The sequence below is a fragment of the Micromesistius poutassou genome, assembly GCF_964030765.1.
Source record: "Micromesistius poutassou genome assembly, chromosome: 4".
NCBI classification, from domain to species: domain Eukaryota; kingdom Metazoa; phylum Chordata; class Actinopteri; order Gadiformes; family Gadidae; genus Micromesistius; species Micromesistius poutassou.
The window spans coordinates 10,885,998-10,957,364 of NC_140274.1; the positions used below are offsets into that span (position 1 = coordinate 10,885,998).

The window sequence follows — 71,367 nt, forward strand, 5'->3', positions numbered from 1 at the left end:
TCTATCCCTGCTGCAGTAGCTCCAAACAGGAGAGACCAACTCTGTGGTGACTGCTGATATCAAGGATAGTTAAATATTGAGTTCAAATATAGTGTGTGCGTGTGTGTGTGTGCGTGTGTGTGTGCGCGCAGAATTCCTCTACTTTGATTGGATATAAGCCATATAGTTAAGATCTTAAGGCTCATAACTCATCAAAATCACACACACACACATACACACAGCAGGACAGAGAAAAGTAGAGAAACAGGTACTGGTATCTTTGCTGTTATTGACTAGCTTACAGTGAAACAAAGTAGCTCCTCTATAATTACCCAGAAAGCCTTAGGGCAATCCATGTGTTTGACATGAAAGCCCTTCCCATTCTTTTACTCTCTCTCCCTGCCCTCTTTTACAGACACAAACACACACATGCACACATAGTGCCATGTTTCTGCAATATGGGAGGTCCTCTACTTATGTCCTTTTTATAGTGTTTTATTTGGCTGATAAAGTGTTTAGGTAGGTAAGGTAAAATAACATTCCTCTTTAGGCTGGGACTCTCTCTCAGTTATAATCTCCCGCTCTATCTCCTTCACTATCTCTGTCTGCAGTGGTTTGTCACGACCCATGGTGATATATATTCACATCTCGCCCTGACAAGCTCTTTAATCAAACGTTGTCTGATCTTTTTCGGAAGCTCCAGCACAGCATTGCAAGATCAGTCGGTGAAGTAAATATTGTGGAACGTCTCTGTCGGTTACGTGAGTGTGCTTGTTTGTGTGTGTGTGTGTGTTCATGCAAAAAAACTTTTTGTTCCAGGTCACGATGTAGGTGGAAATTCCAGAGAATAACGTTACATTAATAGGGGCACATAAATCAATATTGGCTCTCGTCAGTTCAATGTCTTCCAAAGTTCAGAGGCTTTTGTGTGGTTATCTTGTGAAATGTGTACCAGTACTGGTAACTCTTTGAAAGTCAAACGTAGTTTTCAGGGAAGAAGATCTAAATAAAGTCAACCGCTGGTCCTGTGTGAGGCGCCGGCGGGCCGCAATGCCCCCCCACTCTCTCAGGCTGGGTCCATTAACCACGTAGTTTGGAAAAGGTTTTTGCATACAGGAAGTTTCGAGCAAAGTGCTTGAGGACGAGGACTAGAACAAAGGCTCCTCTCTGGTGCTTTTTTAATAGATAGGAGCTGTCTAAGAGTTCCTGAGGCCCCGGGGGCTCCAGGGCCCATGAGGCCACTGGGGCCTTGGAGCCTGTCCTCCCCTTCTCGCAGCCAGTGTGTGAAATGCGGAGGAGGGGCGCTTGGGGACAGGCGAGTGTGTAGGCTTTGGAGTCTTGGCCAAGGAACTGAAGGTGGAGGAGTGTTTGGATGAATGGGGTAGATGAGTCCGTGGCCTTGCACACTCATCAAACTTTCCCATCATGCATCGCTCTCTTGGAACCCTGCTTCGTGTCAGATCTCCCCACGTGCTCGCCAACAGCAACATGCGCTCTGGTCCACTTCCTTCAGGAGGGGCTTGAGAAAGGCTGAGTGTGTGGGGAGAGCCGATGGAGACAGTAAACAGTCGGGGGCAGGAACTCCACACAGGCCGGCAGACTGCTTTAATTATCAACAGGCTGTCGGATACAGCGGTACCGGTGCAGCTGAACACAACGTTTTCTGTCTGTTCCAACATCTGAATGTCCTTCACATATTGAGCTGGGAGTGTGTGTGTGTGTGTGTGTGTGTCTGGAGAAGCGTCGCATTAAGCACACTAATGACATTCAAAGAAAAGCCTGGCTGGTGTTCCTCCTCTAAATTCCCAGCTGATCGAGCTGCTCTTGCACAGCACCAGGCTGTCAACTTGGAATTCTTTTATCCATTTTCCCCTGACTGTGTGTGTGTGTGTGTGTGTGTGTGTGTGTGTGTGTGTGTGTGTGTGTGTGTGTGTGTGTGTGTGTGTGTGTGTGTGTGTGTGTGTGTGTGTGTGTGTGTGTGTGTGTGTGTGTGTGTGTGTGCGCTGCAGAATGTGAAGATATTCCGTGCGCTGATCCTGGGGGAGCTGGAGAGAGGACAGAACCAGTACCAGGCTCTGTGCTTCCTCTCCAGGCTCAACCACAATGAGATCATCCCCAGCGAGTCCATGGCCCGACTCAGACAGGTGAGCTAGCCGTGGAACACTGTTGTGACCTTGTCTTCCCCACCTGTCCTGTTAACCCCCACTTTAAATATATTTATAAAACTATCATGCAATCAGTTTTTTTAGTTAAGTGGTAGGATAGTTCTCTTCCCCATTGTTTGGTTATCTTTTACCTTTATAAATATGTTTATGAAAATGTAAACTTCTGCACGATGCTCCCTGCTGTGCCATAATCATCGGTGGCAGAAATGTTGCTTCTGCCCCGGTCCAAACAATGTGTGTATTGAGGAACCAAGATGGTGAAGTGAACTGATTTGTCTCTGTGTGCATTCTACTATTTCATATCTGCTTTGCTATTTGAGTGTTAGTGTGGATGGCAGACTCACCACTAAACAGGAGTCTGAGTGTGTGTTGTTTTTTTATCATTATTAACATTATCATGATCCTTTCCATAAAGAAAAACCCCCTGGCCATCCGATTGGCAGAGGAGCGGCGAGGCCTGGAGCAGCTGACCATGAGCACAGCAGTGAACCTGAGCCGAGCGGGGCAGCTCAGCTCCCACGTCTACAATGTATGCAGTGAAGCCCGTGAGGCAATCTACACCAGCCAGGAAGATGCCAAACACTGGCTGGACAAAGGTCAGAGTTCCGGCCCTTCCATTGAGGCTGCTTCATCCTTTTATGGGGTCTTAGCATTGTGACTATTTCTTATCTCTTTCCTGTCTGTGGTTTTGCTCTCTCTTTCTCACCCTCCCTCTCTCACTCACTCACCTTTTTGTTTCTCACCCTCTCTCTCGCTTGGTCTTCCTCTGTCTCTCACCCTCTCTCTCTTCTTTTTTATTTTTTCTCGTCTTTTTTCTCCCTTTCCCTTTTCTTTTATCCCTCGCTATATCTGCCTTCCTGACTCTTCCTTTACTCTCTCTCCTATCTGTCTCTCTTCTTCTCTATCCCTTTCCCTCCTCCCCCTATCATTCTCTATCCTTCTCTCTATCTCTTCTCTCCCGGTCGCTGGTATAATCCCTCCCCTTATCTCCCTGGCTGTCTTCTCCCTTTGTGTATCCCGACACCTATTTACTCTTTGGGTTTGGGTGATAGGACTCACTAGTGTTATCTCTGGGGGTTAATCTTTGGGCCCACGGTTTCTTTCAGACCTACACTCATTACTGTGCTCTTTGTGTTATCTGACAGCTATTTCTCCCTCCCTTCCATCTCCTTCCATTTGCATTTTCCCAAACTGTCCACGCTCTATTTAAAAACACATCCGTCAATCCACATTGTAGCCTTACTTTTTAAGTGCAACTTGTTTGTTTTTTATTGTAATTTCTCAGGGTGGGAAAAAAAGCATGATTAGCATAAATTAGTGTACATACGGACAGATTTGCGAAAGGCTCCGCTATCTTAATGGCAATGAGGGCGCCAAACTTTGCAGGGTGACGCAAATTGATATGACAGCTCTTTTATATGGTGACAGCACTGTTAGGCAGGAAACAATGTTGATGGTCATGGTTTACCAAGTACCAGAGGGCCCCGCTATCTTTGAGTGAATCATAGTAGCCTAGCATCTCGTTTGCATAATAAAGCCTCTCTTTTTTTCTTCATTGGGCACTTTATCCCTCTTCCTCAATAATGATATTCCCTCTATCCTGTGGTATCCAGTCTAAACATGATCGTGCGTGTGTGTGACAAGCACTGACGCGATCTCTCTGCCTGCTTACACCACCCCCCCCCCCCCCCCCATAGGAGCGGAGGGCTCTGTGTTCGAGATCCTTCCCCAGACGGCGGATGCGCCCGGCCTGCAGCCCTGTCGTGTCACCACGGACCTTTGGCAGCCGTGCCTGTGTGTCTACAGCCTGCGCCTGGAGTGGTACCCCTGCCTGCTCAAGTTCTGCCGCAGCCGAGACACCACGGGCAAGGGCGCCCCCTACAGGTGTGGCATAAAGAGCTGCAGCAAGGGCTACCAGTTCACATACTATGTGCCCCAGAAACAGCTGTGTCTATGGGACGAGGAGACCTAGCGAAGAGGGCTAGCGAGCTTCCCGCCGTCGAAAAGACAGCGTTTTTCTGGGGGGCAGGGGTTGATGACCACAGAGAGGGGGGAGGAGAAGATCCAGATGCCGAGGCTCAAATTAAAACAATCCGATTCATTATGCAAACAAAACTTCATTTTGGAAACAGAGCTACGGCCGGGACTTAAAAGCCTCAAGGGATGACGTTCCTGAGTGGACTTTTTGTGGGGACGTTGCCAAGGAACTCTGACTGTGGGGAGAAACTAACCAACAAACTGGAGAAAAAGAAAGAAACATTAGCGCATATCGTGGAGGGCTAACCACGCTGTACAGACAGGTCTATGCACAACTGGGCTGAACAGTGTAATTTCTGGCTTGTCCGTTTGGTTTCAAAGAAGTTCATAGGAGTTCTTGCAGAGGAAGATAAAATGGTGGATCAGCCCATCTGTGTAAAGAAACCTCAATATAACCATGTCAGGAGTAACACAAATTTAGAGCAGCTGGTGTGCTGTTCGTAACATAGGTTCACTAACTATGACAATGTTTCTCTGATGCTGGCTTTTATTTATTTAGGTTGCAAAGTGAAATTATGGAGAACTATTTTTGTTCCCTTGTGGAAAGCAACCTCAAGAGATTCTTATGGTTTTTTGCATCACACAAGTTCTAATTTCATGTACATAAAGTGTGCTTTGCCATCTTAGGCTGGGTTTATTTAGGTAGCAAAATGTCTGGTGCCGCAGACAGGACATTGAGTCTTATTTCGAAAATTCTTCACTGGGTTGCTTAACAAACGTCTGTCAAGGCAATCAAGAAAATTGCCCTGATTTCTGATAGTCATATTTTTATTATCACAAGTTTCAAGTAAACCAAAGTCAGCCCTCCTTCAATAAAATATGGAAAGAGGGATGCCACTTTAAATTCTCTTAAACGGTCTTCAGCAGTTGTGTTAATGCCAATACCAAACACTGTGCACACGGTATTTATGAGACTATACTGCCATCTTCTGGTTGTACATGACTATTTCTACCATTCTCATCATCATCCGTTGTCATTGATGTTTACCATCGTCCTCTCATTCACATATACATGTTTCAGTATGGATGCATTTCAAACCATTATTGTTACTGTGTAATTTAACAAGCACTTCTCTCCAACTAGGGGGACCAAAATCGAGTATTGTGCATCGTGTCTGCAGTACAATGGTTTACGTGATGATTTCTTATTTTATTTTTTCATATTTCCCCATCATCATTTCACATGTCCCTTCAGTATCATTGTTTTTGTGTAATGGTGTTTTCCTTCCTAACTGAGAACCAAATGTTTGAAACAATGTGTTGCCGATTAAGTGCCTTAACATTTCCACTGATGTGTTTTATATGTAATTGTAGAATAAATGGTTAAACATATTTTTCTATTTTTCCTCTAATGGGGAAAACACATCGATGACCCTGTGTTATTCCAGACATTTTACAGGAATTGTTGAAATAAAGTATTTTATTCAATGTATTCTTTGATTTATTTTACAAGTTGTGTCCTGTAGCCTACTTGTCGATTCCAAAAAAACTTTTGTTTGAATGTTCATTCATTGTACATTTTGGAAAAACACTAAGCCAAACACTGCACACACTTGGATCGTAATGGTATCACCCAATGTAATTGCAATTTGCACATATGACCATAGGGTGTCGCTGTCGCAATGTTTTCGAGACACCACCAGACCCTCCTAACAACGGAAAGATAAACAACCGGATTCCAGGGAAATACTTCAACAAGCTGGTCGGCACAGGTATGGAGCACTTGATACCACGGCGCATTGCCTTTTTATACATGGACTTGTGTTAACGCCGAGGCGGGGGATGCTGGAGCCGTGGAGTAGACCGATGATGCGATCTGTGTTCATCATGTGTTAGCATCAAGGATCCCTGAACAATAGAGACATATCAAAGCCTTTTGACAAGGACGTGAATCGAGGTGAGCATCGAGGTAAAGGTTTAAATTGAGTATATTGGAGGACTTATGTTGTGTCTGTCTGTCACAAGATAGTGGTCTGTTGTGGCGTTGGATCAGTGTGTTAGCTTCCTCCTCCTACGTTACGAGTGTACATTTATAAAATGTCTTACATTTCTTAGATGTCCTTTTAATAATACAGACCTATTCAGACCTTAGTCTTTAATGCATTACTTATCTCTGCCTTATACGACGTGACTAACTAAACGCCGCGTCCTAGCGTTACACTTGACGTCTAGATGCTGTTTTATGACAACAATACACACAGCAATATAACGATATAATTCCAAAAATGATAAAGAAATCAACAAACAAAGCATTTGTGAGGACGGACTAAAAACGACACTAAATGATTGTGGCAGTGGCAACTGGCAAAGTTAAGTCTCACACTTGTGCACTCGTATTACAAAGCATTGTGGGGGAATGTGTATTCATCGGTCTACTGTCCCTCGCATCAACATCTGGGATGGTTTTCCAAGTGATTACATCAAGTTCCTTGAACGCTTAAACTATCTCACTCACTCCGGTCAACAATAAGGGTGTAGTCCTGCCCATTGGTATCCTTTCAGCTCATGGTACAAACGTCACAGAAGGGCCGTCTTCATCACCCCACCCGCTGTGAGCCTGCCTACTGTGGGGGCAGAGTTCAGCCACAGTACAGTACACACAATTGTTGCCCTTTTACAAATAGATTCCCACAGTGATTCTCTGGACGGTGGCAGGGCATGTACTGTAACTACTTTTGTAAGGAAAGAAATGCATTCATGTGTTAAGTTGTTTCTCTTTCAATTTTTACAGCAGAATTAATGGTAGATACTGATAAACGGTCGGTCGCCAACTGTTTCTTTCTTATCTTCAGCTCCAGGATGACTTCGCTGGCTGCGGTCGTGCTGCTTTGCCTCTCTGGGTGGGTCACTCTTTACATGATCCTTTGCAACATCAATGGCTCCCGGGGCTATGAATGGAACTGCCGGCTAGTCACCCTGCTGCATGGCGTGCTAGTTGTCTGCATCACAGCCTACATCGGCTATGTGGACGGACCCTGGCCCTTCACATACCCAGGTAGGAGGCTCGCATAGCATCGATGATCACCCTTTATTGTGGTGTGTGGCTTTACAGTTTTTGAAAAGAAGTACTGTCTAACAAAATACCTGCACATACAATTCTCTTATAGTTCAACTTATGTCTCAGAGAATTGTGAGGCCATTGTGCATGTAGCCATTTTGTATGACTATTTATTAACAAAAGATATTATATGGATAGATAGATATTAGTAAGTATTCAATCCTATTTTCAACCCTAATTTAACTATGCATGCTTTTAATTACTATTCACCGATTTTTGCCTCATGGTGAATACGTTGACACCAACAGTAACCATTAGTTTCTCTTGTCCGTTCCAACCGCAGGCACCAAGAACACCCCTCTGCAGATCAGCGCCATGGTGCTGAGCCTGAGTTACTTCATCTTCGACATGGTGTGGTGCATGTACTTCCGCACAGAGGGCCCCGTCATGCTGGCCCACCACACCGTCAGCATCCTGGGCATCATGCTCACGCTGTGGCTGGGCGAGTCGGGCGTGGAATCCTGCGCCGTCCTCTTCGGCAGTGAGATCACCAACCCCCTGCTGCAGGCACGCTGGTTCCTGCGGCGCACTGGTCGCTACGAGACGACGCTCGGCGAGGCCGTGGACCTGGCGTTCGTGCTGCTCTTTGTGTTCATGCGGGTGTTTGTGGGCGGAGCCATGCTGTACTGTGAACTGATCTCGCCCCGGCCCCGCTTCTTCATCAAGTGCGGGGGCGTGGCCATGTACTCCCTGTCCTGGGTGTTCATGGTGGACATCTGGCGCTTCGCCAAGCGGAAGTACGGGAGCAAGCTGGTGCAGTGGAGAGAGCAGGGAGCCAGGAGCCTGAAGAACGGGGCGGTGGTGGTGGGCGACGGCGCTCATGAAGGAAAACTTGACTGAAAGTCATCAACTTTTTCAACACAGTTTTTGTTTTTGTTGTTGTTGATGTGGTGTTGCTCATTTTGGAAATGACATGGACAAAGGGAGCGTGCATTTGTCTGCATAACTGTAAACTGTACTGTACAAGTGATTTGAGAATATTGCTTTTGCTTCACATGTAACAGCGAATATTGCTTTGTTTGATTGCTTTTGCTTCACATGTAACAGCGAATATTGCTTTGTTTGATCGTGCAAAGAGGACCTCGATCGAAGAGGAAAGTATGTTTTAGTTGAGAAAGAAGCTTAAGAGGCTTATTTCAGCGTCATTCCAATTTGAGTGACCATAGGTCTAATGACCAACTGGGCTACTGGCTATTACTATGAATGGATGTCTCTAAGAGACATATTGTAGGGAGTAAAGATGTGAGAGATTATATTTGGGGATATAATTCACTCTCGGAAATGACAGTGATGCATAATTTGTGGAAAAACTGGTTCCATCATTTGTGAAAAAGAAATATATGTGTGAAATCATCTCTGCCACAAAGATTTGTCAGTATTCTCTTCACGCCTGAGTTTGGTCCTATCACTGAAGTTCAATATACAGATTTTGTCAAGATTTTCAATATGGTGCAATGAATAATCTTTTTTTTATTTTTACCTTTGTATTTCTTTTTTTGATAATGACTAATTTGTACGTTTGTCTTAAAGTCTGACTCCTGTTTGTGTTGAGTAAGCGTAGTGTAGTGAGTCTAAAGAAACCACCATTTCATGAGTTTCGTGGCTTTTTACAAAACGTGTTTGCTTTTGATCCATGTTAAATACAAAAAGAAAAACATTCATGTGATGATGTTGGTTATTTATTTATGTTTGCATTGACTAGTGCATCGCCAATGTATGAACACAAGCATAAAGAGCTATTGATGGTGTAAAGCAAGTGAGAAATAATTAATTGATGGAGATAATATATATCTTAATGGAAACATTTCAGAAACTCTAATTGATGTGATATAATAATGGTCAAAGTGTTTATTTTACCATTATTGTATATTATTCAATATGATTTTAATTTAACCTTATAGTCTAGCAAAATGCTTGAGACATCACTTGTTCATTTTCATATTGGACTTCTTCCATTTCATTGGTGCTGATGAATGGATCATGTGATCAATACTTTGTCTATGGTATAGACAGAGAATGTTTTTTGTGCCTTACAAATTCTGAATGTACTTACCAAAACATGTTAAAATAGTGTTGTGATGTAATACAATTTCCCTAAAACACAAATGTGGGAATAATGAAATGATTTTGATAACTTTTGATCATTTATGTACACATTTTTCAAGTACTGTTTTTAGTCTCACAGGTGGTGTACTGTATGTGTAACAGGTTGCTTTTCCATTTCAATAAAGGCTACCTAATGTGTCCACATGGTGGCATCTGTGTTCAAAACTAACGCTGGGGAGAAATTAAGGCAAAACAAATACAAAATCTTAATTACTGTTATCTTAGGTATGACAATGTGTTGCAACATGGTTTTATTTGGACAATTGTTCATCAGTACGGTATAGTTTGCCTTTTAAAACTCTGCACGAACACACATCATCTGTGTGTGTGTGTGTGTGTGTGTGTGTGTGTGTGTGTGTGTGTGTGTGTGTGTGTGTGTGTGTGTGTGTGTGTGTGTGTGTGAGAGAGAGAAAATGATAATTTCCTAATGACAGCTGTCCATCACAGGTTATAGCTTTTTTTGCTTAGTTATAACAGTGATATATTGATCTTCATTACTGATGCAAACTGTTGATGGGAATCTCACTTGTTTTATTATTATTGTTCCTTGTTAGTATTAATAGTTATTATAATTTTCTTAACTTAACCGTCATCACTCATGTCATGTATTCATAGATGTTACGTGCAGCAGGGTGTTATAGTGCAGCATAGTGTGATACATGCAGCAGAGTGTGATACTTGCAGCAGAGTGTATGATGAAGTGTGATACATGCAGCAGTGTGTGATACTTGCAGCAGTGTGTATGATAAAGTGTGATACATGCAGCAGAGTGTATGATGCAGTGTGATACATGCAGCAATGTGTGATACATAGCAGAGCAGCAGAGTGGGATACTTGCAGCAGAGTATGATGCAGTGTGATACATGCAGCAGTGTGAAATATATAGCAGAGTAGGATACATGCAGCAGAGTGTGATACATGCAGCAGAGTTCCCATCTCCCGGCGGAAGTGGTGAGCGGAGCTGCGGACTCTCGGCTAGCTGGCTAGGGCGTTGCTAGCGGCACAAAGTGGGATTTCTGGTACCATTCCGTTAGTTATTGTACTGTTAAGGCACCGAAGATATCGAGAGCTCGAGTTGATTTTCTGGATGTTTAAACTTTTAGACGCGCTGTTGTTTATTTGACCGATGTGGGAATAGTGTATTAGTCCCGGTAGCTCCACATTACTAGCCTCAGCTTCCATCCACGGGGATTGTGCCGAGAAGCGAGTGATCGTGGAAACATGGAGTCCAGGAGAGCTGTGCGCTGCTAGCAGACTTCTGGGGAGTTTTTTTTTGCCCAATGAAGACTTTTTGAAGGACTTAAGAAGGGGGAAAAATTCACACACCGATCCACATTCGTGCCATGTTCTATATTTATTCGGTGACCGCCCAGCAGGTTATTGTGAAGCGGACTTTCCTCCAGTTTTCCATCGATGCGGAGAACAAAGTTGTGTTCTGAAGCTCCTCTGTTAGCGGTAGCTCCACATCGCCAGGCGGTTTCGCCCCGAGAAGCTCTTTACTTCCATCAAGTACTGTTTATATTGCTAATCTAACGAGCATCGTCTTCTGCATGATGTGTTGTATGGCTTTATGACCTGTAGTTGTTTCGCTAAGCTTATAAACACTATAACCAGAACTCGTTTAGACGAGTATTGTGAGGACCTCCTGTTCCCGGGAGGCTCGTCCAGACAGACAGACAAACTGGGAGTAAAGGAACCCCAACATCTTCATATCATCTAACCCACAGAGGCCACCAGGACGTCACATCACTCGTAGCCGTGGTGGGAGACTACTTGAAGACATCATATTTAATATCGTATTATAACATATTTGCAAGATTTGTGAATAACTGTATTTCGAATACAACCGAGACCAGGAGTGTTGTCTGGCAGACAGCTTGTCCTAGAGCTGAGCAACAACGGACTAGTGGACGACATTTCATTAATAGATTAGACGACGTCCTGAAACCTTGGCCCACTTGAGACGGATGCCGGAGAAGAACATTGGAGGAGTTTGCCTCATCACGTTCTGGAAAATGTTAATCGGAAATAATTTGCTGCAAATCTAGATCCGGAAGCCCAATGAGTGACACACAGTCCAGTTTCACTGACAGGTACAGTACATCATTATTTGCAACACACACACACACACACACACACACACACACATTTATGATCATCACATATCATAAACAAAAATGATCACTGAGTTCAAGTACAAATACAGGATGTATTTGTTTGAAAGATCTAACTGGAGGGGGCAGAGAAAGGCCGTGACCGTTTTGTTATAGCAGGCAGATAGAAATTAACCTTTTAGAACGAGTTCACCTTAAGCTTCAAGCCTTTTAAAACTCTCTTCCCCCAATTAAAACAATCTCTTTACTCGGCCAAAGCCTCAATCCAAGTTAAGTAATTACTTTATCCTAGGGGTTGGTCGTGATAGACTTGCTGCTAGACACTAGTGTTAAGAGTAGGGCGTTTAAACAATTACACATGGATCAACAAGCGGCCTGGCATGTTGTGGAGAATGTTTTCTTTTTTTCTTTGTGACGGTTTTGACCCCGATTCAACAGACTAATGGAAGCTGCCTTGGCAGGTTAACGGAAAATGAAATGGAATGGGATGTTATGTCATTCTTTGCTACCTGAATCCCACATACCTGCGAGGAGGGAAACCAATTCATTGGGATGCACACAACTCATCAAAACAAGCTTATTACACAGAAATAACAATGAATGTAACAATGGGTGTGAAAAATGTAATTTGTTTTGGATAACCAAGACCACAATATAAACAACACAACATAACAACATGACATAACGGATAAATTATACAAACAATGTCCTCTTGGCCAAGTTGGATTTGAGAATGCACCTTTATTTATCCACTGTGGAGGATAGGCTTTTAAAAACAAAACAAATCAGAATTTGCAAAGAACACCTGCCCCTTACTGTACATTCTTTGGAGCTATTTAGAATGGCATAAAAGACGGCCAATGTTGATGAATTTAAGCATTTGGCATTTGTTTTTCCATCTCCCCATTCTTGCTTCCCATGCCCCTTGAATGGCATGGGCATTTTTGCAGAGGACTCTGTTTTTGCTTTGGTCTGAAGTTCCAGCCATGCTCTGTGAACGTCAATTGGGGCTGGATGGCCCGCCGCTGTGACAGTTGAGTCTGCAGCTAGCTCTTTGTCATAGAGTTTTGCTGATGTCCACGTTTTTCCCACCCCCCTCCTGAGGCCCTCCCGGAAAGTGGTGCTGGTGACATCACTAATGGTAAACAATAGCTCTTGGTGGGTGCAAGCTAGCTGTCTATTATCCACTAACCTATGTCCACTAGTTGGTATGTCCCTGCAAAGTTGTCAGAGAAATGCTTCCTTTTGCTGCATGTTGGAGAGAAGATGGTGGATGGCTAATGCGTTGGATGATTGACAGATTGGACATGCATATTCACCAGATGCACATCATTAAGCCTCTTTCACTGCAAAGTCCTAAGCCTCTGCCAAGTCCTAGACCAGTACTTTGTGGTCATAATCATGGACTACGTATTGACACATAATCAAATCTTCCTTAATAGAAAACTGAAATGCCAGTGTAATGTTGTGTGTCTTGCACGCTCTTTATACTGGTAAGAGACACCATCACACGTACATGGTATTGGACATCCATTGGCTGCCCTTACTGTTGTGTCATCACTAGAACCTACTTTCCACGTACTTCCGACTACATACACGTTGGGCTTATTGGTGCCCAATGATCAGAGCTTCTGTTATGACAAGCTCAGATCTATGTCTATGTGATCTCCTCCGTCGTCCCCTGTGATAAAGAGGTATTTCCCAGCGCCATCCTCCTGCTAGTCTGCATCGATTCAGATCCAGCTGGGTCAGCTGCTCTGACCAAGTGTGTATTGAAATTAGCCTCCAGCAGCACAAGAGTGCTCATCAGAAGTGGAAGAACCGTAGCATCAGCATCCATTACTGTGTAGATTTCATTATAAGCTATTGATCAGTGTTGTCTGTTGTCTGTAATGAGTGACGTCAAAAATCGAATGTATGTATAATGCCTACGCCTAAATGATAAGGGCTGCAGTAGGCACAGCGCTCGTTATGTAGAACCAGAGCATGCATTGCATGCATTGTACTCCTATTCTTTATGCCTTCGATGATCCACTTGCTCGCTCTGGACAACAGAGCAGTCTAGACAGAATCCCTGGAGCACTTTTGGAGCCTCGCGGCGGCCTATGACTCTGTCCATTATATATTTTTCCTCCTCAGAGGATCCTTAGCTGGGCGAAGCCCCGACGAGTTACCCATGCAGGCCTTGGGGACATTGAGCGGGGAAAAGCTTATGACGCCAATCTGTGATCTTTATTTTGATCAAAGTATTTGATTGGATTTCAGTTTCTACTTCAGGTGTTAAGGCTCATGTAGTTGTATACTCATGTTATTTACGACGTGCATTTTACCTCCTGAGCTTTAACACACACACACACACACACATACACATACACACACGCCTCCCCAGTCCGTGTCTGTGTGTTTGATTCCCCATGCCCCAGAGCCCTGTAGGGATGAATAGGAGTCATCAGGCCGTCACAGGAGTGCAAATGAGAAGCTTAGGGAGACACTGGTCACACCTGGACGTCAGTTTGGCAGGCACACAACAGCTCTGACCATACTCTGTTTTCACTAGGGCAAGCCCTGGCTGGAGCTCACACTGTCCCCTCCCCCCCCCCCCCCCCATCGACTCCCCTTCACACAGCTTATCTATTGCTCTCTGGATCATCACTAATCATTTTAAATGCCCACTTCTCCGCATTAGCCTACATTATATCTTCACATCAGGCCGCGCTGAGAATTGACTCTGTATACAGCAGGGGTGATTTATCAACAGTGATCGTGTTGAGTAGAGTGAGCATGCAGTACTTGATTTCAAAAGGGAACTATGGCTTGGGTATGGTTAAACTGTGGGCACCGTAGCAAGTACACGGTTCCGAGGAAAGTTAAGAACGTATTTTGAGTGTTGGTGAGGTCGTCATTGGCTAGCCTTACAGCAAATAGTTCATGGGGTCAAACTTGATGGGGCCTTTCTATGCGGGGGTTTGCATTTTCTCTGATCATGAAGGTGTACTACCTACTTCCTCTGCATTATTATAAGGTAATGCTGACTCAAGCATGTGATGCTCAGCCAGCCTACCCTTGGTGAAGGGTACTAGGGTGCTCGGTTTAGGTATGATTTTATGCAACTTAAAGCAAAAGGGATTGTGCATCCACATTCCAAGTATGAAAGCTTTTGACATCTGAAGCAAATTCTCCACACGCATAGGGTTGATTCTAGCATAAAACATATATATTTTTAAATATTTATTACATTATACATGCTGTAAATTGTGTACACAAATCCATGCAACCACATTATTGTTGTTAGACCAATAAAGTAATAAAGAAGGGCCTTATCAGTAGTCTTGCCAGAGTAATCCTTCAAATTGTTATACATGGATGTTGAACTTAATGAAGTTAAGTTACTTAATATGTAACTTTAATAAGTATTTTTTTCTACAGAATATGATTCAGTGGCTGGCTGGCTGTACCTCGCAAGCCTTGGCCAAAAGGAGAGAACTAGACTGGGAGAGGGGGTGTCTTCTTCAATAGGCAGTATCCTAGGGGTAGTGATGCCCTGGCGGTAGGGGTGTTGAGCTGGGAGAGTGAGGCTCTAGCCAGCTTGGTGATGCTGATTCTTGTGGACAACCTCAGCTATTGTCCCCTATTTGCCCAGAGCGCTCCAGGGCCAAAACGTTACTTTCACTCCACGAAAGACAGGCTCGCTACAATAGAGGAAAAGAGTACAACAAAAAAGTGTCATGTCCTCACATGTCTGTGCTATGGTTTTTAGTCATGAACTAGGCTAGGCCCTTCAAGCTAATTGTTGTGCTTGCTGAGCGTCGAGGCTGCGCTGCTCACCACACAAAAGCATCCAGCTGCACCGGTGGGGGGAGTTGATCTCCTCCATCGCTTCTGTTTTTAATGCTGGGATTTCAGGAGGAAACCAAAAGGGGCCGATAGGTCGGTTCTGTTTTCTCAACTACACCGCGAGACGACCGTGTTCGTCCAGCGTCTGTGCACATGCACGTAATGCTTTGACTCGTATCCGACAGAGCGTGACACAGGAGGACGGTGAATGGGTCTGACTGGGGATGTGATTTATGCATCTGCTTGCTTAAGAGTCTGCTCCTCCGTGCGCCTGTAGGATCAGGGACTGTAGAACACGGCTTACCGGCTGCAACAGGCCTGGCAGCCCGGCAGTCAGAAAGTGGGCGACCCCGTTGCAGCACTGTGATTAATATCATTACCGTCCCTGCTGAATCAGGGGATGTCTAGCGGCACTGCCACCAGCACAGCACCACCACCACTCATTTTCTCCCTCGGCGCTAATGAGTGTGTCAGGGCAGCGCGGTTGCTTTGAGCAGACTGTCTGCTCAGAGTTTATGTTCAAATTAAAAATGGCTTTGTGGAATCACAGATGTAGTGTTATGTGGGATGGGAGAGGTGGCGATGGTCTGTGAACTCTGTGACTCCCCGCTAAAGGACTCGACGAAGGCCAAATGGAAAGAAGAGGAGATCATCTTGAATTGACTAGCTCTCTGAGAGGGGCTAGTATTGGTGGACTCATAAACTAATTAGAAAGGTGGATGCAAATGAGTGCAAGCAGTACTTGGAAGTATATGCTGTTGAATAAATGATAATGCATTAATGTGTAACTACATGGATGTTAAGGCAATGTCAATTGGGTGGCAGTTTGTATTTGACAGTGCTATTCAGGGACTTTGAAAAAGTATCCTTCCTGGGAAGAGGACATTAACTCTTGTCACAGTTGTCGCTTTGCTTTTTCTAGTAGGGCATGTGTGTGTGTGTATGTGGAAAAGAAAAACCATCTGTTTGGCCATCTTTTAATATATCAGTAGTTATGTAATTATGGCTTTTCTGGTTTGTATGCAGTAAATTATTCCATCAGATTTCACAGGAAATCCGACCAGATGGCAGGCAATTACTGCAATGGGTATCTGCAGTATGGTATGGATATTGGCAATGTTCCCAATGCTCTCCTTTACCTAAGTCCCCGATATAGATGCATCATGAAATCAATTGTTTCTCAAGGTAGTTAGTGATACACACTTCTTTAGCAGGACCTATAAACCCCGCTGCTGTGCTTGAGAGCTGATATTCCACCAGCCAGCTGTAGTGTCACTAACCTTGTGTGTTGGTAGACAGAGGTGCCATGTCACCTTCACATTTCTGCATATAGGGCCACTGCAGGGACACACAACCTCTGCTCGGAGGAAGTGGCAGAGAATTGGAAAGCCAGACATGTGACTTGTCAATGTTAAACACCCCCCCCCCCTCTCTCCCGGTGGTGGTGGTGGGGAACGTCAGAGTGTGTAGCGTGAAGAAATGTCTATCCCCTGGCTCTCATGTCAGGAATCCTGATGAGGTTTATTGGGGCAGAAAGGGCACCGCTTTCCCCCCTGAGGCTGTAGCCAGAGACCCATCTCTCTTGTCTCTTACACACACACACACACACACACACACACACACACACACACACACACACACACACACACACACACACACACACACACACACACACACACACACACACACACACACACACACACACACCTCGGCCTGTTTCTTTATCTCCCCCTCTCTCTCCCTTACAAACACACACTCATGCTTTATGTTTTTTTCTTGTCTGTTGCCACCCTACACAATGCGCAGACTCACTTTCACCCAATCAGGTTCGCGCAACCAACGTCACGTTGGGTTCAGACACTCAGACACAAATGTATTTGTCAGACCTGTCTGTAGGTGTTTCTAAAGAGAGGTGTTGCTCTGTTCTTATTGGTGCCCCTAGTGTGTGTGTGTGTGTGTCAAATGACTCAGGTATATAGATTAGATAACGAGCCGTGTGTGTTCTGGGGCGTTAGTCATGCCGTACCAGAGCCACTATCATTACACCATTAGGAGGGAATCATAGCCTTTGTGCAAGAGGTGGTGTGAACGACTGGCGAAGGTGCTGAACACTGTCTGTTCCATAGGCCGCTGACGCAAGAGCCGCGTGAAATCATCTTCCGTGGCACATCGCGGCTCTTCTTGAACAGCTAACTTTTTCCATCTGGCCAAACATTCAGGGATGTCGCGTTTTAGTGTTTGATAGGCACTGTTTTGAATATTCCTCTTTCCATTCCCCCGGGGGTTGTTCTGAAAACATCCCTACCCCCCACCCACCACCCTTTGCTAGTCTCAGACAGACCCCTCCCTTCCAGCGACGCCACCGTAAAGTCTGTTTTCTTTGTAAAACGGGTGAGTTGCTTGAGGTTACCGCAGCTAGCTCAACCCAGTTCAACACAACAATAAGGCTGTCTGCCTAGAAAAGGCTGGCTAATGCGTATTAACCCTGCTCACACACACTGTACGTTTTAGTGGGTATAGAGTAATGCCAGGCTGGTTTGGATATTATAGCATGATGTTGAAGTATTGTGATCCAAAGATCTTGATTAGATCGTCTATAGCGAGTTTCTACAGCAATAATATTTCCATTCAAACTTACTGAAAAAAAACAGTGCTGTGTTGAACGGATAACAGTATAAAATGTACCATATTCATTCAGTTTAGTATTTCTATGATTACACCCTGATTGCTGTATCCAAGTCTTGTTCTTTTGAATAAATAAAAATTTGAATGAGTTGACTCCAAAAACTCTGACCTCAAAGGTGGTCGGTGTGAAATTATGCCTTATGTCATTATCCATATATATAGCTGTATGTCAAATTCATACTCCCATTCATTCAAACGTTCTCGCAACTGAGCAACCAGGCCAAGGACGAGGGCTTTTTCTGTGCTTTAAAGGCATTTTGGAGAGACTTCATTAAATCATGCCTGAGGCTCCTTGAAACCGGTTACTTTACAACATAACATAGCCCAACGGAGCACATGGACTCAGAGAGGCTCGCTGCCACTCATTTGAATGAGTTTTGATGATACCCCTTTTATACGTGGCCCTCAAACGGGGTTGTAAAATGGCCACTAGGAAGGTGCCACTAAGAAAGGAATACCCTTCCAGAAGACTAGGACAGTGCTAGTTGCCGGAAAGAGTGGCAGGCCAATCCGAATCCGATATTTCTATTCCAAAGTCGCACTGTTGATTTTGGATTCTGACGAGTCGTCAGGTCTTTGAAGAGAATCATCTCTTTTTCTGCTACACTGATTTCAAGGGGAACTGCCAATAACCTCACACAGCTTCCCCCCCCACCCCCGAAGCTTATGAGAGGGTTTGAAATTGTTCCTGTATGTCCGCTGTTTTCCCCCTTCCACGTTTCTTTTTTTCTCTGTTTTTTTTGTGAGTCTCCCTCTCACAGAAATGGCTCTGTGTCAGAGTCCTTCTCTCTGGGCAGTTGGTCGTCCCCCCCCCCGCCTCCTCCTCCTCGACTGCCTCCGCGCTTCACTCTCTCCATGGTCTAGAGCCGGCCTCCTTTTGCTACCGCCGCTGCTGCAGTTGGCCCTCCGCTGCCACAGTTTTCCATCAAAACACCTAACCTCAATGGAGCATTCAAGCCCAGGCCCGCCCCAATGCTGCCCCTCCCTCCCTCTCTCCTTTCCCACTCTGCTCCGGCTCGGCCTTCTTTCTCCCTTTTCTCTCCCCTCAAACCTAATGGGCATGTCCAGGAAGAGGTCCCCGCTCACACTCTTAAAGACTTTCATTAGCTGGTTTTCAAGTACTGAGTGAGGGGCGGGACATTGATCCCTTAAGGACACAATTTGGAACAGAGGCCGCTGTAGTTAAAGGGAAGCAGTGTCTTTGGGGGACAGGTTTGGCAGCTAGTTCTTAGCATTGCCGTATACTTAACATTTTCTGTGTAGCTCACCCCCAGTTTAGCTGTGACCCGTCAGGTCCCTTTTTTCAGACTGTTGTGTTTGCCCAGTTTTGTGCATTAAAGCGTTAAACATGTATGCCGATATATTGATTATGTGCCAAATCCACACATTCCACAAATTGCTGATTGGTAAGCTGTTATATTGATGAATCTGTGGCCAACCACTGAAGTTTAATTTGATTAAACATGAATCAAAGCATGCTGATAATATTTTTTATAAAACCTCAATCATCATAAAGGAAAACTTCAGGATTTTTCACCAAGGACAAAGGAGGATTTTTTGAGTTTGTTCCAGTTTTGAGCGAGAACCCTGCAGCCATTTTCGTATTTGTATGTATGTGGAACACTACAGGACACACAAATAATTTTAATATAAATTATAACGCCATAAAGTACTGTAAAAGTACTCGTACTCGTAAAACAAAAAACATATTCTAATGGTGTGCTGCAGAACAAATAAATGTAAATGATGGTTATTTCTTACTCAAGAAGAATGCATATGAAACTAATCCATTGTCTGATCTGTAAAGTTGATCTTGTTGCATGCAAGAGCATTCGCATAAGTCGACGGTGTTGCAATCGTCAGTTGCAATCATTCATGGTTGAAAGGACATGCCAGCACGTTATTAATTGGCTAAACGAAATGCAATGCAATGTCTCTGTTCTCATGCATCTGGCTGCTGTGTTGGTAGCCCTGTTGCAAATTCTCGCTGTACTCCTGCCAAACTTGGGAACTAAACTAAAAGTCAGATGCATGTGAGCCTGATGCTTTGGTATTGTGACGAATGCCCTTGATTTATTTGGCTGGTGTAAAAGCCCAGTCATTAAGATGGTTCTGCTTTAAGAACTGAATTGGCATACCGGCAGTGCACTGTATGTGCATATTGTCTTGTGGTGGTGTTGTTGGTTGATGTAATTAAGGGAAACTTTAAAAGTTGCTTGCAACCGATATCCACAGAGCCTATAGTTTACAATGCAGTTCAAAATCAATATGAACTCCATTAGCAGTGAGACACTTGAAGTCTACTTTTGAAAGAATTATGCCCTCTTCCTATCCATTCCATGCCAGTATTTCTCCCATATTTACCCGTTTCCATCTCACTGTCTTAACCGTCTCAAATTGAGGGCTCAAGCGGTTATTTGTGTGCCGTTACTAAGGGATATCAAGGAAAAAGCAACACAAAAATCAAGCCCCTTTGGCTATGTCTTTGTCATTTTCTGTTTACTTATGACGTCAATTGAGTGCTACTGAATCATCTGTTGAATATAAAACCTTTTTTATTATACACCCAACGACATGATTCATATAATTCCTCTGTCCTAGACCTAGACCATCTCCGATTCCTGACGCAGCCTCTCGAGACTTCTCGCTTGGCTAGCTGTGCCTTTATTCGTCCCCGTATGATTAACCAAGAACATTTGCCTACTCACATTTGCCTCACCCTAACCCCCCCCCCCCCCTCCCTCCCACTGTACACATGGTACCATCCAGTGTGTGCTCTACATGCGGCAACTTTTCCATCCCTCCATCTTGGAGGTTTAGAGGGGAGTGTGCTACTAGGTAGAAACTAGCCATGTTCAGCGTAGGCTCTCTGGAACTTATTACAGTCGGGGTGCACTTCTATGAACGGGCCATTCAGCCGCTCTCTCGCACAGCCCTGAATGGGACACAGTGTCGCCAGGAGAGTTAATGTGGGCTGGTTAGCCGTAGGACCTTCCCATTACACGGGACCAGGGATCCGCTGAAGCCTGTGCTCATGCTCACCGCTGGTGCATGTTGATGTGGTCTGGTGTTTGTGTTCAGCATTTCAATGGCCTCGCTATTCATCCACCCCCGGGACTTGTCGTGAATATGTAATTGAAACCTACTTTGTTCCTAGTTTGTATTTATATTCCTTGATTGTGACATGCGATGCTTGAAGTTCAACTCTAATTGCAGCCATTGGTCTTAATGTGTTTCTGCACTCGGTGCTCTGGCCGGGGTGTAAGCTAATTTACTGTAATGAAACGCCCATTGAGAAACGCTTAGACACAACTGTCTGTTCTAATACGCTCCATCACAGCATTTCAATGTGTTGTCTATCGAAAAGCATATCGAAACCCATCTTTCCCTGAAAGGTGTTGACATCCTCTCCAGTGAATTAATTGATTCTCATCTTCAAACCATTTGGCTCTAATCAGTCTCAGGGCAGTCTGTGTCAAGAAATATGCCATGGACATGATTAAGAATCAAGATATAATTATGACAAAGCTGTGATCTAAACTAGGGACAAGGCAACACACACACACGGACACATGCACACGCGTGCTGGGCTGAGATATGAGATGCAGGGGGGCATTTGACCTGGTAAAGACTTTAATCTGCAGCTGACGGAGACAGATGTTTGATCAGGATTAGTGTGTTTACTGTCTTATACTCCTGTGAGATTCTCTAGGATAGGCGTCTTGTTTTGCCCTTCTTTTGTACCTCGGACATGGGCAGTGGAGCAAGGGCTTTAATTGTTTGAATGACGCCCATGGCATGAAGTATATCCTATGATGTTGGTTGTGTCGGATAATGACGAGCTCCCCTCTGTTCTTCCTTGCAGGTTTCCTAAGAAAGCGATCAGGTAAGAATCAATTGTCTTATTCTCTTTAGACGCAGCATATACCATGCATGTTATGAATGAGATTACAAACAGCGCAGCGGTTGTAGGAGCTGAGCTGGGGTTTTAGCAGGGGCGGCAACACAGTGGTCGTCAGAGGCAAGCGCCCTCTCTCGCTCTCTCGCCCTCTCTTTCTCATGCACATCCACAGACAAACATACACACACATGCACACAGAGGGGGGGACAAAGGGGTCCCTTTTTCTATGCGCGGCCCATCTCTGCCTTCCACTATGAACAGAACAGAGGCCTTTCACAGTCGGGGCCGGCGAAGGCAGAGGCGGTCATGCACGGCCCCCGTGGAGGTCTGAGCCGGGGGTCTGGCCCCCGTGGCACCCCCTCTGAGGGGCAGCCTTTCTCCGGGCGTGCTCCCGGGGCACACGGCAGGGCAGCTCCACATCCTCTCTGCAGCCACTTTACACAGCAGACAGTAGACACACTCAGTAGGATTCATACACTCTGGTCCGACGCTCCTCCACCGGGGCGCGCAAAACAACTGAAAGCCCTGTCTGTTGGCTGCCCTCTGTCCATGTCGAGCATTAGCCGGACACTAGACTGGAGTAGCTTGTGGGGTAGATTATACCGGGTCTGCTGGAAACGTGCAGTTCATTATCAGGGTCTTCTTGACCGCCATCGAGACCGCACAAAAGTGGTGCTATGCTCGGTAAGAGGGGGTGTGCTTGAGCGGTCCACATTGGGGTTTAGCACGGAGCATCCTGTCTAGAATGGTTAGGTTGTGCTTCAGGAAGTCGCCTCGGATTAGAGCACAATGTATGTTATTGTTGTTGGGTTTTTACTGTGTAACACATTTTTGTCTTTGTCCAGAACTAGCAGCATTCTCAGTAAAGATCACCCACCAGACAAGAAACCCAAAAGTGATAAATCCCCACTTCCCTCTAATGAGTTTGACCCTACAGGTAAGTTCTCTCCATCTTTCTCTCTCCCTCTCTCTCTTATCTCATGAATGGTGTGATGGTTGTGTGTACAAAGCATGATGGGATTCATAATGGGGGAGCGTGCACTTTTCTCATTTCTCCTATAAAACTCATTTGGGCCCACTGATTTTAATCTTGTTGCATCCGAGGTTGCTCGTAAGCTCGATATATCATTCGGGCTAACGGGTTTCACACTTTTTTGTGCATCTCCTCTAATGGCTAACGTAGAAAAGAAAAGATGTCGATCTGTGAGCCAGACCGTTCTATGACGGTCTATAAATACAACCTTTGGTTTGATAGACAACATAAGCTGGCCCTGTCAGCGTGGGCTGTGCGGCCATGCGTTCAATGTCCACATGGCTCTTTTCATTCCACATACATCCTCCTGCTGTGGGTCATCGTGCCGTATGCCACTGTCATTTATTTTCATGCTTTAAATCTTGGACTAGTCCTGGTATGGTTTTCTCAATGACACTTAGATAGCGATGGTGCAGAAACACTAAACGTTTGGTGTGGGATTCTGACTCTCCTTGTGTTGACTTTGGTCAGCAAGGACGATAGTATGATTTGAGGTTTGTCCAAAGCCTCTGTTTTGAAAATAGGAGTCGGAAAATCCCTTCCCATTCCTGCTGGCTTATCTTCCTGTGATGCAACAAAATATGGACTAGATGTGTCCCCTGGGACTGTTATACAAGACATTGTTCACTGTTTTTCGTCTCGTCTGTTATCGGCCCTGTCGTCAATTTGTCTGATGGAATTGAATTGGTTGTCTGCTTTCAAACTCAGAGTCAGCAAAGTACAGATCAGCCAGAGACCGTTTTCTGTTTTGATTGGGTTTATAACCTAATCCTCTTCTCTAGTTCCTTACTTTATCTTTATTTCCACAACTAGACAATATTTGGTCATGTCCTTTTTTTCTGTGTTGCATGTCCACGTTTTAACGATTCCTATCTCAATCTATACCTCTCTCCTGTTGTCTTCAAATTGCATGACCTCTTCAAAAGACTTTCATGGCTTCCAAATAGTTTGATTTTGTAGAACATCAATGAAATGCATTTAAAATCAAATTCCTACAAAATTATTAACAATGTGATTTTTGGAACACAGACAATTCTGACACATTTTTGGCAATGCATTTCCCAATGACACTAAAGGCAATGCAGGTCATGTTAGAGCTGCAGACACTAACTAGTCATTACATCGCTGCAAATTGCCATGAACAAAGCCATGCTAGTTCTGTAGTGACACTCTCGTCAGTTCATCCCGTTGCCTCCGCACTGTGTGTTCTTTAGTCATACCGCTGTCTTCACATTGTGTTTTATGAGGTTATAAATATCATTTGTATAATTTTTTTCTCTTTCCATCATTTTCTCCCTCATGATTTATCTCTTTTCCTGTGTTTCCTTTTACTCTGTTGTCTTGTGCGTGTATGTGTACGCGTGCGAACGTGATGTTGGTTTGTCTGTTCGTTCATGTGTGTGTGTGTGTGTGTGTGTGTGTGTGTGTGTGTGTGTGCGTGTGCGTGTGCGCGTGTGTGTGTGTTGCCCTTGCTGTCTCTGCTCTGTGCTGGGCATTGTGCTGGGGCTGTGGGCAGAGGCTGTGGTGGAGCAGAGGAGTGGCAGTGTGCTGGCGGAGGGGAAGGCTGAGTCCTGTGGTAAGACGCTCCTGCCAGGAGGGGTGGTGGTGTGACGTTGGCTGCCTCTATTCACACTTCTGACTCACTCACTCCAGGGTGAAGTTGCCTCTAGGTGTTTTCTTACTCCAAGTGGAGCAATAAGGTTGAAACTGCCCCACCAGGATATTACTAGAGCATCATTCTGTCATGAAACTCATAGACACCATTCTAAGAGGATTGTTTCAGATGGTAAATCCGGCTGTCGTAATGGAAAATATGCATGGGTTGTGTGTTGCAAATCACAGAATCTTTGTGAGAGCCATCCCAGTAGTGTTAAGTTGCCATCAATGGCTTATTTAAAGCAAAATGAAAACCAGCTTTACAATGTTCTCAATTAAGATAAACATACCCAGATGAACATGCCCAAATATATAGATATTTTGTATATTTCAACCACTGTTGGATGTATTTAATCACTAGACATTTGCTTTATACCAGTCACGTTAACCTCTGGGGATTTAACCTCTGGACTCTGGTCTTCCGGATCAGTTGAACCTTTTAAATAATGCATCAGCGAAGACGAGGAAGCCTAATCACTGATCATTTCCGCACTCTTATTCATGTAGACTCCCTCGACCGTACTGTTGACACTTCCAACCCCACACCGGTAGCAACCTGTTTAGCATGGGAACGAGACAGACGATCAACATCTAGAGGCAACTTCACTCCACGTTCCTAAGCCATACTGCTTCCTTGACCCCTTCTGCTCCCTCTCTCTCTCTCCCTCTCCTACCCCCTTTTTTTCTCCACCATTTCCTTCTGAAATTCCCCGCCCCCTGCCCTGGGCTTTCCTCTCTAACCTCAAGCCCTGTGTATGATCCTTCTCCCCCTGGCGCCTCTAACCCCCTACTCCAGGGCCACAGGCTGCTTATTGACACACCTCTCTAGTTGACACTGCACTGTAGCCGAGCTAAAGGGAGATGGAAAGAAAATAGTCAAGTTTAAAACGGTCCACCCACATCACGTCACTCAGTCTTATAACGACGATGTTGGAGGCAAACCATACATCTGTGCATGTATTGTCGTACACCGCTTGTGGTGTGCCATGTTTAGTTCCAGACAGCAGACAAGATGGTAGATAAGACTGTGTCTGACATGGTATTATCTTTGCATCGTCATGCTGGAGCAATACTACAAGAACAACCAGAAAAGTAGTGTTCTTTGCCCTGAACCGGGACCAATCGGAAAAAACGGGGGAACTGAAATTTATTTTAAAAAAATCTGATAATATTTCCTTGTTTATTCTGTTTGTTGTTTCTATATATGTTTGCATTTTTTCTGCAGACATAAATGATAGGCATGTCAAATGAAAATGGTTTACAAAGTTTGAACACTCTTTCTGATGAGAATTCTGTTTATGTTCTTGGTTGCATTGGTGTGTGAGTCTCTGTATGGAGATCACAACACCTATGACAGAGCTCTAGCCTACCATGATGGCTCATAATAGCCACTCATCATCTGAGCCATGCTCCGTTATTGCTCTCAGAAAACAAATTTCTGTATGGAACATGCAGCAAGACTCGGGTTCATATAAATACTTAATGCAACTAACTGCAATGGCTTTGTTACTGAACAACCAGTCGCTCCACACCGCAGGGCGGAGACTCGGTGTTGATCCATTTTTTTTAACCAATGTGAAACAAATGCCTTTTTGCTACACACGAATGCTCACAGATCAATCAAGGCTCTTTTTTTTATAAACCAAGCAATGCAGTCCACTGCCCGCATACAGGGTCTGCAGCTGCACCGTCTGACGCAAACGTCCTTGTAATAATAAATACAAAGTTGTCCCCAGGACTATCCGCAGATTGGTAACCTGGGAACCTTTCCAGTGCAGGCTTCCTGGTCCTGTTAACTGCATTGTTATGTCCTTCTGTGTCCCCCCCGCAGGTCTGGTTCAACGATGTGTAATCATCCAGAAAGATGAAAATGGCTTTGGGCTCACTGTCAGCGGTGACAACCCGGTGTTTGTGCAGCTCGTCAAAGAAGGTAAAAAATAGTTAAACGTCTCACGGTGGAATGAACACCGGAAAAAAAGGTAGAGGGAAGAGTGTGATGTTATCCCCATCATGGATATAGCTGGGATAGGCGGTCAGTTGTAGACGTCCCCTGCACGCCCTGACACGCGAAAAGCACCACCACTTTCGAGCGTTTCGTTTTAAGGGCGTTTCGAGCCTTGATCAACCGCGGTTTCACCGCGAGTTCTTCCTTTGCTTTGGCCCTGGCCTATTGTCATCAGTCTTTTTATAAGGCCTCTCGCCAGGCTACCGCCATGTCCTTCTGTGGCGTCTCTGCCTGGCGTTAGAGGCTCATGGGAGATTTCAATACAACGCAGAAAAACAGAACCCATTAAACTGTCTGAATATCAGTAGGCAAAGAGAGGGAGAGACAACAAGGGAGGGGCCAGCCACTGTGTTTGTTTTGTCCTCGCTAAGACAATGGCATGATATAGGCCTTGTTTAGAGCCCTGTCTTCTTAATGTGATTGCTTGAAACTCATTCATAGGTTGGCAAAGGTTGTTAGTGCAAATTAATAATTTGAGTAAAATGCTTCACATTGTCGATGTGTTTTGGGCTTATTCAACCTTTTGTCAGAGCATTTCTTTTTTTGGCGGGGGGGGAGATTATGGTCTTAACTTTCATCCAAATTCATAATTGTGATGTGCTATAATGTGTTGTCGTTAAGAGCCGAGTGTCACCATGAGACCCTATTCAAGGGTTACAGTGTGTGATGGATAGGCTAGAATACAAACGCCAAGGCCTTTCAATTCAAGGATGATTTAGCTTTGTCCACAAAGGATGGACTCAAAACAATAAGCCACCACAACGATGCTTAAGTTGTGACACATGGTTAAATATATATATATTTTTTAAACAGAAAGATGATGCGCTGCATTTATCACACAAAGGGTTTAGGAATACGAATGTCTTGTGTTGTTGGGATGACAGCTATATAGTAGCTGGCGCTACCGTCCCTCCACAGACTTAGTGGTAGATCTCATAATAACCAGTCTGGGCCTAAATCCCTTATTTGGGGTGGAGCTGAGAAACAGGTCCTTCTTGTCCTATAACCACTGTTATGGTCTTTTAAAAAAATTGCTCATAAATAGTCACTCTGCCACATCTTGGGTGTCGGGTGTTACAGTGTACACGTATGACCTGTAAGAATGAGCGTACACTTTGGAGTCTGCCTTCTATATGTCTTTATTGTTTAAGTGGGATTGCAGCTTTTCTTCCGTTCTGTTTGACTAACTACTTTTCTGTGTGGCCAGATGGGGCTGCCATGCGGGCAGGTGTTCAGACAGGGGACCGGATCATCAAGGTATTGTGTTTGTCTGACTGTGTGCTCCAAAAACTGCCAACGTCACATGTGTTTTCCTTTTTTTTGCCTTTTTCTTTTTTGTGTGGTTAAAGCAGAGCACTTTGGCTCACTGCTGCTACCTTCTGGTGGGTCCAGGAATCTATACGTTGGCTGTGTTTCAACACCTATTGTTAATGTTTTATTCAGGTGAACGGGACCCTGGTGACGCATTCGAATCACGTTGAAGTGGTGAAGCTCATCAAATGTGAGTCATCGTACTGTCTTGTGCCATTGAAGGCTGTAGTTTCCGCATGAGCGAATGCCTGTTTCCCTCAACACCGATGTAACTCCTGTGTCTCCTGCCTCCAGCGGGCTCCTATGTGGCCCTCACGGTCCTGGGGCGGCCCCCGGGGCTCGCCCAGATCCCCCTCTCCGAGGCGGAGTCGGAGATGCTGGGCCTGAGCGTCTCCTCCCCCAACTCCCCCGCCACGGAGCGCCCCTACAGTCCCCTGGACCGCCTCTCCTCCAACATGCCCCCGTCGCCATGGGTACCATGGCTCTCCTTCTTGTGTTCCTCTTCTTTAAAAATAAATAAATAATAATAAATAAATCTGCTCAGACGCTTTGTCTGTCTTCCTCTGCTTTCTTTGCACTTTGTGACGTCATACTAGCGGTGGCTACAATCAGTAGTGTAATAACCATAGGTCCTATTACCTTATTCCTCAGGATGATACTAGCGGTGTCTACACCCAGAAAGCCTTGCAGCGGATGATCTCAAAGGAGCAGCAGGAGTTGCAGGTGGGCAGGCTATTGATCTTTTACTGTGGTATTTGTATTATGGATGCATGCACTGCCTTGACGATTCATGGTTTAAATTTTTTTGTCACTGTTAGAGAATCACTTTCACAAGGTATTAGCTTGCTTGCACTTCAGAGACTATGAGCTGCACAAAGACATTACTTATGTAGGTTACCACTATAATGGTATAGTTATGGATTAAGAACAAATATATTCAATGTAATTCAAACCCTACAGGGGCGCCTGGTAGCTCACATACACACACACACATACTCGTATCATTAAGGCTTCGTCCTTACGGCAGTGACCCGGGTTCGATTCCAGCCCGCGGTCATTTGCTGCATATCCTCTCTCTCTCCCTTACATCCCTGTCTAACTCTCACTGTATTTGTATTGAATAAAGCATACAAATCCAAAAATAAATATTTAAAGATAAAAAAGAGAGTTGCAAATTGAAATGCCCCGTGATGTTGATTGTAGGCTTCATATGTTGTGTTGTTGTGGCCCTTAGAATGTGTAGGTCAATAGGTCGTCTTCAAGCATTGCCATTGCCAACACTTGCTAACAACCTTAGCCCTCCACCCCCTCTGCCCCACAGGCCATGAAGGAGGAGTACAGCAGGAACCCCTCCCCCAAACTACTGAAAGACATCCAGGAAGCTAAGAAACACATTCCTCATCTGCAGGGCCAGTTCCTCAAGGCCAACGGGGCAGCACAGGTAATCCCAACACGACAGATTGTCCACAATCCACACAGGGGAGGAAATGTTGTTTTTAAAAATGGCGCTCTTTTAGCTCTTGTAGAGTTTTGTTTCATTCGGCCATGGTGCATTCAGGAGTTGTTCCAGACATTCATTAATCCTAATCCCATCCCAGGATTAGTTGGGGAAAATACTCCATTGTGTCTGTGTGACAGACACCGTATTATAACACTCTTGTTTGTTACTTGCTTGCTCATCTATCTTTTGCCTCTGCTCTGAAATCGCAACAGAAAAATAAGCAGGAATGTTTATCTATAAGGATTAATAGTGGGTATAATAGAGTATTACATCCAATGCATCCAATTAGGTGGTCATTTTGTCGTTAACACACTTAATTGTTTGTTGAACGATTACGAACTCCCTCGGTTATAATTGGGTTATTTATAATTGGTGACAGAGCTGGCACTGTCATGTGATTCCTCAGGAGGCGCTTCCAGGCGGCGATGTGGAGGATGGTGGCACTTTCGACCCAGAGCTCAGCTCCTCCTCCAGGGGAGACTACAGCACGGACGCCTCCTGGAGCAGCTCTCCTGTAGGTTGCCCCCTCCCCACCCACGCTGGTCACCTGATTTCCCTAAAGCCCCCTGCACTCACATCTACTGTACTTCCTGCTTCACTCCCTCACCATCCACATGTCAGAGCGGCTCTTTGAAAGCCAAAGTGTAATGCACTGTCAACCACCGATTAACACGGTCGAGGGTAGATGGAAAATCGATGGAACGACGGATTTGCAATTATTATAGAAGTATATATTTTTAGTGAGGTCTTTCCTTGATGGATTTCCACTGGGGTATTGAGGCTCTGTGTGTGGCACAGCACAATTTTAACTCTCTGGATCTCTTTAATTGCATGGAGCATGTTGGGTTTAGTTTTGCTTATTGTCCTTTCACTTCCAAAAAGCTTTATAGATCCCTATTCAAAGGACTCTTGGAGGATACTCATTAAAACTACCTCCCCAGACAAGCAAGAATATAACTATATATATATATATATATATATATATATATTTATTGTTTTGTAATTTCATGGGTTAGTAGGTTTTAACGGCCATATTAAATATAATGGCAATGCCATCATAATTGATCCTGTTACACTACACAACATATAATTACATCATATTATATTATCTTCCAAGTCTTCCAAAAACACACACACACACACACACACACACACACACACAATAATGTATTTCCTGTCAATTCAAATCAAGGTTAGCTTGGCATCCAGGGTGTCTCTTATAACGACCTATAAAATAACGACCATATCCATCATTGGTGGTGGACAATGGCGTTAACCCCCACTCCCACCACCTCCTCCAGGTGCAGCTTCTTCGTGGCTTCGGCCTGGGGACTCCAGAAAGCCTGCACCAACGAGTGGAGTCGTGTCCCAGCCCCAAGGGCACCCCCAGGGATAGCTTCCACTCCTGCCACTCCCCGGACGTGGAGGATCCTGCGGACCTGGTGGGCAAACTAATGGATATCTAATTCCTATTCAACTCCGCACTCCCCTGCGATGGGTATTATCTGAGCGTATTGGTATCGCGGTGGTGGAGATAAGCCTTAAAGGACAATTCTGGTATTTTGAACATTGAGCCCCCTTTCTGGTTTGTCTAGGATGAAATAGAGTGGTTGACACCGAAATGTTGACTATTGGTCCTGTCTCGGGTATTTGGCTCATTTTGTATCTCCCCTGCCTGCTTCAGAATGGCTGGCTATGGGCATTCACAAACCTGTCCTTAAAACAACCCTAAACGTTTGTTTTCAGAAATGTGCAACTCACCGAGTGGTTAGTGGTGTTCGTTGATGTTCCAAATCAAGTATTGTAGCGAAATACAGTTTCTGTCGTGTTTTATTTGGCATTTTGTAAATCCTTTGATTTCTGTTGGAAGACTCATTGCTTGTTGACTGGAAACGGAAAGGAGGGCTGGTTGTACACTTCTCGCTCAGTGTAGCCCTTCTGTTCATATGGAGAACTGAGTAAAAAGACTACAACCAAACGTAAACAGCCCCATTCCCGTTTCCAGTTCCTGTCCGGTTTCCGTTTCAATGGGATTTACAAAATGCCAAATAAAAACGGACAAATACTGTATTTCGCTACAATACTTGATTTGGAACATCAATGAACACCACCAGCCACTCCGTGAGTTGCACATTTCTGAAAACGAACGTTTAGGTTTGTCTTAAAGAGTTTATCTTCAAGGTTTGTGAATGCCCATAGACAGCCATTCTGAAGCAGGCAGGGGCGTTTCCAAATACCCGAGACAGGACCAATAGTCAGTATTTCGGTGTCAACTACTCTATTTCATCCTAGACAAACCAGGAAGGGGTCTCAATGTTCAAAATACCGTAATTGTCCTTTTAGTGGATGGCCATGTAGTGTGCATACTTGATGTTCCAGCCTGTGGTTTTGTGTGAGTAACGGTAATGAGTGAGTAACCTTTTGTTTTCTTACTTCTCATTTCATTGCAGCCTCTAATTTCTTGCCAGTTATAGTAAACGTCCACGCAGCCACACAACCCACTAATGAGCCGAAAGGGTTCACCCAGGAGACCCAGGAGGGTTCACCACCATGTACTTGGCATACTAGCAGCCGAGACATTTGACAGTGGAGATTTTGAATAGATCTAATTATGTTGATAATTACAACCAAGGCAATTAGCATGAAACCAGAGACTGTTTCTGTAAGCTCATTAAGAGGTGGCATTTTGAACTCTGCGGCAATGTCGTCATTACGAGTGTGTCTTGCAAACATGTGAATAATCTTCCTATCCTCCCTGCAATAGGCATGTTTATCCCGTGGCCTGATAGTGTACATAATCCATGCATAGATTAATATGTTTACCCATTCCACGTATACCGCAGAGTCTGATGTTTGAACATTATAATTCCATCATTTCCCTCCCCCTCCTCCCCCACCCTGCAGGACCCAACGTCCCCCGGTACCGTAAGCAGCCCCTCCTCCTCCCGTCTCGTCTCCCAGATCATCGGAGCTGAGGATGACTATTTTGATTCGGACCAGGAGCAGGTAAGCCACCGATTGGATGGACGAGATGGTCTCAGTTGCAACGGTGACCATTAAAGAGGAATTTCACCGGTGGAGACATTAATCTGTATTAAAAGTGGGTCATACATGTAGTCAAATAGTAACATCAATTTCTAATTTGGTGCCTTCTGACCGAGAAAAGGCAGTGACCTTTTGGCGCTTGTGGATTGAAGACGACAACTCCCACAATGCCAATCAGCGTTCACTCCCTGAGGGACGTAACATTACAGCCAATCAGCATTCACTCCCTCTAGTCCAGAGTGAACTGCAGCAGGAGGAGAAATGATTGTTGCCGTTTGCAGACTCCCGGAGCTCTACATCTAAATAATATAATTGTATATAATATATAGGTATCTATATAATATAATATAATATTATATAATATTATATTATATATATTATCACAGCCAAAAGCTGTTTGCACTTCTGGATGATATTAGGAATTAAAGACTGCAAAAGACGTTCTTGGACATCTCTGGTCCTTCCACAACAAGTATAGACTCGTAGTGGGGGTTATCTGGGCCAGAGTCCTGCACAGGCTCAGGTACCCGATGGGTGACCTGCACAATTTGGATGAAACGGCTGAAAAATAATGTACTGTGTCGGACACGGATGTGGGTCAGGTCGAACGCCTGAACAGCGTGGGTCGGTCTTGGGTTTTGCGATTGCGAGCAAGACTTCTCCGGTGCTGGATATGTTATTCAGGATATGCTGGATACGTTATTCAGGAGCAGAGGAGTCAACTAAAACTGTCCACAGTGGATGATGTGCTTTTTTTTGCACGCCAACACAAGGTAGTGTAATTCTCCGGCGTTCCATCTAATGTGTCCAATTTTCCTTCGGGTGCGGGTCGGGCATCGATATCAATTTATAGCGGGTCTGGTCGGGTGCCGAATGTAATTCAGCTTTTGGCCGTGATATTATATATTATATTATAGAATTTAGATATAGAGCTCCAGGACTCCCACCGGAGCCCCCGGAGTGTTCTAGAATATCAACACGGCCAAAAGCTGTGTGCCATATGCTATTCTGAATAAACGACTGCGTCTCTGGTACTACATCATTGCATCTTTAGCACTCGTGTGATCTAATGGTCACATCCGGTCACACAGTAACGTCAAAATCCATACTGTAGCGCAAATTCACACCAGTGTGCTCTCTATACCATTTATACCATACAATCCCTAAGTCCCACCCACTGGAACTAGTGCTTGTATTTTTTTAGAGCCCCCCCCCCCCCCCCCCTCTTCCACTTCCTGCTTTAAATGACGCAAAAATCGTCATTTTTAAAGCAGGAAGTGTTAGAGGAAGATACGGATCTCTCCCGTCTCAGGGGAAAATAAGGGAATGATACACGACCACTCAAAAATATGACTGGGTTTCTAACGATACAAAGCTTAATGCAAATGGGTGAAGTGTCCCTTTAAGAACGCTGCTGCTAATAGATGGATGGAGCCCGGCAAATCAATGTCACAACCAAGATATTATTTTCTGATGTCTAATTAGTGGATACGTTTAGCTTTTAATTGGACTAATCTAAACTCTTCTCCTGACTCCCCCAGTCCATTGCCTACGTTCAGCCACTTCCCTTAGTCATAACTATCTGGCCAAACGTTGAGAAGGGCACCAAAGGCCAACAGCATGGCATGGCATTGCATTGCATTGCATTGCATTGCATGGGCGGGTGATGGCACCGACTCTCTCTGTCTCTCTTTCAGACAAACGGCCAGTGTAACAGCTTCCAGAGCATCGAGCTGATCAAGTCTCGACCCGCCCACCTAGCAGCCTTCCTGCACCACGTCATCTCTCAGTTCGACCCCGCTCCACTGGTGAGAGACCCACAGCCTCCACCCCATCCCTTTAATACCGGTTGTAGATATATAGAAGAGTGTTGACATGTTGTAGCTCCCCCATCCCTTTAATACCAGGCATGTTGTAGCTCCCACATCCCTTTAATACTAGTTGTAGATATACAGAGAAGTGTTGACATGTTGTCGATCCCCCATCCCTTTAATACCAGTTGTAGATATACAGAGAAGTGTTGGCATGTTAAGCTCCCCAATCCCTTTAATACCAGTTGTAGATATACAGAGAAGTGTCGGCTCCCTGTTCTGGTGTTACTCCTAACCCTTGTTTTGTCTCGTGGGGTCAGTTGTGCTACCTCTATGCTGATCTGTACAAGCAGACCAACTCCAAAGAGACCAGGAGGGTTTTTATGGATCTGCACAACTTCTTCATTGACCGGGGAGCCGTGAGTATTTGTTGGATTTGTTGAAAAAACTTAATGAATAAACTCTTTTGGCTTGTTTCCATGTACACCCAGCCAGTTGGTTTTCTGAGTCGTTTTATTAATACATCTACTTTCTCCTTTCATGCAGCATTTAAAAGTCACAGTCCCAGAGACCATGGCCACCGATCTTGGTGAGTGTATTTGCATATGCGTGCACTTCGTTAACGTCAGTTCTAATCTAAGTTAACTGGTAACCTGATTGTCGGCTTTTATACCCGGGTTGGCTCACTTCAAACATTTGGCTCGGTGGTCTGTGATTTGATCACTTAGACACTGTGCACTCTTCAAGCTGAAGTGTTAAAAAAGAATCAAGCGCTCCAATGATTTGGAAAGTATTGCTTTGAACTTCACTTTGATGGCACGTAGTCGCTGTGGACATGCAGCCATGCTTGTGTCAAATCCCCGGGGGGGGGGGGGGGGGGGGGGGGGGGGGGTGTGTGTGTGTGTGTGTGTGTGTGTGTGAGAACACTTTTGCACACTTTTGTCTGTTCCGGGAATTAGCAATAAATAAACGGTAACCCTAACTACCTGAACTGCATTTGTTTGAAACAGTCGGCTGTGAAATGTCTTCATTTTTATGTTTTTTTGTAGATTTTGCACCGCATAGCCCTTTGATTATCTTATATTTGTGTGACTTTAAAATCCCATGCCCTCTTCAAGTGACATCTTTAAAGGTTATAAAAAAGAGGGGGAGGGGAATACTTTTCTGAAACATGTACATTTGCAATGTCAGACCGACGGCGGACAGAGCTGATACCAGAGGAGCTCAACCGGCAGCACGTGCAGACCCTGCAGGACTCCCTGCTCCCCGACATCCAGAGGAACCTGGACGACTTCAGGTGAAGCACGCCACTCCTTTATGCTATCAACGGCATTGAATCGGGATGTACGAATGTCCGAAAAAACTCCCAAAACGTCCTATTCCAGATGACTTAGTACGTGAAAAGCATTGCTTTGATCGCTCGCCGCAGGTCCACCCACTTAACCTCAGCCACCCACGACACTTGACCGTGACACCGCACCTCTTCCATCCATCAACCAACCCGCTATGGGTTCGGCGTGTTTGTATTGTCACGGCGATCGGCGAGTCACACGGAGCCGTCTCCTGTCTGTGTCTCATCCCGCAGGCACAAGCGCAGCATGGGCCTGACGCTGGCGGAGGCGGAGCTGTCCCGGCTCGACCAGGAGCGGACGAGGGACCGCGTCACCCTGGAGAGGGAGCGCTCCTACGCCGAGAGCATCGTCACCAAGATAGAGGACGTCCTGTGAGTTGGAGGGCAGCCGCAGCCTGCTTAGGCGCAGCGTAGCGTAGTGCAGCACACTGCTGCTGCTGCTGCTGCTGCTGCTGCTGCTGCTCACTGCCAGCGCAGCTTAATAAAGCCCAGTCACCACCCCCACCCGTTTTTTTTATGTAACTTATTTTATTTTTTCCCCCCTGATTTCCCGCATCCAGGTTGACGACGCAGAACACGGAGGAAGAGAAATGGTGAGTGTGTTCGTGCTACGGCTCGGAGGAGCGTCATTGCGCAAAGGGCGAAGGGTTATTATTATGGGTCTCGCCTCGGTTCTCATGACAGCTTTTATCTTTCATTATCTGTAATGAGAATAATACCTTGGCTTCCATGGCACAAGTGGCGTTTCGATCCAATAATGTTCTTGTCAAAGGCTGTGTCACAACACTCAATTATCCTGCGTATATTTAGGATATTAAAACGACTCGTCCGGTCTGATAATTGCTAGTGTATTAAAACGATTTGCCTGCTCGGAATGATTTCAAGTATGAATTGCCTGTTTATTTAACTTCATAACTGCGTAGCGTGCTATCTCCGACTCCGTTCCGCCCAAGGAGTTTTGCAAAGTTAAGACGTTCACGCTAACAGATGGGCTTTCCCTTAAGTAAGCATAATATTTATATTGCACAAATTCTGACACAGCCTGGCTTTGAATGCCGTATAGCTTAAAGGGGTCATATTATTCCACCAGGTGTGAGTGTGATTAGCCATTACAAGCCATTTTGAAAATGTGCCGCTTCTGACGTCACAGGTGGGCGTGTCCACCTAGATGTATGACGGATAGATGAGCAACAATTGCTACAGTCCACTGGCTGGTAGACTGATCTATTCCTGCACATAGGTGGACACGCGTCTGTGATGTCAGAAGAGGCACATTTTCAAACGGCTTGTAATGGCTAATCACACTCACACCTGGTAGTATAATATGTCCCCTTTAAGCGATCATACCCCCCCGCCCCCGCGTACATGGAGTGCATATGTGCTCAGTGCTCATGATGCTATGATGACATGTGTCATGGGATTCTTCATGCAATCTTTCCGATTTGGTTGGTTATATAAAAAAAGCACAACAGGGTTATAATCCAGATGATATTGAAGGCGGTTGCTCTGTCCCTGTGTGTCGCTCCCAGCACTACCATGCAATACGTCATCCTGACGTACATGAAGCACCTTGGCGTGAGGTGCAAAGAGCCGCGCAGCCTGGAGTCCAAGCGGGTCCGCATCAACTTCCTGCCCAAGATCAAGGTACTTGAGCTGGTCTAATTCGCCCATTGGCACAGACTGCCACCAAAGCAGTGAGATGGTGGCCTCCCGGACCGCCATCTTGGCTCCACCGGTTGCTCTCCCTCCGCCGGGTGCTCCCTTAAGCAGGGAGAGCATCCGTCGGAGCCAAGATGGCGGCCGCCCTGGTACATCGTCTCAAAGTGGACCCTCCTCACCCTCCCGTTCGTTCCCTCCTGTCGTCCTTGTCGTACTGTGTGCAGAAGAGCATCAAGACTGAAAAAGACGGCGAGGAAAAGGTGAAGAAACCCCGGTTTCCCAGCATCCTCGGGCCCCAGCGCCGGCCGAGCCGGGTGGAAGCCACCTCAGGTGAGCCGTCACAGACCGGACGTATTATTGATACCCTCTCCTCTGGCAGCAGGCTGTCTTGCCTGTGCCCGTGTGCCTGTTTTGCAGCGCGGTTGTCCTGATGGTTTTTTCCCCCTCTTCTTCTTCTTATCGCAGTGGGCAAGGCGTTGGAAGCGCGGCCCCGGCCGCAGAAGCAGCTGTCTCAGCCCACGCTGGGGGCCAACGAGTACCTGGAGAGAGGGGGTCTGCGCAGCAGCCAATCCAGCGAAGGCTCGGAGCTCATGCACTCCTCGTCCCTCACCACCTCGCCCCCCAACAGCGCCAGCTACAGCCCGGACACCAGCAGAGACGTCGATTTCGGTGCGACCGTCCGGACATGTGCATTTGTAACAAAAAAAAGGTGGACAAAATGGTGTAACTTCCTCGGTACGGTGGGGAGTTTTCTTTCATGTTACCGTTGCTGTGTGTCTCAGGTGGGACCCCGACCTCCGGCTTAGGCTCCAGACTGAGCGACGGCCTCCAGACGGACCCCCTGGACGGGCTACCCTACCCTGCCTCGCACTTTGATCTCTATGCACTGGACCAACTGCAAGAAGAGGAGAGGGAGAATGACCGGTAAGTCGCCAAGGCTTTATTCATTGATTGCGATTGTGCATGCCATGCCTTAGGAAAGGTGGTGGCTGGTGCAATTGATTTATTTGGCTTTGTCCCTAAAAAGAAAGTACTTTTTTTAAATCGTAGTGATTCTGAACATGTACTTTGTCTTCATAGGGTTACTGACGGAACACCCAAGGTCATACGAAGGTAACTATGGCTACGCCATTTCATTTTATCTCTGTCCTTGGACCCGAGAATGAATGAGTCAAACCCTTTGTGTGTGTGTGTGTGTGTGTGCGTTTGTGCGTTTGTGTGTGTGTGTGTGTGTGTGTGTGTGTGTGTGTGTGTGTGTGTGTGTGTGTGTGTGTGTGTGTGTGTGTGTGTGTGTGTGTGTGTGTGTGTGTGTGTGTGCGTGCGTGCGAGCAGACTTGAGGGACTGAGCGGCACAGATGTTCAGAGCGAGGACGACCAGGGCACGGACTCAGAGCTGGACCTGTTGAACTGGCAGCAGCTGGTGGGGAAGGAGGTGCTGGCCGGCCTCAGGCCCCACGACATCAAGAGGCAGGAGGTCATCAACGGTGAGCCGACCCCCGTCCACAAACACACTGCTGGTTTGATATTAAATTCCTCAAACTGGCGTCCTCTAATGAATGCTTTGGTCGTTGGCCCCAATCCAGAGCTGTTCTGCACTGAGCGGGCCCACGTGCGCATGCTGCGAGTGCTGGACCTGGTCTTCTTCCAGAAGCTCTCAAAGGAGGCCCTCCTGCCCGCCGCCGACATCAGGAGCATCTTCACCAACCTGGAGGAGGTCCTGCAGCTGCATGGTAGACACACACACGCACGCACAAACATGCACCATGCGTTCCTGCAGAACGGGACAGACACACACACACACACACACACACCCCTTCTCCACACACACACACACACACACACACACACACCCCTTCTCCACACACACACACACACACACACACACACACACACACACACACACACACACACACACACACACACACACACACACACACACACACACACACACACACACACACACACACACACATACCTTCTCCACACACACACATACCTTCTCCACACACACACAAGGCCTTTTTGCCAAGCTGGTTCGGTCATGGCTTGGCACGCCCGGCAATTTCACGGTCTTATCTCAAGTTGTCGGTGTAAAACCGAGGGGGTAAAATCCCCTGTTCGTCACGGCGCGGGCTTTCTTGGTTCGTTGGAGAAGGCGGGGCTACTTATTCTACGTACACACTCACTTCTTCTACACACACACACACACACACACACACACACACTTCTCCTGAACACCCATACTTCCTCTATGTACCAATCACATTCACAATCACACACAGAAAAGTGCTCAATTCTACATTCAAATCTCTCAAACTCAAACATGGTTTTTCTCAAGGTAAATGTTTGTAGTGGTCCTTGAGATCTCCTGTGTCCTAAGTGGCTAGAAGTCCGAGCAAGCGTTTTGAAATACGTAAAAAGAAACATGCTACAGATTATTGAAAATAAATATATTATAAATATTTACTTCAGTAAATACAGTATTATGGCTTGACAAAAATAGTGTTGTGTTATAGTGTTTTTGCAATCCATCCCATGTTTTCCATTGTTTCCATTGATGTTTTGCATTTGCTAAATACACACTGGGAGCATAAGCAGCATTGCTGACTCCTTCTTTCCACTGCGACCTTCTGGCGGTAGCAACTTTGCGTGCGTTGGAAATCTTTGCTCAGCCACCGCACGTGAATTGATCTATTTTTTACTATTTGCATACGAGGTGGTAAAAAGGTCTTCATGACAACTTAGTGGTACACCAAAAGTCAGATTGGTAACCACTGCTCCTTGTCATCTCTCTCTTTAGTCAGTGAGACTGAACGTGTGTAAGGAGAGAGCTGAAAGTCCTGTGAGACTGTGAAACAATGCTCCCTAGTGACTCCGCTAGGTCACACACTTCCTAGGACACCACTGCTCCACGCATCCGTGAAGCTCCATGATTGAACATCCCAATATAACATAAGAGCGGTTATTATTTTATACAAAATATTGATCTGCTTTGGCTGAAAAGCTGTCTGTTTTACAGGAGTACAAATGTTGATTTGAAATGTTGATTTCAGCATGCCTCGCATCAAAAGTCGCCGCTCTCTACTGCTTTCCTACCCTTGTTATCTAAAACACTCTTATTCTGATTTGAATTTTCAGTTTCAATATTGGAGCAAATGGCAGCCATTCGGAAGAAGAATGAGTCCTCAGTAATTGATCAGATTGGAGATGACTTGCTCTCTTGGGTGAGTATAATTTTGCAAGCTGAAATTGTATTCTCCCTTTTGAAACATTTCCCCCCTTTTGAATCGTCTCAAGAAGAGTGATGTTGTATGAAAGAAGAAAAAACAGTTTCCTGCTCAAACTAATTGGACTGTTGCATCGAATGGCTTTATGTTTACGTCAACGAAAACACCAGCAGCAACAGATTGCCTATTCCGTCCTCTGATGTTTTTGTATTTTGTGTTTACTGAATCACAGTTCGGCATCGTTAAATAGAGGGCCAATTATCTGATGTGTTGTTGTGTGTTTATTTATGCATATTGAGTTATTTTTTTCTTGGATAATGGGTTTGTTAGGAGATATTATACATTATAATGAGGAAAAGACATTCCAAGTTGAGTAATGATGAGTTATAAAAGAAAAGAAATGGTAGGTCGTACCTGCAGCAAGATATAATGTAAAAAGCCAATCAGAAACTGACCTCCACGACCTGCCCATATGTGAAGGAAAAAGGTTAAACTTTTCCCTCAGGCCACGGTTAATCAATCTGGTCGACACACACCACCCCCCCATACATGGAGGAAACAGGTTAACCGTTTCCCTCATGCCCTGTTAATCAATCTGGTCTATACACACATGAGCCATCAAGGAGGCCCACCCCGTCAGGGAGCCATCATAGACCTCCATCCTCTGATTAAATCACCCGGTAATCTCCATGACCACTAACCCTCACCGCTGTGACTGTCGTCCTCCACCGACACCACCACACGCCTACCTGGGCTCCAGTTCAGTGGTGGCGAGGAGGTCAAGATCAAGCAGGCTGTGGGGACTTTCTGCAGCAACCAGCCCTTCTCCTTGGAGTTTATCAAGACCAGGCAGAAGAAGGACTCCCGCTTTAATGCCTTCATACAGGTACGCACAACCACTACAAGGACGACAACCAAGACACTGTCGGGTAGGGGAGAAAAATAAATTAAGTGTGTGTGTGTGTGTGTGTGTGTGTAATTGCTGGCCATGCAGCTAGAGAGGGGAAGTGGTGTTTAAAAGGGTCATTACAGTGATGAATAGGCTATACATTGCCTTTTCATCAACCTATTTTTTATTTTTGGTAAGTGTTGCCTTGGCTTATTGTATCATTAATCACTTCAGTTTGTGAGCATACCCTGCAAGACTTTGTATGTAAAAATGTGACGTCTAATGTCTGCCTAATGTTATCAGTGTTTTTCACAGCACGTTGAGAGACTGTGCTTAATGCATCACTCTAGTACCCAAAACTATGTTACAATATATATATATTTTTATAATGAATTTAGTGTCCACCCTAACTTACAATATCTTTCCTAAAAACGGTTTTGAACCAAAAGTGTTTTACTGTGTTTAAATACAAAAACAATTTCCAACAAATTGCAGACGATCTACAAAGAGCAAGTACCTATTTAATAGGGTTAGGGTCAGGGGTTAACCCTAACCCTTAGAGAGTCAAATTTAACCCCATCCCTATTCAATCATTATAAATGAATACTGAAGTTTACATGAACACGATTAGTAAATGGCTACTCGACAGTTAACTTAATAAACTGTTAGTTATTAGTTAGTTAATGCTCGCTACTGCATTAACCAATGTTAATTTATAGTATTGTACCCTTTTTGTGAAAGTTTACCATTGCATTTTTAACAGTATCTTTTATTGAATGAATGAATGAATAAATAAATTGTTAGATGTAATGCATTTTTTTATATGATCGAATAGACACGCTTTTAACTAAGCCTGGTTTTTGTTTTTATGACTGGCGGCCCGCCACAGTCTATTAAATTGTTATATTGAGAAACCTTTTATGGAAGTGTTCAGTCGATAACCTTTTCATTTAAAGTATAAGGCATTACTGAGTATGTTACTGCTTTTAGAGTCACAATTCAGTCCATTTCTCTGGTCCTTTTCAACATAAACTGTAAAACGTCACATGCTTTAATGGAATCTCAAAGGTTCAGTGCAACACGGGCAAGCATAATTGCATTGCAGAAAATGTGGAAAATAATTTAAACGTGACCTCATAGTACTCTCAGTACTGCAGCAAAAAGCAAGTAATAGTACATTTGCATTTTGGACGGAACATGTGGTATGTCTCAGAATGGAACATCTCATCTCCCTTATTCAAAGCCGAATGCCAAGTTATTACATAAAGGTCAGAGAGACATTTATTGTAGCTCTAAAGTAACTAGTGGATGAATCAGCCGGAAGATGCACAGCCCGCGAAACTATACACTTTTGCTATTATGTCCGCTAACCAAGAACCACTTTTTTGTCTGCGTGGTTCCATTTGACGGCAGGAGGCGGAGAGCAACAGACTCTGTCGTCGACTGCAGCTGAAGGACATCATCCCTGTGGAGATGCAGAGGCTCACCAAGTACCCCTTGCTCCTCGATAACATCATCAAATACACAGGTAGCGCACCATTCCCCAACGCATCCTGGAGGTTTTACCTCACACCACCGGCTCCATGCCTGAGCCGTAGTCACCGCGTGTCACGTCGGCACTCGCAAGCCACCTAGTTTATAACCCAATAGATGTCCCAGCCTGGGAGCTCTCCCATGCCGGCCATACGTCCACCGGTTCATTTGGAAATGCTACTCCCGACGCCCCCCTCCCCGCGTTCTCTCATGACTGTTAAGCGCTCCCCGCTGACATGAGTGGCGATGGCGTGCTGCTCCAAGAGGTCCAGCGGCTCCTTGCATGCTGTGTGGTGCACTCGCCACCGTGTAACTGATAGCTATTTCCTCTGCTCCACCGCCACCTCCACTGCCCCCCCCCCCCCCCCCCCCCCCCTATTGGATCCCTGTGAGGACCAGGGCTGAGAGGGCAGCCAGAGGATTGCCTGCACCACTTTTCATTTTCAAAAACACTTATTTTTTTAATGTTGTCTAGTTTGCTGACCTTGCCTACTTTGCTGCACTTTGCGGTGGATAATGGGGTAATGATCTCCGATATCGGGCGACGCCACAGTATGATGGAAAACAAGTTGACTGGTGCTAAACCTATAAACTGAAGATGCTTGACAGTTACACAGTACTCTAAACGACCTTCTCCTTTAAATGCTGCAATGTGCATACTAAACACCAGCTAGTTTTTTACTGGGCCCCTCCAGACAAGGACACAGGGTAGTGATGTTGAAAGCCGGTTTATTGTACGGTACGCAGACAATGATACATGCCGATGGTGCTCCTTGTTGCCATGCAGGACATCTCCCCCCGAGTGTGTGTGGTGATGACTGGTTTAGCCAATGCACAACAGATGTGCAGCCTTACCAATCCCCAGAGTCCAATCAGTCTGACTCGGGCCGGGTGAGGCTGCTTAAACCAGCTATCATCCACACACACTCCCCACACGCATTGAATTGCAAGTCAATGAATCAGTGCTGTAATAACAGCAAATACAGTAATTATCATTGAATAATGTATTATACGTATTGCCATGGAAACACAACCTATAACACATGATGGATATCCTTATTTTCCAATACAAAATTGCTGTAGGCAGTAGGGAACAAGCTATGGAGATAATATAAAATGGGGGGGAAAAAACTAAAGCAAATTAAGTCTTATAAGACCGGAGCTCTCCATAGCAGCATGCCTACCATTAGTAAGTTACAAAGACAAATGAAGAGATTATCATTTTAATGGTCCTGGTGCAGTAATGCATATTGTGGGAAATGTCTCCCCCATTATTCGGGGCCATCATTTTCATCCTGGCTGGGGTTTGGGTTCACACTGCGAGGATACTCTGACAATAAAGCAGAATGGGCTATTATAGGATCCCGACGCCTGCTTTGCTTTATCATAATGTCTGTGAGTGATGGTGGGGAGTGAGTCGTCGTGCCCCCCCCCCCACCCTCCGGCAAGAGTTGGACCAGATTTGATCCGTGGTTTGATGTCCTTACTGTACCGACAGCCATATGTTGTTTCACCTTCTTATGACAAATGAATTCATTGTAAGTCGCTTTGGATAAAAGCGTCTGCTAAATGCCCCAAGTGTAAATGTAAATGTCATCACTTTCAGACAATGCAGCAGAGAAGGATAAGCTGAAGCAGGCCAGCGACTGCTGTAGGAAGATCCTGAGCCACGTCAACCAGGCCGTGAAGGAATCTGAGGACAAGCAGGTACGGCCCCTCGTTCCATGGCTTCCCTTGATCCGTCACTCACCCTCTTTCCTGTCTTTCTTTATGTTCGACTTTCACTTATTCAGTTTGGTTGGTTCGGTGACAGGACTCTCCCTCCTGCAGTGTGCTTATTGACCGCTCCCTAACCACCCCCCCCCCACACACACACACACACACACACACACACACACACATCGCTTGTTCCTCTACAGAGGCTAGAGGACTACCAGAGACGGCTGGACCTCTCCTCTCTGAAGCAGACCGACAACCCCATGATCCTGGAGCTCAAGGTGAGTCTTCTTCTTCCACGCTAAAAGAGAAGGCAATTTATTTATTTATTTATTTATTTTTTGGGGGGGCGCACTGGGCTAAAGCGCGTACCATATAGGCACAGTCCTAAACGCAGAGACCCAGGATCGAATCCGGCCTGTGGTCATTTACTGCATGTCTCCCCTCTGTCTTCCACACCTTCCTCTCTATCTCTCTCTATAATAAAGCAGACAAAATGCAAAAATAAATCTTAAAAAAAAAAAAAAAGAGAAGGCAATTTTTGGTCGCTGGGAAAAGTGGGCTTACTGATTGGTATGGGTCGCTGATTCTCAGTCGCTGTGTGTGTTTTTCTTTTGGACCAGAACCTGGATCTCACCAAGAGGACCATGGTGCACGAGGGACCGTTGTCATGGAAAGTGAACAAAGACAAGACTATTGGTACGTTGCTCATCAAGTCTATCACATATGCATTTCAATAGTAATATCAGTCTGGCCTTGTCTGGGCAGCAATTGTTCAACTATGGCCGCAGCCTTAAGATATTTGAAAAATATTGCCAATCAAGAGTAGTGCTCGTTGACACTCGTTGACACATATTGTTGCCATATTCGATTAAAAGTACAGCAAAAACACTAAAATCTTAGAAAAGCCTTCACATTTTCCTTTGCTCCATTGTTGTTGTTTTTTTAATAAGACTGCTGCGCTGCTGGTTCACCGTGAACTAAAGCGCCCTCCCCTGAGGGCTGATCGGTCGTAGATTTTCATAATTTTTTTGGGAAAGTCTTTCAAACCGACTCAAGGACGTTTCCGAGGAGAGAAACCAAACGTGGACTCACAGAGAGGGTCTCACAGGGCGGGGCTGATTTGACTCTTGCTTCTAGAGGCCACGCAATACACGGCGGCAGCACGGTAACCTTGTTTTGTTGACCCTTGCTCCCCCCCGTCAGAGCTGTACACGCTGCTGCTGGAGGACATCCTGGTGCTGCTGCAGAAGCAGGACGAGCGTCTGATCCTCAAGTGCCACAGTAAAAACCTGGCCGGCAGCGCAGACACCAAGCACATCTTCAGTCCCATCATCAAGCTCAACACCGTGCTGGTCCGCTCCGTGGCCACAGGTCAGCATAAATAACGCACTAATGGTCGGCCATCATAGGTCATCGTCATCCTTGGCACTGGACATGGAAACCGCACCTCCTCTGGCTTTTCGCGCTCGGAGGGGCAGTTAAGCTGTGACACTGACTCTAAATCCAGGGCTATAAATCCTGTAACTTATGGCTTTGTCCTTTCTCCCCTGTGTAGACAACAAGTCATTCTTCGTCCTCTCCATGTCCGACAACGGTGCCCAAATTTACGAGCTCATGGCGCCAACCGTCTCGGACCAGCAAACGTGAGTGCACTTTGCCTCCACCGTTCACAAGGCTTCAGGGCCGGCAGCGGCGGCGGCGGCAGCTGTTGTTGTTGTTGTTGTTGTTGTTGTTGTTGTTGTTGTGTGTGCTAACCATAACCGGCCCGCCATCTTCTCCTCCCTCCACCAGGTGGCAACGTCTGATCACACAGAGGGCGGACGCCATGAAGGTGAAGCCTCACAGCGTCATACCGCTGCCACAGACCGAGTACGTCCCTCCTCCCCCCGTCCTCCTCCTCCTCCTCCTCGTGAGCGGCTAGCGCCGATCGCCTTTGTATGCCCTGAAGCTTACCGCGTGGCACGTTATTCATTTGCTGAACTTTAATTCCAGTACATCCGCCGGCGGCGAGCGGGACGGCGCAGAGATGATCACCACCGGCATTTCCCGCCTGAGCAGAGACTCGGATCGCACGTCGACAGGCAGCACCCAGTCCACCGGTAACCCCCCGAACGCACTCCTTTTATTGAGATACGATCGAGGAGATGAATGAGCGTGTTAATGTGTTCTGCTGAGATTGATCTGTTGTGTTTCCACCCACCCCCCACCCCCCCAACCCACCCCTGGCTCAGAGCTCAAAGAGAGCGGCGCGGAGCCTCGACCCGTGGCGCTGAGTTCCACACCAGGCACTAATCCCTTTGAAGGAGCCAAGCCCTGCGAGGGGGCGGAGGAGGAGGAGGAGGAGGAGGGGGAGGAAGGCTTCGTGGACCCGGAGCACTCTTATGGAGCGGCGGAAGAAGGCCGGGAGGGGGACTCGTTCAGCCTGTACCCGTCCAGGGCAGACGAGGCGCTCAAGACATGTAAGCGACGCCCCGGGGGAACCGCACCAGCGACCCCGGCGGACACCGTTTGGTTTGCAGACGAGCTCGGCTGACTGTGTTGTTGTGTTGTGTTACGGAGCAGAGCGTTTCCATCCAAAGCAAGCTCTGCAATGAATTCACACCCAAATCGGTAGGCAGCAGACAGTGGGGGTTAGTGCCCACAGGTCAGGCTGTGGTACACCACAGATCAAACAACTCGGCCGCCACACCATGCCGCATGCCCGCCTTACTCAAATCCTACGCTAAATGTCAGTGTTGCCCCGCAAGCATTTCCCGCGCTGGCAAGCGTCCCGCTTGCCAGCTTCGTTGCTCGGTCACATAAATATGAAAGCGTCTGGGTTTATTTATTCCGAGGTTTTTCTGCATACGCCGTGATATAGAAGCCTGACTGGGGGAACGTCCAGTCGAATCAATAGTCGGGGCTTACTACGATTTGTCAGTGCACATTTTTCTGCTCCCCGGCTCCCTCTCTGCGCGTGGTTGTGAATCCTCCCCCACTGATCCTCCCTGTCGTTTCCCCCCCACCCCCACCCACCCTGCGACCCTATGCCGTTGCAGTGGCGTCGTTGAAGCAGGCGCTGGTCACCCAGCTCATGTCCCAGGAAGCCAGCGAGCGTGTCCAGCGTTGCTCGGGGGCGCGTCTGCTGAGGACCACCTCCCTGCGGACCCCCGTGGACAGCCGCACGCGCGTCCTGGTGCACAACGGCTCGGAGAAGGGCCACGTGCAGACGGAGGACCCCGCACAGGACCTGGGCTCCGGGGACACGGGCTTCTTCGACTCCCCCGAGGACTATGGTGAGGCAGAATGCGAATAAAAAAAAATTGTTGAAACGCCAGAGAATATAATTGGCCACTGAAAAATCCAACTTTAGATTAAAGTCTGAAGTCTGATCACAGACGAGCTCAAACCTGGTTGAATGCTGCCAGAGGCGGGGGATCTGTAAGCAAGTAATTGGTGAACACAAACTGGGCCTGCAGGAGCAAACTGCCCGGTAAAAGTTTTCAACTCAACACTGTGCCGACTGGTGTAGAGATGCACTTATTAAAATTCCCTTCGGAAAAGCTTCATCTACTCATGCAAATCAGTTTGTGTCAGTAGAAAGTCCCCTCAACGAAACAGCAGAACGAGGGGTTACTCTGCCCCTCGCAGCTTATGTGCTAAAGGCCTGTGCTCTGTGCCGTCTACCCTCATAAATTCTACTATACTGTAGTCGGACTGCTGGATCCAAGATTACTGTTTAAAAGTTCTTTGTGGCACAAAACTTATTTGGGTTAATTTTATAGTTACCCCCCATTTTATGCCTTTCCTCTGCTGCTCTTTTCACATCTTGATTCATCCATGTCACCACGTGTGTGTGTGTGCTTATGTGTGTGCATGTGCGAGTTTGCTTGTGTGTGCATGTGTGCTTGTGCATGTGTGTGTGCATGTGCACACGCGTGTGTACTGTGTGTGTATATGTGTCCCAATATTTGTGTGTGTGTGTGCGCATGTTTGCTTGTGTGTGCGCGTGCTTGTGTGTGTGTGTACTGATGTGTGTTTGTGTGTCCTGATGTGTGTGTGCGTGTTTGCTTGTGCTTGTGCACGTGTGCATGTGTGTGCGTGCGCGTGTACTGATGTGTGTGTATGTGTGTCCTGATGTATGTGTGTGCGTGTGTGTATGTATATGTACTGATGTGTGTGTGTGCGAGTGTACTGATGTGTGATGTGTTTGGCCTCCTCCCCCCCCCAGCAGGATCCCTGGTCCTGGAGGGCTACGGTGGGCCAGGAGAGAGCAGCACGGACGACGAGGTGGCGGGGGGCGCGGGCAAGCAGCTGAGCGCCTCACGGAGCTGCCCCGCCGACTCGGGCATCAACCTGAGGTTCTCCACGACGTCGCAGGCCGGCAGTCTGTCCACCTTCAGCAGACAGGTCCTCTCTCACCTCCGCAACCTGCAGGCCAACCTCAGCTATCTGAAGGTAACGCTCACACTCTCCTTCTGTTTGTCCCTCTATCTGTCTCTCTATGGTCTACGTATATATCTCCATCTGTCTCTCTGTGGTCTCTGTCTCTATCTGTCTCTCTGTGGTCTCTGTCTCTATCTGTCTCTCTGTGGTCTCTATCTCTAGCGGTCTCTCTGTGGTCTGTATCTCTATCTGTCTCTCTGTGGTCTCTATCTCTATCTGTCTCTGTGGTCTATATCTCTATCTGGTCTGTATCTCTATCTGTTTCTCTGTGGTCTCTATCTCTATCTGTCTCTCTGTGGTCTATATCTCTATCTGTCTCTCTGTGGTCTCTATCTCTATCTGTCTCTGTGGTCTACATATATCTCTTATCTGTCTCTGTGGTCTATATCTCTATCTGTCTCTCTGTGGTCTCTGTCTCTATCTGTCTCTCTGTGGTCTCTGTCTCTATGTGGTCTCTATCTCTATCTGTCTCTCTGTGGTCTCTGTCTCTATCTGTCTCTCTGTGGTCTACATATATCTCTTATCTGTCTCTATCTGTCTCTCTGTGGTCTCTATCTCTATCACCCTTTTATTTCTGTCCGTCACTGTCTGTCTTCCTCTCTCCCTCTGTCTTGCCCTCTGTCTTGCTCTGTCTGTCTGTCTGTCTGTCTTGCTCTCTCTCTCTGTCTGCCTGTCTCCTCCTTCCTCCCTACCCTTAACTCCGCTCTCACACACAGAGCCTGTCGTAATGTCATGTTTTATTGTTTTGTTTTTGTTTCTGTCCGTAGGAGGTTGAAGCCAAATATAATAATTTAATACGGCAAAGGTCAGAGAAACCTGCGCCAGACACGGAGGGAAACAAAGGTAACTCATTTTGTAACTCGTCAAACGAAAAGCAAAAGCAACCGATTTTTTTCTCAAAGAAATGCGTCCATGCCTAATCGCAGCTCTCCCCTTCTCCTTCCCCAGATAAGAGATAGGGCCACTCTCGCCCCCCCTGGGGCCCCCAGCTCCGGTCCCAAAGAGGAAGTGTTGACTCTTAAGTTGTTGTTCCTACTTCATGGGTCCTGACGGATTACCTGGACGACCCACCCCCATAAGCTTGACCTCTCACTGCTGAGCCCTCCCCCCCCCACCCCATGGTTGCCACAGAAACGAGAGACTGAGCATGAGCAGACACTGTTCAAGGGTTGAGAGATGTGTCCCCATGCTGCCCCCCCCCCCTCCATCAGCACAAGGCAATCAGGGAAGTGGAACTCCCCCCCCCCCCTCCCCCCCATCCTCACCTATCTGCATTCTCTCCCCCATCCCTCTCTCCCAGAACTCCCTGCGAGAAAGAGAACTTATACCAAAATGTACAAAGATGTGTGTTACGAACTCATATATATATATATATACATATATATGAATATATATATATATATATATATATCTATATATATATATATATATGAAACACACAGAAGAAAAGGACAAATTTTAAGATAATGTATTATGTTTTTTCTTTTTTTTATCCCAAGATGTATTTATTTTCTTTCTTTCCATTCTCTTTTTAAAGTGTTTCCCACGTTGGCTTGTATGCGTTTGGCTGCGGTATTCTGGGGCGTTGCTTATCCCAGTGCCGCGTGTGCAGCGAGACGGTGTGACTTTTGAGTACACGTTGGTATCCTAGCACGCTAGCTTAGAAACCGCCCCCCCCCCCTCCTTTCAAACAAGCAGCAAGAAATGGCCTGAATATATTTAGAGAGAGAGAGAGCCCAGAGTTGCACTGGTTAATCTGTTTCGACTCTAGAAGCGTGTTTCAAGGACTAGAATTTTCCACATAAATTCTAGGGTTGGTATTAACTAGAATGAAGAGTCCACCGGGTTCTGATCTGGTCTGATGTGTTATACACCCCCCCCCCATCCTCCCCCACCCCGTCTCCCACCGCTAAAGAGGGGCTATTACTCCTCTGTTCCTCTACCCATGTAGACTGCCCTGACATCTGACTCCCGCTCCCTTCGTCTGTTACTCTATAAGACATGCCCACCCGTGGGTGTGTCTGTTACTCTATAAGACACGCCCACCCGTGGGTGTGTCTGTTACTCTATAAGACACGCCTGCCTGTGGGTGTCCCTGTGTGTCCCCTCACGCAGCTCCGTCACAGGGCTGCTGCCACCACCGGTGTTATTTATCCCCCCCCCCCCCCCCCCCCTCTCTCTCCTCTCCGCCGTCGTGTGTCCGCTCCATGTCGCCCTACCGAGCGGGGCTGTATTGCCTGACCCCCCACCACCCCTCCTCTCTCTCCTCAGCGGGAGAGCACCCAGAAGACGCTGCGTGTATTGGCCTCAGACTGGGTGCACGCCTCCCTCCTCCGCTACCGCTGGCTGTTCGCCAAGCCTGGTATTCTAATAATAATGTCACATGGTTCAACATATATATTGTACAATGATCAAGTTGGAAAGGCTATGCATAACTTTAATAAATAAATCGTGCCACGCCACATTTCAAAAAGGAACTTGTTTTTTTTGGGGGTGTTTTTTAGTTTTTAATTTATTTTACTTTTTGAAGATGAATTATCTTTGGTGGGAACTACATTTAACCTCAGGTTGTGTTGCGATCTGTTGTTAGTTAGGGGAATAGCATATCTTCACTTTAATGTCATGTTGGGTGAGACAGTGTCAGTTGTAGACCAGTCAAAAAGTAAGTGTTTGCATACTGATTTTGCCGCCAAAGCCTACCTTTGCTGCCATATAGTACAAAGGATAAAAATTTGTAAGATATTTTCCCCAATATTTCGGGAACGTGCAAGGATTTGTTCACCCCTTGTCTTTTAATTTTGTTTACCAAAGCTGAGTAAAGTGCTAGTATGATGGTTGGATTAATACTGCTGATGAATTTTGCTGACCAATAGAGGATTCAGGACAACAATGGAAACCCCCCAACAATGGCTCCCAGGGCAAAGGCTATTTCTGCCATTAGACCGACATAAAAAACATGGTCAGCTGCCTGCTAAGCTTTAAACGATACACCACTTGCACATTCTGTTTGCAGCTGTGTGGGTCAAGTGTTCTCTTCTTTAACAAAAGTATTTTAATAACAAGTAAGAAATGTATTTGAGCTGCTGCTTTTATTAAAAGTATCTGCACTCTTCTTGCTCTACTGATTTTTTGTTGAATATAGTGTAACATAAATCCTGAAAGTCTCTAGTTGTGTATCATCAAAACACAATCATTTATAGATATTTGGAGCAACACGTTGGCAAGCAGAGCTGGGCTAAAAGGAGGACGACTCAAGAGTGCGCATCTTTTTTTGGTCCACCAGTAGGTGGCAAGCATTTACCATATAAGCCAGTCAGCCACATATAACGACCCTCCCTGAACGCCGCAGTGGCATCAGTGGGTTATCCCCAACTTCTTCTGAGACAACGTAAGCATCATACTGATGTTCACACTTTCATGACAAACCGTCAAATCGATAATCAATGATTGTGAATTGTGTGCAATCAAGTATAAACGTTAATATCCACAGTGTGTCGTGTGCACTGATTGAGTCAGAGGGCACACATGGTGGTTTTCAGTGTTCGATTTCCTTTTTCTAAGTAAAATTCTCTCTCTCTCTCTCTCTCTCTCTCTCTCTCTCTCTCTCTCTCTCTCTCTCTCTCTCTCTCTCTCTCTCTCTCTCTCTCTCTCTCTCTCACGTGTGACATAACGCACTCCTGAACTGAAGAATAACTGACGGTAGAATAGATGGATAAAGGTGGAATGGGGAAGGGCGATTTAACACGATAAAAAAAAGTTGGCAGGTGAGGAGATTGGCAGCTAAGACGACGGAAGGGAGGATGAAGACGGAGAGAGCGAGAGACTGAGAGGAAAGACAGAGAGGGAGTGAGTGAGCATGGGGGGCGGTAATTGATTGTCACACATTCCACATGCACCCTTCAGCGCGCTAATTGGAGTGCGGCAGACACAAAGGGAAGAAGGCGTTGTCAGGCATGAGAAGCCCTTCAAGGTGGCCCTACCTTAGAGTCCCGTCCCCCCCCCCCCAGCACAAGACACACACACGCTGCAGCAGCATCGCCTGTGAGTTATGAAAGCACTACTCTTGAGATGAAAACGTGTTGTATCCGGCTAAAGGGAGAACGAGGTCATAGGGGTGTGGGCGGGGCCGTGGGGGGTCAGCCATAACAACTAAAGTCTCCCGTTTGATATAAATGTCGCTGTGTGAATTGTGTATGTTTATTCATAGGGCGAGTTTATATTTTCTCTTCCTACACTGAGCAATCTTATTTTAATCTCGTAGAGAAGCTCTTGGAAATGGGAGTATAAAACCAAATGAAGAACCGTCCGCCTCGGTGCGATCTGCTGCAGATTTGCATGGATTTAGCATACATTGGGGAGAGCTGTAGTTCATTTGTTTTGCTGATGGTTTGTATTGCGTCGGATTGCTGTCTGAGGATCATTTTGGGATGTGTGCCATGTGTTGCTGCCGTGGGGCTTAACGCAGTGATAAGGACGCGAGACTAAATAGCTCACCTGTGACGAGAAGGGAGGGGGGATTACAGCAAGATGTTTAGCAGATTTACCCCCATGAGCTTTGCGCAATCATTATACTCTCGCTCCAAATGTGTAAACAATCCAGATGAGAGAACTAGCACATCCGGGCGTCTCTCTTAACTTCTTAAGACACGTTAATTAGTATGTTTTGGTTGTCCAAGATTTTTTGGACAGTGCATTTTACTGGCACCATGATTCGTGCCATATCTGCTCACAGATTGTTGTGCCCGTTTCTTGGCATGCATTCGTCGTGCCATTTGACTTCTGAAAATAAATCGAGGAAGGCCGAGCTCCGTGAGTGACCTTTCGAGTACTAACGGCTGCGGCCTGCGGGAAGGCGCAGTTGGACGTCCAATCACGCCCATATCCGGATTGGAAGGTCCAGCCCCGCCCACATCCAATACCTTTATCGTGCTTCATTCAGGACGAAACTTTCTTTTGGACTGTTTGGACACCCCCCGTAAATATACGTATTCTTCACATATTATTTCAGTGAGCGGTGATTATTTGTGAAATTGTGCAAACGACAGCCTTTTCAATGCATTTGAGGAAGGTGGTAGCATGTAGTTAAAGCTCTCAAATTGACGCTCGTCTGAGAAACAGAAAAAAATGTCAGCTTCGGCTATACCTGTTAAAATAAACAATGACTCAGGAAGCGAGTCCAGTGACGAGTCCATGGGTTGAATTTGTTATTACCCAGTGTGCTTTGTGGAATGGTCTCAATGTTTTATTGTTTTATTTCATGTGAATTGCCTTTTTTCAGAAAGCAGATGTTCGTCACACGATGTCATTGATGTGAAATATTAAACTGACCATTCGTCACTCAATATTTGTGATGTGACATATTGAGTTGATGATGAATTGTCCGGGGGGGGGGGGGGGGGGGGGGGTCATATTAATTCTGCCATGTCGATTGCAGGGTCATGTCAAAATAAAATTATATCGCCAGGGGGGTTATGCATAAAGTGATCAGAGGTCCAAATCCCTCTAGTGGGTCTTAAAATAAATAACAGTCCCTAAGTTACGTAAGTTACGTAAGTTGCAAGTTAGGCCTACAAGTTGTAAGTTACAAGTTGTAAGTTACTTGTGGAGACTGATGCGGTTTCACCACGAGTCCATGGGTTGAATTTGTTATTACCCAGTGTGCTTTGTGGAATGGTGTCAATGTTTTGTTGTTTTATTTCATGTGAATAGCCTAGGCCTAGTTTACTTTGATTGATGTACTTGATGTGAAATATTAATGGGGGCTATCGGGTGACAGCGGCAGAGGGCTAACCTGCTGTGGGACTCCCAGCATCCTGCTCTTAAAGGTGACATATTATACTAGTGGTGGCTCGTTCGCGAACGAATCAGTTCGAATGAACGACTCTTTAAAACAAACGAACCGACCTGATTCGCCGTCGTCGTTCGTCTCGTTCGTTCGCCGAGACTTGACTCCCAGCTCCACCCATTAGTCGCTGAGTCGCACTGACTCGCGAGTCGCCGTTCGTTCACTGACTGTTTAGCGGTGAAGACTCGAGGACTGAGAAGTCACGAGAGTCAGCCGGGCAAAAACACCCCGATTCCGAACATGAAGCACTCCTCAGCTAAAAGGAACTTAGTTAATGTTGTGTTGATTGTTGACATTTGTGTATCGTGCATTCAGTCCTTCTAATTGCAGAAATCGCTGGTGCTAGGCTGGCGCAAGTCGAGGGGAACTGCTAGCCTGCCAATAAAAACTGTTTTACCCACTCCAAAGTACACCCAATGCAAACCAATTATAATGCCCAACTATCGATGTAAATGTCTGTGTTGATAGAATAATCCTCATCGTCATCCGCTTATCCGGGGTCGGGTCGTGGGGGCAGCAGCTCAAGCAGGGGGCCACAGACTTCCCTTTCCCGGGCCACATTGACCAGCTCTGACGGGGGGATCCCGAGGCGTTCCCAGGCCAGTGTTGAGATATAATCTCTCCACCTAGTCCTGGGTCTTCCCCGGGGTCTCCTCCCCACTGGTCGTGCCTGGAACACCTCCCAAGGGAGGCGTCCAGTGGGCATCCTTACCAGATGCCCGAACCACCTCAACTGACTCCTTTCTAAGCAGAAGAGCAGTGGCTCTAATCCGAGTTCCTCCCGGATGACTGAACTTCTCACCCTATCCCTAAGGGAGAAGCCAGCCACCCTCCTGAGAAAACTCATCTCAGCCGCTTGTATCCGTGATCTCGTCCTTTCGGTCATTACCCATCCCTCATGACCATAGGTGAGGATAGGAACGAAGATCGACCGGTAGATCGAGAGCTTTGCCTTGCGGCTCAGCTCTTTTCGTCACAATGGTGCGGTAAAGCGAACGCAATACCGCCCCCGCTGCTCCGATTCTCCGGCCAATCTCACGCTCCATCGTACCCTCACTCGCGAACAAGACCCCGAGGTACTTGAACTCCTTCACTTGGGCTAAGGACTCATTTCCTACCCGGAGAAGGCAATCCACCGGTTTCCTGCTAAGAGTCATGGCCTCAGATTTAGTGGTGCTGATCCTCATCCCAGCCGCTTCACACTCGGCTGCCAGCCGATCCAGTGAGTGCTGAAGGTCACAGGCCGATGATTCCATCAGGACCACATCATCTGCAAAGAGCGGTGTTGAGATCCTCAGCTCACCGAACTGCAACCCCTCTCCACCACGACTACGCCTCGATATCCTGTCCATGAATATCACAAACAGGATTGATGACAAAGCGCAGCCCTGGCGGAAGCCAACACCCACCGGGAACAGAACTGACTGGCTGCCGAGAACGCAGACACAGCTCTCGCTTTGGGAGTACAGAGATTGGATGGCCCTGAGGAGTGACCCCCTCACCCCGTACTCCCGCAGCACCTCCCACAGTTTCTCCCTGGGGACCCGGTCATATGCCTTCTCCAAATCCACAAAACACATGTAGACCGGATGGGCATACTCCCAGGCCCCCTCCAGGATCCTTGCGAGAGTGAAGAGCTGATCCGTAGTTCCACGTCCAGGGCGGAAACCGCATTGTTCCTCTTCAATCTGAGGTTCGACAATCGGCCGAACCCTCCTTTCCAGCACCTTGGAGTAGACTTTCCCAGGGAGGCTGAGAAGTGTGATACCCCGGTAATTGGCACACACTCTCTGGTCCCCCTTTTCGAATAGGGGAACCACCACCCCGGTTTGCCACTCCTTTGGCACTGTACCAGACTCCCACGCAATGTTGAATAGGCGTGTCAACCATGACAGCCCCTCAACACCCAGAGCTTTTAGCATTTCTGGCTGGATCTCATCAATCCCTGGGGCTTTGCCACTGCGGAGATGTTTAACTACCTCAGTGACTTCCACCAGGGAAATTGACGACGAACCACCATCAACCTTGAGCTCTGCCTCCATCATAGAGGGCGTGTTAGTCGGATTCAGGAGTTCCTCAAAGTGTTCCTTCCAACGTTCGACTACCTCCTCAGTCGAGGTCAACAGAGTCCCACCCTTACTGTACACAGCTTGGATGTTTCCCCCGTTTCCCCCTTCTGAGGTGTCGGATGGTCTTCCAGAAACACTTTGGTGCCGACCGAAAGTCCTTCTCCATGTCCTCTCTGAACTTCTCCCACACCCGCTGCTTAGCCTCCGACACGGCAGCGGCTGCAGCCCTTCGAGCCCGCCGGTACCCTGCAACTGCGTTAGGAGTCCTCCGGGATAACATACCCCGGAAGGCCTCATTCTTCAGTCGGACGGCTTCCCTGACCACCGGTGTCCACCACAGTGTCCGAGGGTTACCGCCCCTTGAGGAACCTAAGACCCTGAGGCCACAGCTCACCGCCGCAGCTTCAGCAATGGAGGCTTTGAACACCGCCCACTCCGGCTCAATACCCCCAACCTCCACAGGAATGCTAGAAAAGCTCCGCCGGAGGTGTGAGTTGAAGATCTCTAGGACGGGGGCCTCCTCCAGACGTTCCCAATTCACCCGCACTACCTGTTTGGGCTTACCAGGTCTGTCCAGAATCTTCCCCCATTCCCTGATCCAACTCACCACCAGATGGTGGTCGGTTGACAGTTCCGCCCCTCTCTTCACCCGAGTGTCCTCTCCAGGTGTCTCCATCGTTGCCCATGTGGGCGTTGAAGTCTCCCAGCAGCACTACGGAGTCCCCTACCGGAGCCCCATACAGGACTCCATTCAGGGTCTCCAAGAAGGCGGAGTACTCTGAACTGCTGTTCGGTGCATACGCACAAACAACAGTCAGAGTTTTCCCCCCCACCACCCTTAGGCGTAGGGAGGCGACCCTCTCGTCCACCGGGGTAAACTCCAACACCATGGTGCTCAGCCGGGGATTTATGAGTATCCCCACACCCACCCAGCGCCTCACGCCCTGGGCAACTCCAGAGAAGAATAGAGTCCAACCCCTATCCAGGAGTACGGTACCAGAGCTGAGACTGTGCGTAGAGGTAAGCCCCACCAGATCTAACTGGTAGCGCTGCACCTCCCTCACAAGCTCCAGTTCCTTTCCCCACAGTGAGGTGACGTTCCACGTCCCCAGAGCCAGCTTCTGCTGCTTGGGTCTGGTCCGTCGGGACCCCTGCCTTTCACTGCCACCCATGTGGCAGCGCACCTGATCCCAGCGGGTCTCCCTGCAGGTGGTGGGCCCACAGGGCGAAGAGGAGGGGGGTGCCACGTAGCTTGTTCGGGCTGAGCCCGACCGGGCTCCGTGGCAAACCCGGCCACCAGGCGCTCGCCGGTGAGCCCTCCGTCTGGGCCTGGCTCCAGACGGGGGCCCCGGGCTTCCTCCGGGCAGGGTCTCTCGTCCTCTTTCTTGTTCTTTCATGGGGTCTTTGTGAACCATTCTTAGTCTGGCCCCTCACCTGAGACCACTCTGCCATGGGAGACCCTACCAGGAGCACATGGCTCCAGACAACACAGCCCTCAGGTTCACAGGGACACGCAAACCTCTCCACCATGATAAGGTGACAGTTCCAGGTGATAGAATAATATTAGAAATAAAACTATCCTTGTATCGCAATGATCACATTACATTTTGGGGGACTACTTTCTCAGCAGCGGCGGAATTTCACTTTGCTCCGGTGTAGCAACCAATTCACAACAGCAGAAGGTAAACAGAGAAGCGCACTCCAGGTAATATGAGTCTGCCGCTGCCGTAGCTTGCTTCCAACTACAGGGATTATAAACTAAATGCAATGCGATGCAAGGGTAAGTTTATTTCTAACACTATTCTATCAACACAGACATTTACATCAATAGTCGGGCATTACAATTGGTTTGCCTCGGGAGTGGGTAAAACTGTTTTTATTGGCAGGTTAGCAGTTCCCCTTGAGTTGCGCTAACCTAGCACCAGCGATTTCTGCAACTAGAAGGACTGAATGAAAAGTAAACGGTCTCCAATGATAAATAACACACTGGCTCACTTGGAAATGAGACAATGTCCAAAATCCTGAACTATCCCTTTAAGGTCCTCCGGATAGGAAATATTGAGTGCATAAAAGAGGCCGAGAAGGTAAGGTAGAGTATCCGGAAGGTCCTTTACTACTATGGATTCCTCTAAGATGAGTGCGATGTTTTGGATCTTGGGAGATGAGGCTTCAGCCACACAGTCCTCAAGGACATACAGAATTCCCACAGTGACTCCCTTGGCAGCCACGTCATCTGGATCAGTTTCTTGTTTGAGGACATAAAGAAATATGATTTTCAATTCAAACTCACATCACACACTACATGTCTTGTAGGGAGCCAGGCATCCCCTCTACATCTCAAATCGGATTGTCATGTCCAATAGGAAGTTTTCTGTCATTTTAGCTTTGTTGTTGAAGGACCATTCTGGTGTATACTGATCCATATCCCGTCGTTCAAGCTCATCTGGTGCTGTCCATGGGAAAAATAATGAGAGAATTTGTAAAGCTGACTTAATGTGGTAAAGAACCTTCAGTTTTTGTGCCCCATTTGGTCAGCTTTATTTCTCTGTCCACAATTTTATCCATTTTATGGATTTGTATCCTAATTTTCCCATTATTTTCCCTATGGACAGTATGCAATGACCTCAAACAACAGGGCTATGAATGACGTTGGCTCCTCACTCTAGTCACAAAGAACAAGGCTCTGGGAATCAAAACCACACTATACAATTGGATAACCAGCTTCCCAACCAACCGATCACAGGTGGCCAGAATAGGAAATGTGACATCCACTATCCCTCAGCACAAGTGCTTCCCAGGGCTATGTGATGAACCCCTTGCAGAGCAGCAATCACACCTCCATCATCAAATTTGCTGCTGCAATGGGTTGGTGCACCTGATCAGCAGAAACAACAATCAAATGGGCCTATACCTAAAAAGGAGCCCTACGAATTAATAAGCCATTTTCCATGGCATGAAATTTTCACTTTATGAGGTTTTCTAACATTAATATGAGTTCCCCTAGCCTGCCTATGGTCCCCCAGTAGCTAAAAATTGCGTTAGGTGTAAAACGAGCAGTAGGTATCTTGCTCCGCCTTTCAAAAAATTAACGCTCAAACTCGCAGATTTGGGATCTGGCCCCATATGACGACATATGGGGCCAAGTTACCTCCCCTTTCTCTGCTTGGCCCACCCAGAGAATTTGGCCCGCCAATGAGACAATGAGCTAGGACCGTGCGAGCACCACGTGTGTGTGTGTGTGTGTGAATACACACACTGTAACGCAAGTCATTTGGATAACCGTTCTGCTGTTGGTGTTATGGCGCATAACACGCAACACAATAACGCAAGCTTATTAGGACATTCCATCTTATGTCAATTTAAAACAAGTGATTTGTAAGCTGATTACATTTTGAAGATCCTTTCTCAACCCTGGATACACTGCTCCAAGAACTGATCGTATGCGTCGGAGTCCAACTTCCGGGTTTGTGTACCCCTCAACGGCGTTCAAGTTTTCAAAATGGCCGCCAGGTGAATAAGGCGAAATTCGCCTTATTCAACGTGTAATGTGTTTTTCTTTATTGTTATATTGTCATTATTTGTTCATGGTAGTGATTCCGAAAATCATATAAACTGGATAGCGCACATTTATATTTTTTTACAGTGTGGATTTAACATCCAGTAAAACGATGTGTAAAGAATAACACAGGGTGTTATGCCTTTTTCATTCAATACCTGTAGATTAACAGTTTTGGAAATGGGACAAATCATCATCCAGATACATAAGGGCAGGGAAAAAAACCTAGCCTAAGAAAAAAAACTGCAGCTGCCGTCATAACCTCGCTCTTCAGCCTTGACAAATGTGGGAGACACACCATGAACTGTTTAAGAACAGTAATTTATTTAACAAAAGGCAATCGATTTAACTAATTCGATTAGATTAGATTCAACTTTATTGTCACTAGCAGAGTACAAGTACAGAACCAATGAAATGCAGTTGACGTCTAACCAGAAGTGCAAAATATGGTAAACATTGCAGGTAAGCAGGTAGTCATTTAAAAGTGCAGATAAGCAGGTAGTCATTTAAAAGTCCAGTGCTAGACAGTGCAGTAATAAGTGTAAACAGTTATACAGTGCAAGGCAGTATAAGTAAACAGGTGAACATTGCAGAAAGTGAGATGCAACAGGTAAGCAGGTAATCATTTGAAAGTCCAGTGCTAGACGGGTGGGGGTTTATTCAACATTCAACAACGTGATACAGCCTCTGGAAAGAAGCTATACTTGTGCCTGCTGGTGTGGGAGCGCAGACTCCTGTATCGCTTGCCAGATGGGAGAAGGGTGAAAAGTCCATGGTTTGGGTGGGTGTCATCCCTGACAATGGATTTGGCTTTGTTTAAGCAGTGGTCATGGTATGTGTTGTGGATGGGGGGGAGTAGACAGCCAATAGTCCTCTGGGCAGAGTTCACTACTCTTTGTAGTGCCTTCCGGTCGGCAACGTTGCAGTTACCGTACCAAACAGAGATGCAATTTGTAAGTATGCTCTCAGTGGTACAGTGGTAGTCCGATAGAATCCTAGGACAAAGCTGTGCTTTCTTAAGGGTCCGTAGGAAGTGAAGATGCTAATGCGCCTTCTTCACCAGACTGGAGGAGTTGAGGGACCAAGAAAGATTATCTGTGATGTGGACCCCAAGGAACTTAAAGCTAGACACGCTCCATCTCAGCACCGCTGATATGGAGGGGGGTGTGTGCCCTGCTCCTGGTTCTCCTGAAGTCCACAATGATCTCCTTGGTCTTCTTGGTGTTGAGTTCCAGGTTATTGTTTTTACACCACATAGTTAGATGTTGAACCATGTAGTTAGATGCTGTTTCATCCTCATCTCTGATCAGGCCCACCACAGTGGTGTCATCTGCAAACTTGATTATGGCATTGGAGCCATAAACAGCCATAATCATTAACAAGGTGTGGAGTGTGGATATCAGTGGAATCAGTTGTGTAAGGTGTGCATGAGGGATGATGCTGTAAGGTGCATCCCAGAGATGGGTGGTGATGTAATAGCCCACGACCATGTTGATGGAGTAGTGCTTGTTAGCCGCCACAATGAATCAAATCCCAAACTGGTTTAACACCCAGGAGATGGTGTGCATCAGACACACCCAAACCGGTTTAACAACCAGGAGATGGTGTACATCAGATCCCAAGTTCGTGCAGTGTCTGCAATTGAAAGGAATCATGAAAGGATAAATCTAGTGATATATACTTTGTCAACAAATTCCATGAGAAGAAAAAAAAAAACACTAACTACTAACCTACTAACAAGTATTAGTTCTGTAGCCAAAGCCTGGTGTGGCATTTTCATATATATTTATAAATAAAAATAAATAAATGTTCACCCACCAACCCATGGCCCATTTATTGTGAAAGCCCTGCACAGAGCTGGCAGAATTGAGAGCAGAAGCCAGTGTGCGAGTTCTGAGTAGATGCCCTGCAGCCCCCTTCTTTTCCCCTTTCCTGCAGCCTGTCGCTAAATAAAAACAGTCCTTGTTAGAGGGCTCCCCTTTATTTTCTATGGATTATCACATGGAAGAACCCCTTGGTGTCTAGAAGTCCTCTGGTCAGTATTCTACCCATAGAGATACTCATTGTAAGGTTCTATTTTTGTGTCTCTTGGGTTTTATTACTTGTAATTGCAATGTTTACTTGTGTCAGTTTTAAACGGCTACAATTATTAGTTATTCAATTATTTATATCCATATTTATTATTTTTATTTTTCTACTGCATGAGACCATCATTATTGCCTTATGGAATAGGAATAATTGAGTTTTCCAGTACAGTGTTTCCCCCAGGAAATGTCTTAGTCAAGGTGGTTGCTGCCCAGTGTGAGGAGGCGCGGCGCCGGGGCGAAAAATTTGCCGGTATTTTGCTCAAAGATGCCAATCCGCACTAATGAAATAAACAACTGTTTATTTGAATACAAATGGATCTTATTTGTGGCACAGCTGACAAGAAGTATTCGCGCATGCTATCCTGCGTGGCTGTATATACAACCACCAGATGCCGTCGTTTCAATTCCATTCAAAAAGCTTTATTGGCACGACTATTGTTGTAAACAGTATTACCAATGCATTATTTATATATATATTTTGTACCTGATGGTAGTACGTTTTCTTTCCCTACAAGAGTTTTGTACTTTGTTTATGCATAGTAATAATAAACAAATTAATGACATTTTATTTTTATTTATTTTTATTTTTTCTCCAAATACATTGGTAGTCAAGGTGGGGCCCTAGTGTTGTTAAGGCGGCCGCCTTAACCATACAGCACTGGGGGAAACACTGCAGTACTTGGTCAACACACTATGCAACAACTTCTATCAAAAGTTTTAAAACAAACAAGCATCTGGCATCGTTAGGTAGCAATACCTGAAAATAAGTACTTTACATTTACTTTACATTTCCATGCACAATTTTTCATACCTGGTATGCAGTTTTTGAATGTCACCCTGCACTCTCTAAACGTATTCAGAGTGTACATTTGGTAAAAGTCTGCCCTGTATTCTGCTGAGAACTTGGTCCAGTTTGCAACACCTGTTGGAGACAATTTTGAGAAAAAGATGATTTCTTAAATTGATTTAACATGGAAAACATGCATTATATAACCATAACTGTATAGCTACAGCCATTTTTGTAATCTGTCAAGCCACAGAAAATGCAATTTACTCCTGAAGTATTCCATTTCCACCACTGCTTTGAAGCAGGAACACACCAGGGACAGGGTCATTAAAGCTCCGTCTCCATCATGAAGGACCACCTCAGGCAAGATGGCAACTGAAACAAATAAGATTATTCTATTGAAAGACATCTCCAGTTAGTAAACTGGAGTAATAAACCTACAGTATATTAAGCCAAACAGCATTAATAGAAATACTGAATGAGCACTGAATGTATTCAATGAATATTGTATTCCCAAAAATAGAAACACATGCAAACAAACAAAATCAAAAATAAATGATTAATAAATCAAATACCTGCTCAATAGATGTTGCCAGCTCCTGCTGTGTTATGGGCTCTATCTGTCTTTCCTATTCCTATTCCTTTCCTATTCCATTCCGTAGAAATGTCATAGGGCTGACGTTAGCAAGATGCTTCTCATGAAGCATCTAACACATGAAAATCCTCAACTTTTACTACAGAAACTAGAGGTTTGTTGGTACACACATTAACAATTTCAGATTTAAATTGCTGACCTGTGTGAAGTCAAAGCTCCAGTCCAGTGCCATGTATAGTGCGTACTGTAATCCATATTATACACAACGGTTTACAAGAGATGCCAAATAACTGATAAGTAAATGCCCCAGTGGCGCAAGCAGTTGTGATGCTAGGTCAGTAATCAAGAGGATGCTAGTTCTATGCTCTCCTCAGTCAGCTTTATTTTTGCACACAATCAACCTCTTTCATTTTAACATTTTAGTATGATTTAGTACGATAGAATGATAATTATACGACGTAATGGAGGTCTGCGAGACGACACCTAGCTGGTGTCGGCTGGCTGGCTGCGACGATGGCCATGGCTGGCCGCTGGCCGCAACTGGCCAGCGAACACAGTGACCAAAAGCAGCAAGACGAGCGACCAATGCGACCTACGTCGCGACGTCACTCACGGAGCTCGGCCCTACTGAATAAATCAGGTTCCCTCTAATGATGGCGTTAGTGGCGCCTCGGACCTGCCCACTCTCGCAGATGAGCTGATGAATGTCAGCCTCCTTCACAAATGATCGTCCCTTTCTTTATGTTTTCTGTCTTGTTTTTTTTTTACCATAGATTGTAAATCATTTCGCTAGAGCTCATGGGTTGATCACTGTATCATAAATAAACAAGGACAGCTGAGACTACAGGTGAAGAATCTTTTTTTTTTTGGGATAGTCGGTCCTGGTAATTAGATGAACTACGACAGTGAGTTCATCTCCCAGAGATGAACAAGTTTGTTTACAATGGTGTTTAAGTGCTTTACACTTGCTTACACTTCGCTGTTTTTTTATCCTCAAGGCTGTAAAAGTGACTTTTTCTACTACCAGGTCACACTTCAGTCGAGACAAAATGTGGAACTGAATCAATGGCATTTGATCTTTGATAGTAACGCTGTCACTTAAAAAACAAGCCCCCAACCTGGAGAGCCGGTAACCTCAAGAGGATTTATTGCAGGGGAATGTAGGCCTACCATTTCCCTCCGTGAAACAAGAAGCCAATAGGCGATGGATGGTCGTGGCCGATCAATGCTCCCTCCCGCCAATTGATTCGACCACGTCCTCTCTGGAGTAATCACTCAGCTATGCTGTCAACATGCTGCTTGATTGACACCCCCCGGTCCCTCGGGTGTATGTGTGGTGGGGTGGTGTAGGCGTGGAAGGCACACGCTGTGGTGCTGATAAGCTCTGCCTGAATGAGCAGGGCTTCATCAAATGGCGGGGATGTCGCGTGAGGGAGGGGAGGGGGAACACGGTCAAGGGGTGTTTTAATTGAGAAGAGAACAGAAAGGAACATGGCGTGGCACCGAGATACAACGCATGTAAACTCCCCAGTGATATCGACAACAGCCAAGGCTTGGCTCGGAGTTTCCCCCCCACCCCCTGGCCCCCCAAATGTCTAATTACGGCTCAGCACAATGATGGAGTAGCTGGAGAAAGAGCTGCAGCCAGCTGCCGTTGGGCTCCCCAGTTCAGTACGGTGTGAAAGGTAAACCATGGAAGAAAATCACAGCCCCGCAGTGCTTCAACTGTGACCCCCAGACGCTGGCCTGGCTCTTTATGCCACGGAGATGCAGTAGAAATCAATAGAGCTTCTGGCAGGAAGGGCTTGCACCCATTTTGGCCATCTTCCTGGCTTAGCACTTTGTGTCTGTCTGCTTTTTTTTTTTTTTTGGACATTTGCTTTGAAAATTGCATTTAGCAATACTGAGAGCTTGGAGCCTGCACTTATTGTGTACTTTGAGCCGTTCAAAGTAAAATCAATCTTTTTTAGTTAATTAATCTTGGATGTAAAAGCACAAAGCAACATTTTATTGATACCTGCGGTATAGTATTCATACTCCCTCAAATTATTATTGGGATGTGTTTGTGCAAGCGTGTGCCTGTGTGTTTTGTTGAGTGGCCATCTTGTCTATTAAAGCAATTCAATTCACGATAGTAACACATTCTGGCCGAGATGCTACAAAAAAAACACTTTGAAAACGATTGTCAATAACATTGATCTGATTTATAGAAGAGATTTCCCAACGTTTTAGGAATAATGAGGGTTATTAGATTAATTTGGGCTATTGTATGGCTCATATAATGAGTTGTGCCCCCGGTGGATTTCAAAGCCCATGTTCCCTGCAGCTATGTGTCTCCCCTCAGTTTGGTGGCTGGCAGACGATAAGGAACACTAATGCATTGCATTCTTCCCTTCTAGCGTTGAACAGATGCCAGGGGACCACAGCCCGAGGTCAGGTGATTCAATCTACCTGACACTCAAGCAGAGCGGTGATCAATAAATCCCCAATGCTAATGTAAACACCAGGAAGGAATGCATCTGGAAACGGAAACGGAAAAGAGAAGAAGAGAAAAAAAAGTGAGAGGTAAGTGCGAGGATGGTTGGCTGAATAGCAACAGAAAAAACGTGACTTGAAAAAATCGTTTTTTGCAATTATTTTGTGTTTTTCGAAGGTTGGGTGTTTTGTCGTCTTTTGCAATTCCCTTCACAAACCCAAGCTGGGGCTGGCTCTGGACTAGTGGGCCGGAACATCAGTGAGTGGGGCTGCTGCTGAGTGGATTTAGCGTGTCTGTCTAACAGCCTCCTGAGGTCCGTTGAAAAGGGCACCAATTCATAGGGCGCTAATAATCCACGGTCCAAGGCCTGAAGGTGAGCTGTCTCTGCACTAGGCTCGGCACACTACCACCGGTTCACCCGGGACTTCCCCCCCCCCCCCCCCCCCCCCCATCAAGGGCTCTGCTAATCCTGCTAAACAGGCCCCTGTCGAGTGCCCTCATCTGGGGGTGAGAGGGAGAAGGAGTTGGTGATGAGGTTGCGACACCCATTGACGTTGTCTGTGAAGTGAATTGTGTGTTGAGTTATACGCTCTTTTGTCTCTCAATGCCGAAACCAATTCAAAATACTGCTCTTTTTCCGTTTGAATATGCTGCACTTCAGACGTATTTATGAAGATGAGAGATTGCTATTTTTGCTCATCTTCGTTAACTTTTGTTTGGTGTAAGAGGCTGGAACGATAAGCTTGTGTACTTAAAGCACAAAGCTCATCTTGCAACGGAAGACTCCTCGCAAATGATGTGTTTATTGGAGTGTGTACCAGATTTCATTATATCCATTAATCATGTTCATTATGGGTTGCTGACTAACTGACTTCTAAAAGAGTTTGACAGAGAGGAAGTTTCAAAGCCACAATAAATAGACTCTTGGTAGCCGCTAGCCACTAGTTGATCCTATCAGGTGACAGAAGAGGTGATAAGGCTGCCACGATGGGACATTTTAAAATCAAATCAGACTGTCTTCACTTAAAAGTTAAAGTAAAACAGGGATGGCTCAACCTGCTATTGCTCGCACCGTGCTAGCAGTACGCCTAAGCGACACCATTCTCTTTCCACCCTTGATTGTCACGGTAGAAAGAGTCGAGGGTCATATGGTCATATGGTTTACTATGCTACTATTCCGACTAGAAAGACACTCATTTGCATATGATCTGACAGGCCCATTGTGTAACTTCCCCAGGGTTCCTCCTCATGAATGCATTGTGTTGTGCCAGTGAAGCTCGCTATCCTCATGAGACAGGCCTGATCTCGCTGAAGTTCACGTTCTGTTTCTCTAGTGGAGATCACTCTGCCCCCCCGGGTGTCTGTTGAAAAACCTCTCCTAAAAATAACAAAATGATTGGACCAATCAGCACTCGGGGTAGGGAGGTTTAGTTTGTGACGAAGCGAGCGGCAAGCGTCGCAGTCTGCAGTCTTTCAAAATCAATGGCGGCGCCCGAGGAAAGCGGGCAAACTGACGGCGCAATCGAAACCATTTGATCTGAAATAGACTGGATAACAAAGAGAAGTTTGCACGGAAGGCTTTCCTCGGAGCTCATGTATTTGCTTTGCTTCCAACTGAATTCAGCAAGAGTGAAGAGGGCGGGAGAGCGTCACTTAGTTATATCCTCTGATTGGCTGGAGTTGCACAACGTCGGGGCCCCATGTGGGGAAATCCCTTGGTGCCCGACCGAGTTAGCCTGGCTCCGCCCCCGCCTTCGTACTTCGGCTCAATTTTCATTTCACTTCAGTGCTAGGTCTGGATTTGCAGTACATTCGTGGGTTTTCTGCAGCCAATTTTTTGGCTGTTTAATCAGCGAACAGAAGGAGTGGCTGTGAACATTGACGTTGAGGTGATGCGCTAGTTTGAGTTCTAGTCAAATGTAGTCAAACGCAGAGTGGCGCTGGGCAGATCCAATAGTTTTAAACTCCAACAGACACCCGCCTTCAAGTGAATAAACTTTTGTCATTGGAGAGTGGCCAGACTCTGGCGACTCTGGTGCAAATGAAATGAAGAACGAGAGTCCGGTAGGACCAGGGGCCTCAGGTACAAAGCTTGCTTACGCACAAAAAAGATGCGTAAGCAACTTCTCACGCAAACTAAATGCCTGGCTTACGCACATTTCTGCTGCATTTTGTCAGTTGGCGGCACATAGAGGCAAATCAGCGCAACAACATTAGGCCTACATGATCACAAGTCATGAAGTAATATTGCAATATGGGGCTAGTTCAAAGTGGATTTGAACGTTGGGATGCGTGATCTTAAATGCACTTGAATCATGCGTTATTGTTGTCGAGACGCATAATATGACACTGTTGTTAGGCTAAACTTAAACAGACCCATGAAACGAAATTGTCAATATTGGAATTAAAAGGAAGTCCCAGCAATATTATTTTCAGCGATGGCTTGTTTATTAAACATTACATATTTTCCGGACCACGCATGACATCTGGGCTAATTGATCTCTCTTCACGCATTTATTGTGAAACTCTTGACTGCAATAATATTATGTGATGTTGAGTGGAGTAAGCACAAACCATTGTTACTTAAAATCAATCCATCAATGAACCAGTCGGCCAATTTCGAATTATGTACACCTTGACACCTTGGATTATTGACACCTTGGATGTATGGGAACAACCGTCAGCATGCATCCAAATAAATAAATCTAAATAAATAAAAGCATGCGCAAAATGTGGCTATAATCGATCGAACGGGTGTTCCGCGACTATTATGATTTTTTGGCTCATGTTGATGACTGGCTTATCAGCCGATTCGGATTCCCAAGAGCTATCCTCTTGGAACTATGTATTTCTCCTAACGAGGGCACTACTGCAGGCCTATTTATACAAATTAGCATATTAAATGAGGGAGGAGACTGGGCGGAGAGTCTGGCTCGTGGATGTGCGCTAAATTTCACGTTAATTGGGATGTACAAAGAGAATCTGCGTGAAATCATGCTTACGCAATTTTTTTCGGAATCGGTGCGAAACCCGAACTTGAGAATCTGGATGGTCTCACGAGGCTTGCTTCTTCTCTGCCAGATGTCTTCATCTGGCAGAGCCTAAAACTACTATTACGCGCAATTTATTTATCCCACCTGTGTTCAGTGCACTTTTCTCCCGTTTCACAGTTCGTAGACAAGCGAACATAACTGCCCCTTCATTCTCTGTAGCCAGGTAAGGCTCTGACTGCTAAGGCTAAGGCTCAGATCCATAACTATATATGCTTGCAGCGCGATAGTGGGCGTGAACTCACGTATGGGAAATTGCGTATGGGCGGGCAATACGCTACTGTGCAAAGTGCTTAAGGCTCTGACAGAATTGTTTTGTTTGTTTGTGGACAAAGCAAGAGGCCTCCTGGTTAACCCAGAAAACATCTTCCAGGCCTAGACGCAGCTTTTGTGAAATGGAGGAAGGATGAAAAGAAGTAAATTGTGATTCAGAGCCATTTGGTTTTCTTTGGTTTACTCTAGCTGTACTCAAGCTGTGCTTCAAACGCCCCCCCCCCCCCCCCCCCCCCCCCCCCCCCCCCCGTCGTCCCCCTTCCACCAGGTGTGCCCCCTCTGAATGTAGTCTCTCTGTAAAACCTGGAGACCGTAGCTCTCTCTCTTTATCTCCCTCACTGACCCCCCACGCTTCTGTGGAGTTCACTTCATACATTTCCCTTTGGTTTGTTTTTCCAGGGTTTTCTCGCAGGTCTCACACTATGCCCAGAAAGAAATGTATTTTACATCCATACCATCCAATGGAAAGACCTGAAAGGGATTTGTAATGATGTTAACCTAACATTACCCTCGCCTCTCGGTTTCCAACTAGTATATATATATATAGCACTTGGCTGGCTACAGCAACTGCTGCGTGTTTTGGCTCTTTCACTCAACCCCATCGCATCCTGAAGAATCAAGGAATCGCATTTCTGAATACAAAACCTCTTATTTTTTTTCTTATGTTCTGCTCAGAAACCCAATGTTTTGACAGTTAATGATGAATAATGGATTCATTATATTGCCACTTTCAAAACATCCTTACATATGGAACCGGGCCTGTGACAACATGACAACAATGGGGTGGATTTAATAAAATAATCATAAAAAGATATGACAAAAATACAATGGTATGTGGGCAAAGCGTTTAATGGCTATTGGATCAGTCACTTCTGGTTCCCAAATTGACAGTTGGCCAAGCTGCTGTTGAGTCCCTTGGAGGATTTGGGCTGCATACATTGCTGCAATGTTTGTTTGGATCATATTTCCTTTTTGATTTACTTAAAAATAAAAAATAATTTTCCTCTGTGGTGTCTCGTGCACAGCAATGCATTTTTGTGAGTATTGTATAAGAACACAACCCCCCCCCCCCCAAAAACAAAACGTCCTCTACTCACTCCCTCTCCTTTTGACATTGCTTATCTTCACTTATTGTCCCTCACCTTGCCTTCCTCCACACAAGAGGCGTCTGCTCTTCTGTCTTTGGCCACTGGAAGACGGCCAAAACCATTAGCCTGCTGACGGTGTGATGCAGGCGGACAGAGATCTTTACTGTTGGCTAATGCAAAACAAACTTGTGGAGACGGGGGAGAGAGAGAGAGAGAGAGAGAGAGAGAGAGAGAGAGAGAGAGAGAGAGAGAGAGAGAGAGAGAGAGAGAGAGAGAGAGAGAGAGAGAGAGAGAGAGAGAGAGAGAGAGAGAGAGAGAGAGAGAGAGAGAGAGAGAGAAAATGTGGTCTTGCTGAATATTCACAAGTTCTGGTACTAGTAGCTGCTGTGGTTCACTGGGTGAGGGTAAACCGCCAAACCACAAGAGGCTGAGCCGTAGATTACTTTCTAGTGCAGACATCTGTCAAGGTTGCTCCTTAGGTGTGTGGGGTGTTTTGC

At 46.1% G+C, this 71,367-nt stretch overlaps 3 protein-coding genes across 6 annotated transcripts; all 3 read left to right on the forward strand.

Annotated features, from left to right (window-relative positions):
- Positions 1-1,982: 1,982 nt before the first annotated feature.
- On the forward strand, positions 1,983-5,611 carry oafa (OAF homolog a). Its single transcript, XM_084466535.1, has 3 exons — positions 1,983-2,123; positions 2,560-2,740; positions 3,842-5,611. The coding sequence occupies exons 1-3, from the start codon at positions 2,106-2,108 to the stop codon at positions 4,114-4,116; spliced, it is 474 nt and encodes a 157-aa protein (XP_084322661.1). The 5' UTR covers positions 1,983-2,105; the 3' UTR covers positions 4,117-5,611.
- Positions 5,612-5,949: 338 nt separating this feature from the next.
- Positions 5,950-8,257, forward strand: tlcd5a (TLC domain containing 5a). 2 transcript variants are annotated; one of them, XM_084466311.1, is made up of 3 exons: positions 5,950-6,078; positions 6,974-7,176; positions 7,523-8,257. In XM_084466311.1, the coding sequence occupies exons 2-3, from the start codon at positions 6,981-6,983 to the stop codon at positions 8,077-8,079; spliced, it is 753 nt and encodes a 250-aa protein (XP_084322437.1). In that variant the 5' UTR covers positions 5,950-6,078; positions 6,974-6,980; the 3' UTR covers positions 8,080-8,257. The 2 variants fall into 2 exon arrangements, with proteins under 2 accessions (XP_084322437.1, XP_084322438.1); XM_084466312.1 differs by lacking the exon at positions 5,950-6,078 and adding an exon at positions 6,761-6,858.
- A 2,064-nt stretch (positions 8,258-10,321) lies between these two features.
- On the forward strand, positions 10,322-52,059 carry arhgef12a (Rho guanine nucleotide exchange factor (GEF) 12a). 3 transcript variants are annotated; one of them, XM_084467347.1, is made up of 41 exons: positions 10,322-11,438; positions 21,844-21,864; positions 22,725-22,816; positions 24,429-24,488; positions 26,400-26,498; positions 27,781-27,830; positions 28,017-28,074; positions 28,179-28,357; positions 28,536-28,607; positions 29,206-29,325; positions 29,792-29,899; positions 30,687-30,827; positions 32,290-32,391; positions 34,128-34,238; positions 34,562-34,660; positions 34,788-34,830; positions 35,433-35,538; positions 35,827-35,964; positions 36,153-36,185; positions 37,122-37,236; positions 37,476-37,581; positions 37,717-37,920; positions 38,034-38,175; positions 38,332-38,364; positions 38,584-38,735; positions 38,835-38,981; positions 40,390-40,475; positions 41,239-41,364; positions 42,781-42,895; positions 44,507-44,607; positions 44,820-44,897; positions 45,240-45,315; positions 45,823-45,990; positions 46,175-46,262; positions 46,411-46,488; positions 46,612-46,718; positions 46,851-47,078; positions 47,658-47,894; positions 48,830-49,056; positions 49,812-49,887; positions 49,993-52,059. In XM_084467347.1, exons 1-41 carry the CDS (start codon positions 11,407-11,409, stop codon positions 50,001-50,003), a joined length of 4,365 nt encoding a protein of 1,454 aa, XP_084323473.1. In that variant the 5' UTR covers positions 10,322-11,406; the 3' UTR covers positions 50,004-52,059. The 3 variants fall into 3 exon arrangements, with proteins under 3 accessions (XP_084323473.1, XP_084323474.1, XP_084323475.1); XM_084467348.1 differs by having other exon boundaries at positions 48,833-49,056; XM_084467349.1 differs by lacking the exon at positions 24,429-24,488.
- The last annotated feature ends 19,308 nt before the right edge of the window (positions 52,060-71,367 follow it).

Coding starts and splice junctions, on each gene's coding strand:
- oafa (XM_084466535.1), top strand. Junction 2,741..3,841: donor CAAACACTGGCTGGACAAAG/GTCAGAGTTCCG, acceptor CCCCCCCCATAG/GAGCGGAGGGCTCTGTGTTC.
- tlcd5a (XM_084466311.1), top strand. CDS start 6,981: ATGACTTCGCTGGCTGCGGTCGTGCTGCTTTGCCTCTCTGGGTGGGTC. Junction 7,177..7,522: donor CTGGCCCTTCACATACCCAG/GTAGGAGGCTCG, acceptor TTCCAACCGCAG/GCACCAAGAACACCCCTCTG.
- arhgef12a (XM_084467347.1), top strand. CDS start 11,407: ATGAGTGACACACAGTCCAGTTTCACTGACAG. Junction 37,237..37,475: donor ACTTCCTGCCCAAGATCAAG/GTACTTGAGCTG, acceptor TACTGTGTGCAG/AAGAGCATCAAGACTGAAAA. Junction 41,365..42,780: donor GCTTTAATGCCTTCATACAG/GTACGCACAACC, acceptor ATTTGACGGCAG/GAGGCGGAGAGCAACAGACT.